Raw genomic sequence first — 72,089 nt, 5'->3', positions numbered from 1 at the left:
TGGAATTTACTCTTGTCTTCATTTCATGGTCCATTTTCAGCTGTTTATTGTTATTCATTCACATTTCACTCTTAAATTTTGCATTATTTTTCAAACTTGGCACTTTCCTACAGCTCCTCTTTTGCAATATGTTACATTTTTGCAGTATAAACATGTATCCATCTTCGCTATCTGTAACATTTAAAATGTAGCACTATAATTGTTTTTAACTAAATTTGTGTCTTGAGGTTGGGTGACATTTTAAAGGAAAAGACACTAGAAAAGATAAATAAAAAATATCCAACTTCTCTTCTGAATTGTTCACTTTTTTGGCGTAGCAATTTTCCGAACAGTTTGATGGAACCATTTTCTTTCGATGAAGGATGTTGGTTTAGAAACAAAAAATTCGCGGGGAAAAGTCCAAACAAAACCATTTTGGAAAAATGTTCAGTAATTTTGAAGTGTCCATCATAATTTTCATTGAAAGTGAATTTCAACTAAATGACTTTTTGCATGTGACTAAAATAACATTCAATAGAAACACCTTGTAGCAACTAAAAAAGAAAAGAAAAAATCCCTCTGGGATAGAAAAAAAAAACACCAACTATTAACTAATTTCCCCTTTCAATGGTTGTTTCCATAGGTACAGGTTTGAGTGTCGGTATCATCATAGGCATTGTGTTCGGGTGTCTGGCTCTGTTAGCGATATTACTGGCCGTGTGTGTAGCTGCATGTAGATACCACAAAAAGACTAATGGTAAGTAGACATTAAAGACACTGGACACCTTTTGAAGTCAACGACTAGTCTCCTCACTTGGTGCATCTCAACATATGCATCAAATAACAAACCTGTGGCAGTTTGAGCTTAATTGGTCGTCCAAGTTGCGAGATAATAATGAAAGAAAAAAACACCCTTGTCACACAAAGTTGTGTGCTTTCAGATAATTGACTTCGAGACCTCAAATTCTAAATCTGAGGTCTCGAAATCAAATTCGCGGAACGTTACTGTCATTCTGGAAAACTACGTTAATATTTAGAGGGAGCCGTTTCTCACAATGGTTCATACTATCAACAGCTCTCCATTCCTTGTAACCAAGTAAGTTTTTATGTTAAAAATCGATTTGAGTAATACCAATAGTGTCTATTTGAGTAATACCAATACTGCCTATAAAAGTTGTTTTGACCATGAAAAGTATACCATATTGTTGGTAGAAGTGAGATTTTGACATGAATTAATTGATCCGAAAATGGACAGTCTATTGTAGATTACTCTTCTTGAAAAATTTTCAATCAGTTTCACTACGTCACTTCAGAGGGAGCCGTTTCTCACAATGTTTTATATTACCAACCTCTCCCCATTACTCGTTACCAAGTAAGGTTTTTTGCTAATAAGTGTTTTGAGTAATAACCAATAGTGGCCCCAGCTTTTAAAGGGTTTAGGTTCTTTTTGTTCAACACAAAACAAAATGTCCACAGATTCATACTAAAAGCACTGGACACTTTGATAATTACTCCAAATAATTGTTGGCATAAAAACTTTACCGCCTTAACTGTAACAATTGTTCCATTTATGTATCATTTTGTATTCTATATTACCTTGACAGTATCACCAGAAACTGACCAGAACAAGAAAGGAAAGGACAAAAAGGTTAATGGCAAAGCAGATGACAAAGCAGCTGGAGTGGCAGATGTGTAAAATTGCACTTTCACACAAGTAAGAACTCACATCATTCCAGACCCAAGAGGGCGCACTCAAAAATTCTCTTTGGGAAGTTGCCTGACTAAAGATATGTACAGAGCTTCAGGAGTATCATTCTTGACCAGATAAACACAAGTTTAATTTTTCCCAAGTAAATACATAGCATTCTTAGGGTGGCCAGAGTCATGCTCGTTACAAAATGGACAGAAGCAAAGAGTGTGGCGCCCCCTCTTGCTTAAATCTAACAAGGAAAAGAGATCGAGTCCAATGTCAATGACACCAACTACCTACGTGTTTTGTGAAAATAAACAAATGACAACACTTACTACTTGTGTTGGTAATTTTAAATATACATGTATTCTTAAGGCCGAATAAGATTTCCCATTATTGTGGATTAAGTCATTTTGTTTTGCATTGCCTTGGACACTGAGGGCGCAATCGGGTTCCCATACTGGTAATAGTTTGATAGTGCCATGTAGAAAAAAAAAAAACATAAATAGTTGTACAAAATATTGTTTTTAGTCTGAAAAAATCCTATATTCATTCAGGTGAATATAAAAAAACAACAATACAAATTTATTATCATACTTTTTCTATTCTTTTCCAGAATTCTTTAACATCAGAATGTTGTCTTCGGCTGATCGATAGTTGTCTTAAAAAGAGCTTGAACTTTACTTGGTCAAATAGTGTCCAGTCAGTCGTTAAACAGTGAACTGAATTGTTTTAAACGGCAGACATGGGTGTACTGGTTCAATGCAAGTTCTTGACGGGCAGAGAAATACACAGGAAGATCATTATGTGACTCAAGACTGACCGTTGAAGTAGATGGTCGAATGAAACTCGAGAGAATTTTTTTTAAAGACAGCTTTTTAAAAAGAGCAAAATAAAACCGTGTTTTTTTTGTGTAAATTTCATCCTGCACTACAAATTAACTCTGCTCAGGCTTGTTGCAAAGCTGTTTGAGTGTAACTTAGTCAGCAGTTTGAGCCCATTACATTTGTACATTCATTAGAAGACAGTTCATTCATGTATAAACTATTGTACAGTTTATGCTTCCCCCTTTTTTTTTCCTTGTCTTTTTATCGTTTATTCTGTTTATAATTTAATGTAGGCTTTTGCTTTTAAAATTTATTTTAAATATATTTTCACAGTCGTTCATGGTGGTCTGTTTCTGTTCCCTATTTTATTTTTTTTAATCTTCAATGTATGCTTTAATTTTCTTTCCTAAGATGATTCTATTTTAATTAGATTGTTTTTATATAGGCTAAATGAGTATTTCTTATTGTTTTTTTGGCGTATCCTTTCCTGCAATTGGCGGCTCGTCCGCTGTTGGTTTGGTCAATAAATATTATATAATACGTTCGGCCTAAAAGGTTTGTAAGGTAACGTGTATACATAGAACAAGTACACTTTAAACACTCTCGTGTCAGAACTGACCCGGTTTCCAGGTCCCGTGGGGTCTGACTTGTTTCTGGGTGAGCTGACTCTGAATCAGTGTCAAAATGACCGATAAATGGGTCAAACTGTCGCTTAGAGGACCATTACAGAGTTGGTAAGAACAAAATTCGTCTAAGATCACATATTTACATACAACTTACATGGTCTAATGATGATGAGAGTAGAAAACATCCATTGATATATGTCTGTCTGAAATGTCATATTTGATAAGAAATATACCAATAATTTCCCGTTTTTTCTCGATGTCATGCAAAGAATGTGTAATCCTTTTTTTTATTATTCTCGTGACCCAGATTGCTGATCGATCTCCAATTTTTACAGGTTTGTCAGTTTATGTGTACATACATGGTGAACTGTTTTGTTAGCAAAAAAAAAAAAACAGTTCTGTAATGTTCATTTTTCTTCTAGTTAAAAATCCGTTTTTAAAACCACAAATTGAATAAGCCCCTCTCGGACTTTGAATCCGGGTTATTTTTTCGACATTAACGTTTTTTTTAGAGTGTAATATTTTCACTTGTGTGGATTTTATTTCATGACTTTGTTCATATTTGAAGTATTCAAAGAAGAACATTATGATATTCATGGATACGGAACTTAACTCGTCCAAAGATCTAAGATTAATCCTAAGTTAGGAGTAAAAATTTGCCCAGTTAGTTTCGTTCCCGTGTGGTTTATAAAGTAAGATTTTCTTAAATGTGTGTTACTTGTTTGTGCATTTAAAGGCACTGGACACTATTAGTAATCACTCAAAATAATCGTTAGCAATACAACTTACTTTGTTACGAGCAATGGAGAGAGAGCTGTTGATAGTATTAAACATTGTGAGTAAACTGCTCCCTATCTAAAAGAATTTTTTTTTTAGAAAAAGGTATTTTCTCCCTCAAATAATAAAATACTTCAGCTAAAGCCTTTTATTATGCATCTGAAAGCACACAAATTTGTGCAGCAAAGGGGGTTTTCTTTCATGTTTCTCTTGCAACTGCGATGACCAATTAAGTCAACATTTGCACAGATTTGTTATTTTATGTTGGGAAACACCCAGTGGGAACACTGGTCTTTGACAATTGCAAAACGTGTCCAGTGCCTTGAAAAATAAAGTTTTCATAAATGTGTGTAACTTGTGTGCACATTTAAACCGAGTGCTCGGTAACACGTGTGCGGACGACAAAATGTGTAGTGTTTATAACGTATACAGTACTGTACAGAATTTTAAATAATGCACCATGACACTAAAGACGCACCCGATTGGTCACTCGATCATGATAAGTGTGACGTAAACCACGTCCACTTCACGTGTTCGAACTTGCTCGACTTAAAAGAAGCCCATTAAAGACCTGCTTTGACGTCATTTGGGTAGGACGCCCTCATGTGGTAAAAAACAGCTTGATTTAATGGCCCATCCTGGTCACTGCGCATACAAATCTAACGGGAGACGTAATTGCAACAGGTCCATAGGAATAATCCTTTTTTTTTCTTTTGAGTACTGTTACATGGATGACAATTTAGCATGTTTGGCAAAGAGGCAAGCCCTCATTATGGAATTCATTTTAAAAAACAAAAATGTTCTTGAAGGATGAAATGAGGGTTATTTGTTAACATTACTTGCAGAGTTTTGGAGTGCAGCAGCAAAAGCCCTTGCACTGCATCACAGATGCGTGTATAAAGTTGACCTAGTGACTTCATGAAAAAAAAAAGGTATCAAGCGGGTTGTGTAAGTGTAATGAATATATATCAAAATGTGTATAGTTAGAGTGATTTTATCAGTCCGTCCAATAAATGTTTCCTTATTCCCGATCGCATATCTTATTTTACAACAGCGAGGGGTTTTGTACTGAACACTGCCAAACCATGTCTTGAGATGAGACTACTTTGTTAACAACGCCGTTACGTACATGTTCCCTTCTATTGGAGAATTATTTCAATAGGGGAAAGAAAGCCCGAATTCAATATCATTTTTACAACGCCGTTATGCACATCTGCCCAATTGAAGGACAATTTCATAAAAGCGTTGCAACGTAGTCTCCTACTCAAGACAGGTATTGACAGTTAACAGTGCAAAACCCCGTGCTGCAGTGTTACAAATACGCTTCCCGATCGGGAAAAAGTTTATGACCTCTGGAGAAGAAGTCACCAATCGTGGTAACGTTTTTGGTGTCGATGGCTTTTGGCGTGTAAATATGTCGATGTAGGACAATTAATTGTAGTATGCAGATTAAGCTTTGAGTGACTAGCCAAATTCATTTTTTTTTTCTGGTGACGTGAAGCTTTACTTATTTAATGTAAAACAAAAGAGGAATTTTACTTGACCCTTTTTTTTATTTTATAGAAACTCAAGTTTGTCAGAGACGCTTCAACTCAAATATCTTGCCAATAATCACTCTTCCTAATTAAAATAATTTTTTTGAAAGTGATTATTTTTTAAATTGTTTCTACGTGTACCCACAAAACTCAATTAAATCGAAATTTTGTTAAGTTCCGTCCTGTAGCCTGCATTGTTTATGCTTGGTAGTATGTAGTGCTGTAAATAAGAAAAACAATGTTTATTTAAAAAAGAAAAGAAATTGCGTTGATTTTTGTTCAATATTTATAACTCTGGTGAATTTAGGTAGCTTACGTATTGCTCACAAAGATGTATACCACGAATACACAATAGGAAACAGTCACAACATATTTTTGTATAGGGTGCATGTAGATTTGTACAATGGGCCATACTTCATTAATCCAGTAAGCAAGGTTTGCGCTGCTTAGCCGGGTCTTAGAGTAAAAAACTATACTATTTAGCAAAGTATACATTTTGTTTGAACAGTTCGATTGTTTAAATTTCTATAACAATTAGATGTATGCATCAAAGCTAACATGTGAAAATGTCATTTCAAATAGTGGTCGCGCTTTTCAGATATAGCCGCTGTTTAACGATAGCTGTTACATTGTAGATTATCTCAAAAAACAAATTTATGCTTATTAAAAACAACCAACGATCAACGACATTAAAACAACATCACAAAATGACAATAATTAGAAGCAGTGACAGCAGCACTAATCACAACAGAAGCAGCAACAATATAATTGTTAATTTTCCATCAGGGATAAAGGTTCTTAATTTTGGTTTTGACCCATATACACCGTGTTAGCACTGTATACTCGGTAACCCACGACCTTTACAATTCTAGAGCAGTGGGTGGCTTGAGGCAGCAATACAAACAATATAAACAACACAATAATAACAAACACAAAACAACAACAATAACAGCAAAAAACACCAAGAACAACAACAGCAGCAACCCCAACAATAAAAACAACTCATGGTTCATTGTCTTGAAACTCTGTACTTAAAACTTCTTCCTTCTTGAACATTCATATTGTTTGATTTGTCTTGTTGAAGTGATATCTAATTATATTTAATTTTACTCAGACTGCATCTGAAATAACAGATTGACAGATGCCTTTATAAATGCCATTAATTTTACTAGATATCTTGCCCTAGTTATTCTGTGTGATTGGCATGCACAATATTAGACGTTGTGTTGGTTTGAAAAAGTGTAATAAAGTGGAAAAAGCTACAATCGTTTCGCTTACTCATTCAAACGGTGTTTTACTTATAGTTTTGTTGTTTTAGTTTACTTTATAAAATAATCTTGCCCACATTTTGTTGTGTACCATGCTTGTGAATAATTTAATGACCTGTCTAACAAAATGTTACGTCGTCAACGCTGAGGATGGATCGGGTAAGTGCAGAGCATCAACATAAATTAGAACAAAATGGTGTGGGGTGTCGTGGCCGAGCGGATAAGAGCGTCGAACCAAAGCTCTGTTTTTTTCTGTTCAGCAGAGTGTGGGTTTGAATCCCGGTCGTGACACTTGTGTCCATGAGAAAGACACTTAACTGCAAATGCTTCTCTCCACCCAGTGGTAAATGGATACCTGTGATGGCAGAGATAGTTCTTGTAATTGATTTAGCTCAGCTGGCACAATAATGAAACGAACCTCAGTGGGAAGAACAACATCTTTTTGGTGGGAAAACAAATTGAATGCAAAGGTAGCCGATACAAACCTTAATAAAGTTTTTCCCCGGCCAATTCAGTTAAGTTTTCCCAGCTAACAATTACTTCGAGTAATTACCAATAGTGTACCGTGCCTTTAAATGTAAGTGTTTATTTGTTTTCCTTGTTAACAGATGTTACACCCCCATCGGGGCCCCCATTAGGAATCGGGGCTATCATTGGAATCGTCATAGGCGCCATAATCGTTGTGTTAATCATCGTTGGTGTTGTGGCATTCTGCTTGTGCAAGCGGTGAGTATGCTGCTGCTGCTGCCGCAATCAAAAGAGTAAGTCTAATGGAGATAGAGACACACCCATGAGAACACCGGACCCTCGGACCGTTTAGGATAAGTATACCCATGTTTTTTTTTTTAAACAGTTTCATTGTGTTAATCGCATTTAATATTGATAGTATGTACAATAGCACTAAACGTGTGACAGCAGCTCTCGAAATTATAAACACTGGGCTCGCGGTCAGTGATTTTAGCTTGAGGCTAGTATAGTAAACTAACGACCGTTGAATAATTACATCACACATTAAACTTAAAATCTGTCAATTCCGTTGAGATGTCTATTGAAGTATTAGGCCTACACCACCATAAGAACAAAGATTGTTCGAAAACAGTAAACAATTCTTGAATAGCATGTTCTTCTCAATTGGATTCCGATGCTGTAAAAAGAATTAACCATCGAGTCCAGTAATGGTTTTGAATGTTAGTTGTTCGGAATTAATTTACCTAATTAAATCACATGACATTCTGTCATCCAATTACGTTTTGAACACATTAACGCCACGTGTGTGTGCCGTTCTCACGATTTGCTCATCTAATAATATTGTTTGTTATGTATTTACTGTTTAAATGTTTATAATGATTAAAGGCATAATGTAAAGCGCCTAATGTAAAAGCCTCCAAGCGTATACAAATGAAGTAATTGTATATTATACAATGATTGAACATTGTTATTACTAGTGAGCATCTTTAAAATTTAAACCAGATTCAAACAAAAGAGTTTTTTTCAGAGACTTAAAACAGTGTAAAGAACTAGCCTTGTGAATACACAAAGAAGTTCATTCCAAAGAAATGGAACAGAATGATCCAACAATAAACATTAATGTAAGAGAATGATCTTTGACTACAAACAAAATGGAGGCACTCTTGTAGCGGTGTTGAGCAATGGCTGTTCAGTACTCTGTGGTAAATGGTTGAAGTGGTGTGTATCACAAGTATCTTGTTTTGTAAAAGATTAGTGTAGTCTTAACAAAATTTAAAGTTACACAGTAATATGCCAATACAATTTGAATGTATACAAAAGGTCGTGTTAGTATATCCACTCACTGGTATCAAGTGTATAAGAAGATGGGGTTAGGTAAAGGCCTCAAGCCATATCTAAAAAGCGGGCCTGCAAGCTGCAGCGCACAACGATGCATCATCTCCAAACCAATTTGAAGATGTAAAGAAGTTTCTACTTTCTAAAGCAGAAACGGCACTTCAGAAAGTCCAAATTGGAAGGGATATTGTTGATAAACCGCTGAGGAAAATGGTCTACTTTCAACAGTTATTGGGATTTGGGACATGGTTCAAGATGGTAATCTTGATTATATTTTAAACTAACTTTACCGAAGTTGAATTTTCATCTTTGAAAAATGTCCAACTCCTTAAGTCATACATTGTTTTAAACAAATGTGTACATCAACATCATCGGTAAAGTCTTCAAAACCCAAACAAACGGTACACGAAATGTGACACGATTTCATGTTTGCTTTTGTTCAAAACTGAAAAGAGATGTTAAATTTGCATCGGGGATAAAGAATATTAATTTTGTTTTTTTACCCATACTCCGATGTGTGTTGTATACTCAGTACTTTCCCGAGTGCTGAGTCCTTTTTTTCACAGGACTCGAGAAAGTACTGAGTATACAGTGCTAACACACAACGGTGTATGGGTAAAAACCAGAATTAATATCTACATATCAATAGTCAAGAAAGGTCTTAAAATATTAACCAAACGCTACACAAAGTGCGACCTCATTTGACCTTGCAAACCGGAGATTGAAGAATAAACCTTGTTGCTCATGAGTCAAGCATTGTATTTTCTTCAGAGTTTATCAATCATTCGGATAGGTTTTCAAAAATAAAACAGCTAGAGGAAGTTTTACCCCGAACGAGCTGCGGATCAGAATCATTTTTTCCCCACTAAAATTGTCGTCCTGGGGGGGGGGGGGGGGTGGTGGTTACAGAATGAGATTTCTGATAATTAATTGAAGTTGTAGATGGATTGTTTATTTTGGCTCTAACTACCATGACCAATTTCATTAAGCTGTTAAAGCAGAAAATACCGCTTAGAAAGTTTCTACCTTGTTATGGGAATTATAGTCTTAAAACACTTACAAGTTATATCAGTGTTATAGGAATACTCCAACCTAAGTGTGTTTGTTTTAAAACAATATTTAATCGTGAAACGGTGTTTTAATGTTGTGTTAATTGATTTGTTTCATGTAGATTTAGGCTTTCGTTAATTTGGCTGCATTTTGAAACTCAGCTTTGGTGTGTGCATACAAGTGCTGACTAGAATTGTAGTGAAATGTAATCATATTTTACTGGGCTTTTTTAATGTACTGGTATTTGTTGAGGTCAAATAAATAAATAATAATACTAGTGTTGACAAGAATTGTAGTGAAATTTAACCATATTTTACTGTATGGAAAGATTTGCGGTAACACCATGTAATGACTCAAATGAGTTGGGGTGGTTCTGAAAAGAACCATTGGTTAACTCGACGTTTCGATCAGTATGCTCTGATCGTCTTCTGGAGAGAGCTACTATTATGCATGTAAAGGCACATGTTAGCCTTTTGTACCATGGGCAATATTTCCGGGTAACACTCAAACTGGATTGTTGAACTGTAAATTGATGTTGAACTGTAAATGTATTATTTTGTTCTAAATATCAAGAAGTAGAAATTAGGCGTACTTTCGCATGAAATTTGTATAAATGAAGTACAGTTATTTGCCTGTAAACACGCTCATGATGTTTAAAAAGCACGCCTTTATTAGAGAATATGTTTAGACTTGTTTTTGTCTTAGTCTTGTTAATCCTTATATCTTTCCCCAACTTATTAAGTAGGAGCTCGTGTGCCTTTTCATCACAATCTTAAAGAGATGTATTATGTTAAGTATCAGCGCGTCGAAACAACCCTCTGCTGAATGCACGCATGATTTTGTATTGAGAAGTTCAATTTTAAAACAAGACTCGACTATCGATCTTTTTTTCCCCTTTTTTTTGGGGGGGGGGGGATTTGAGAGGAGGTGTGACCAATTAGTGCGCCAGACCAAGTGCTTGTGTTTCAAGAGACTGGGTTTTGGTCTTGGTCTTGACACTCTTGTGTCATCAGAGAGGTCTTCAATTTAATTACCAAACGCTAACACAAAGTGTGACCTATTTGACTGTGCAAACCGGAGGTAGTTTGAATGCTTGGTCATTCGGATGGGTGAAGCCGTACGTCTAGTTGATAGGCCTACGCATGTTTGAGAATTAGTACATTTTTAAGTGCCGATTTTTTTAGCGTAGTAATACCTGCAGAATGAGCCCCAAAGCCTTTTGTATTTCCCTTAAAAGGTACTACATTGGTTAAAAATATATATATAATTTAACCCGGCTTTCCTGTCATACAAAGATGAGCAGTTTCAGACGCCTGAAAATTAAATATTTAAAATTATTCATCGTCTCTGAAATATTTGTTTATGTTTTAAAAAGTCCCACACTGTTGTTCTCTTACGACAGATCACACAATAGTGCGTATGAATAGTAAACGAGACTTAATTATACAAATTTGAAGTCTTATGATTATAGAAGTGTATGTAATTTACGGTAATGCGTGGTAATTATCTAATCTAGATTAACAGATGAATGCAACGGTGTACGCTACTAACCAAACTGCACATTGTAAGGGGAGTTATGTTTTGTTTTCAGCTCTTTAAGTTTCAGCTCTTTAAATTTCTTACGCTTCGTTTAAATCAAAACATTATGATAAATTTTTAGCAAACTTTAGAATTTTAAAAATCAAATAATTATATTACGTCATTATAGGTGACTATTTTATCATTATCACTAATTTAATAACCGTTTTTAAAGGGTCTGTGTACTTTTTCCTAACACAAAACAAAATGTCCACAGATTTACATTAAACTTACACAGTTTGAAGATTATGATAGTAGAAAGCTTCCCTTGAATTTTTTTAATGAGGTGCTGTAGTGAAATGAGTCAAACAAATAATTTTCGTCTCAGTTTTAGCCTTTTAAAAACGCATGAGCCAGTTATAATATGGGTTTTGCTTTAATATCATAACTGGTTAATGGGATTTTACATGCTAAAATAATGTTCGTCTTCCTGAGACTTATTTTACTCATTTCTAAAAAACTGCACAACCTCAGTAAGTAATATCTGAAGGGAAGCTTTCCACTATCATTATCTTCAAACCCTGCAAGTTTAATGTAAATCTGTGGACATTTTGAAAGAGTACCCGAACCCTTTAAGAATGAACAAGGCTTAGACCACATTGACGTGTACATATGCTTTGGAAATTGCTGTTAAAAAATTAATGTTTACCCGTGCAAAATTTAAGCCGTGGATTAGATTCCTTTTAGAAAGGTAGATTTTAAAAGTTCATTTAGACTAATGTTTTCTTACTGGTATACAACAGTTTTTACTTTAGATGTTTGATGTGTTTACACGTTAAAAACAACAACTACCGGGGAAGAATTGACCCGGAGCCCGGGTCTTGGGGAGGGGGGGGGGGGCGGTAGTTGAAAGAGAAATCTAAATAAAACAAGATTTAAATTCTTTATTTTTTTCAAGAAAGGGTGTGGTAATGGGAAACAAATCGTTTCGTTTGTTCAATAAAAAAGACAAAATCTTCATTTTTTTTTCGAGAAAGGGTATTGGTAATAGGAAATAACAATTATTTTTGTTTGTTCGGCCTTACGAAGATTCGATTGACTAAAGCTTTGATAAGTAAATCATTACAGTTTTCATGATTGTAAACACTAACACATGGAGTCACTTGCAATTTTGTTTTGTAACAAGCTATGCTAGCTCTTATCATGCATACTCAGCATATTAAAATAAGACAGTTGTTTTACATGGATTGTGATGTAGCTAACAGTAAGCAATGCATGCATCTGTACCAATAAACAGTCGTGTTAAACACCAAAATTGTTTCGGAGTAATGTAATTGAGTCATAGAGCACTAATTAATTAATTTAGGCCCCCATTTTGTTCTCTAAAATAGGACGATCAATCGCCAAAACACAATGAGGGTTTAAAATTAAAACAATAAACACAGATAGATCAATGAACTTATATCCCCTCAAAGATTTTGGAGCATGGCCAGAGAAATGCTCCCTACACAAATATAGAGCACAAACATACCAACAATAAGGTGGTCCGTCAAAGACGTAGCTATTAAAGACACTGGACACTGTTGGTAATTGTCAAAGACCAGTCTTCTCACTTGGTTTATCCCAACATTTGCATAAATTAACAAACCTGTGAAAATTTGAACTAAATTGTTGGTCGTCGAAGTTGCGAGAAAAAAACACCCTCGTCACTCGAAGTTGTGCGCTTTCAGACGCTTGATTTCGGGACCTCAAAAACTAATTCTGAGGTCTCTAAATCAAATTCAAATACTTTAGTGAATAATTACTTCTTTCTCGGAAACTACGTTACTTCAGAGGGAGCTGTTTCTCACGTTTTATACAACCAACAGCTTCTTATCAAGTTAGTTTTTATGCTAACAATTATTTTGAGTAATACCAATAGTGTTCAGTGCCTTTACATCATGGAGAACGAGAAAGATTTGTCAACGTGACAAGGCCAACTTTTTTTTTTTTTTTTTTTTTTTTTTTTTACAAATTTATCATTGAGGGCGCACTTGGGATCCCTATGGAATAAATAAATAAAACGAGGCAACAAAACTATATTTTCGAACACACGAATCTCTGTTGAAATCGACTAAATAAACCAGTAGGTAATTCTGCTTATTTGTTTATCATTTATGTGATTTTTTTATTTTCATGTAAAATAATAGGGATATGTATTTCCCTTTTAAGACGTTAGTCCCGATGTTGTGTCCGATTTAACCCCAAAACCACGATACCAAGTTATAAAACCAGTCAATAATGCATGCAGTACTTTACAAAACGATAGCCGAGATATGCAGATAACACCTATCGGGACAATGTGAACACTGACGTCACAAAATGACAAAAGAGCAACACAAACCGTGGACTTCAAAATTGTAAACAGTCAAACAGAGAAATCAAAAACCTCAAGTCTTGCTTGATCTGATATAATTTCTCGATATGAAGACAGTGGGACATCTAGAAAATTTGTTCAGTAGGTAATTTTGTAACTCTTGAACATAATGTGGACATTTTTACCCAAAATCTCAAACTTCCTATTATGATTAGTGCATTTTGTCTGCCAGAAAGGACCTATAATTTACGAGGGCACTCTTTTAATGGCAAATTTTCAACGCCATCGATTTATCCGCCTACATTTGTACACATATCTACATCGAGAAAAAGGCAGAATTTGACGCTTCTAAACACAAAATTGCACATCGAAGCCTTGCAGCAGCAGGAGATGTAAATAAACGCCATGTTTTTCCTGCTGTATGCATTTTGTGACAATTCTTTGAAAAATTGTTGCGTCGGGCGGAAATGTTTCCCATTTGACAAACAAAGGTTTAAGAAAACATGGTTTTGCTTACCGTTTTAACTTCTTAGAACCATCTTTGCTGTAGACTACCTTTAGATGACCTCTTCCAGATGGGCATCCAAAATGATCCATAGACAACACACACATTTACAATGTACGGTCCGTCGGGAGAGAAGTTAATGTCCGTTTCACATTTAAGCACAAACACGAGAAACAGTTTCAAACAAGTTCACAGTCCCAGTAGACAACTTGTCTAATCGCCAGTTAAATTTCAAGGCTCATTCCACACTCTACACAACAGCCTTGGTAGGAAGCTTTGATACGTGAGGATGGAGACGTGTTGCACTTATTACTAGTCCACTAGTAGTAGAACATGAGAAGAGAGAAAAAGGAGAATGCCATCATGTTGACCATCCATACGCTGACCAAACTGATGATTCTCAGTTGCTAGCAACAGTCCAGAGGACAACTTTACTCCTCGCAAGTTAAAGATTTCCAGGCTCTTTCTAAGAGCTTACGTATTCCACACTCGACACAAGTATAAAGCTTTGGTATTTGAGGCTGGAGACTTGGTCACTCTGATTAGTACAGCACGATAACGCCATCTTGAACCATGTTGCAGCAATGTTATCATACAAGTTACTTTGGCTGTCACACAGTATTTTCTGCACTGCAGTTAAGCGCATAGACACATCTGTCAAAGAACAATGAAGATGGTGTTGACCAATAGACGCTCTCCAAAAAGATGACTCGCAGTGCATAGCAACATTCTCAAGAGTTATGCAATGCCGTGTAGAGTTAATCCGTTATTTCTTTTACGAAGCTTTGTTTGGAGACAACAGCTTGAATGCCAGCACATCCTTTGGCTGTTCACATATATTCCACAAGCTAGGCAGGCCGGCGTATTTAGTTTGACACCGCGGAGAGAGGTTTCGTACTGAAAACTGCAAATTTTATGTTTTTTGAGTAGGCTAATACGTTGCAACACCTTTTAAAAAAAAAATAATCCACCACTGGGGAGGTGTGAATAACGGCGGTATAATAATTATGTTGATTTCGGGTTTTCTTTCCGTTTTAAAATAAAACATGCAAGAGGGAACTTGTACACAACGGCGTTATTAGAGTTGTAGTCACATCTCAAGACAGGAATTGGGAGTGTTACGGTAAAGAAAAACTCGCTGCGGTGTAAAAAACAAAAAAAAGAAGAAAAAAAAGGAAAAGGATCGATGCATTTGAAAGTGTGGCGAGGGTCACTGCCTTAAAGGCAGTGGACACTATTGGTAATTACTCAAAATAATTATTAGCATAAAACCTTTCTTGGTGACAAGTAATGGGGAGAGGTTGATAGTATACAACATTGTGAGAAACAGCTCCCTCTGAAGTGCCATAGTTTTGGAGAAAGAAGTAATTTTCCACGAATTTGATTTCGAGAACTCAAGTTTAGAACTTGAGGTCTCGAAATCAACCATCTAAACGCACACAACTTCGTGTGACAAGGGTGTTTTCTTCTTTCATTATTATCTCGCAACTTTTTTCACAGGTTTGTTATTTTATGCATATGTTGAGATAAACCAACTGTAAAGACTAGTCTTTGACAATTACCAATAGTGTCCACTGCCTTTACACCTATACCAATACGAAGCATTTGAAAGGCGATGGGCGCGCCGATGTACATACCTTTCATCTCCCCTCCCCCTTCCCCAACAACAACAATAATACAAAATTACTGGTTACGGGCCAACGACACCGCTACTGTCGCCGGTTCAGTGACATAACCAGACGTTTTCATTTGAAAGAAGGTAGGGGGAGTTGGGGTGGGGTGGGGGTTAGCTGGGGCAACGCTATAATAGATCTTTATCATGCTGCCTCCATCTTGGTCATGTTCATCGTATCGAATAACAATGAGGAATGCCAATAATCATTTTGCAAATAGGAACCAGACTATTTTGTTCTTACAGCCTCGGTTTGGTAACATTAATATCAATGGGAGAATTTCAATCCTGCTGCACCATGATAAAGGTCTATTGGGGGAGGGGAATGTGCTAAACAATTTTGTTTGCATTTTTGCATCTTAAAGTGATGGAATGGAGCTTGAAGTGCAATTAAAAGCAGCGGACACTATTGGTAATTACTCAAAGTAACTATTAGCATAAAATCTTACTTGGTAACGAGTAATGGGGAGAGGTTAGTAGTTTGGGGAGAGGTTGATAGTATAAATATTGTGAGAAACGGTTCCCTCTGAAGTGACGTAGTTTTCGAGAAAGAAGTAATTTTCCACGAATTTGATTTCGAGACCTCAGATTTAGAATTTGAGGTCTCGAAATCAAGCATCTGAAAGCACACAACTTCGTGTGACCATGGTGCGACAAGGGTGTTTTTTCTTTCATTAATATCTCGCAACTTTGACGACCGATTAAGCTCAAATTTGTACAGGTTTGTTATTTTATGCATATGTTGAGATAAACCAACTGTAAAGACTAGACAATTACCAATAATGTCTTTAATTAGAAACGTATTATATGTTTTACCGAGAAAATCTTTTTTTGTTTTGCCTTAAGCACATAACGGTCATCTGCTGTATGCACAATTGTCGGTCATGCCCTGTGTCCGATCGGATTTAACTGATAAATGATGATCTCAGGGACAATGGTCGCAAATGTGCTGATGTTTATCTAATGCATTTAATGAATGCACTGTCAAAATGTTTAGACAGTGATGTAAGCACACTATCTCTCTGGTGTTTCATTTTTGTTGTGGGAATGCTATGTTCAGCAGTGCCGAAACTAACATCAACTACAAGGTTTCCCAATTCTTCCATTGGAATTACATGAGGGAACATGGACTATGAACGGATTCCTATGCATGATGTAGACGATGACATCTTACTGGACGAGGCCTCACAATATTATGGGGTCGCACCACATGAGGTTTCACCAGTTGAGGTTTCACTAGTTGAGATTTCACCAGTTGAGTTACCACCAGTTGAGTTACCACCAGTTGAGTTACCACCAGTTGAGTTAGCACCAGTTGAGGTCTCACCAGTTGAGGTCTCACCAGTTGAGGTCTCACTACATGAGGTCCCATCTGTTGAGGTCTCACCAGTTAAGGTCCCACTCCATGCGATCTCACCAGTTAATACCTCACCCTCATTACATGAGGTCTCACCACATGAGGTCTTGCAAGATAAGGTATCTGGAAAAGACGGGGGTCGGTCTGGATGGATAGCTGTGTTTTCGCTCTGGATGCAGGCGTTTATCTGGACAGGGTTATTTAAAGGTCTTGGTCTAATGTTACCGATATTACAGCAACAGTTCGACACTAATGGTGCCATTATCGGCTGGATGGTTGGAATGATCGGTGCTATGATAGGATTCGTAGGTTAGTTTACAACTTCCCTCCCCTAAACATTGATCCAATGGTATAGACTGTCGGACTTGCAATCACAAGTTTATGGGCTCCATAGCCAATTGCGCATTTTTACAATGACTAGAACATGTATTGTCGTTTAGTTACTGAAAAACAATTTCTTGTTTGCAATAGACGTTAAGATTGAATGTTTTCTTCCTTTGAGCTGTGCCCAAATCGTGCGTGCATGGATTCCAGGCTATTCGACTCTTATGAACATATTTTGTCAGGTCGAACGTTACAGCCATTTTGAGAAACGGTGGACACAACAGTATAATGCACTAAGGGTTAGGTGAAGTTGTCTGTATACACAAACCAAACAGTGCACTCCTATAGGAAACTATCAGGACGCTTGGTGGCAGTAGACTTATCAGGTAAACACATTGTTCTTGGTAATATGCGCATGCTCAGAATTACGTAAACAATGACGATTTACCTGGTAAATTTGCTGCCAGTTAGCGTTACAAAATCTCCAATCGTGTCCACCTCAACAAGCTATTGGTCTATAGTACTGTTGAAGTCCTGCCGGGGAAACATCAAAGCCTACTACTAATGGACCGATCCGGCCTCTCAATCAAACTGTGCGCGTTCACCCATTTGACCAATCACAGCAATGATTGTGGTCGGACAAACTCGGTCATGCCTGCGCGTATATTTGGCACGCGCGGAAGAATCGTGCAGAATGTCATTGGGAGTGCTTGTACACGTGTCTTGCTCACGTGCGCGGTGGGCGGAGCTTAGTGGAAAGCCGGAAAAGTCCACTGTCTTTGTTGTTACAGGTCCATTTTCAGGAGCAATTGGACGAACGTTTGGGACCGGAGTTGCTTGCATCATCTGTGGAACAGCGGTTGGTTTTTCAGCAATACTTGCATCCATTACAGCTAATGCTCTCCAAATGGCCATTATTTTAACGTTATTTTTAGGTAAGAAATGTAATCAAGGAGACAATTCTGAAAATCATTTGCTTGTTTTGTTTCATAAGTTGGAATTTTCTTTGCATAAATGGATGACTGTCATACGGGGTATAGGGGGTGTTAAATTGACACCATGGGCGTTCTCACATTAGTTACCAAAGAGAGAATCAAATTTAACGGCACAAAAATAACACTAACTTCTGGGAAATTAAATTGGCCTTGTTTTTAATCACACAGATGTTATTTTTGTTTTCTCTTTTATTTAACAACACGCACGGTGTTAACGTTAACACCCCAGTTTTGCAGTATGTTACCACTAATACTCTACTTATTGTAAACTGTGTTTGAAAGATGCAATCCTTCTTTTATAAGACTTTGTTTGACTTTATTTGTTTTAAGGACCTAGTCTTGGTATTCCTGACATCCTTCTCAAAGAAGCCGTGGGTCGTCGTTTTGATAAGAACTATGTGACAGCTCTCTGCATTGGGAAGACAGGTACATCTTTCGGGATGCTGCTCTTGACTCCTCTATCGCAGCTGTTCTTAGATACCTATGGATGGAGGGGAACATTACTCCTTCTTGGTGGCCTCTCATTTCATCTAACCGTGTGTGGCGCCCTCATGATTTCAACAGACAACAAAACACTGCAAACTACCCACCGATCAGCTAACGCGACCTTACAAAACCCGACAGCTAATACAACCCTCCGTGATCGATGTAGTGCTGTGTGGAAAAGTGCAGTTCAGAATCTGGACGTGAAACTGCTCCTGAATTTACGTTACTGGTCAGTTACGTTTATGCTCTGCTGCTCACAGTTAAGCTTCGACATGTGGATCGTGTACTTTGTTTCCATGGTTCAGACCAAAGGGTTTTCAGCAGAAGATGCAGCAACGTTTGTGACGGTTGCTGGTGTTGGGCATTTACTGGCTAGAGCAAGCCAGGGCTTCATACTGGACCGATGGGTGAAATCTTACAGCATCCCAATGGCGATTTTGTTCTCTACGGCCGGTGCAATGTTCTTCGCAACGCCTTGGCTGAACTTGTACTGGGAACTGATGCTGTCAGCAGTGCTTGTTTTGTTTTCCGTTGGTGCTGTTTTGTGTCTTTTTGAAGTTCTTTTTAAGCAGATCCTCGGAGTGGAATTGCTGACCGGAGCACTTGGATGGGCTGGGATAACAATTGCTGTACTGAGGTTTACCTTAGTATTTATACCAGGTAAGTGCAGTAGCAGAATGTGGTGTGGTCACTATTATACAAAAATAATATGGTTTGAATGAGGGCGCCCGGTAAAGAGCAAAATAGCACCTAGCACGTGATGATAAATGGACCAGTAAGAACTCGACTCTCGGTCATGAATATGTATGAGGTATAATAATTGAATATACCCTACCCCTGATCAGTGTGTTATTGCGCATCAAATGACTTCCGTATTCTGGAGTTTTCGTTGAGAACTTGTCTTGCTATGTATTCTACTGACACACTTACAAGTAAATTTCTGAACTCGGGAGACTATTAAGACCTGAAAAAACTGTTCTGATGAATAGTTAAAACTACAACATGTTGGTAGAGGTTATTGGATATGACATTTATACTTCAAAATCTCAAAACCCATGCGCATTTATGAAGGTTGTACACTTCTTACGACTTGTACAAGTTTTGATTCTGTGTTGTGTTGTGTAACAGATAAACGCTGTCATGTTGTTGATTTTGTTGATCCATCAGATTCTATGATCTTTGAACCTTAATAAAAACTAGCGTACAAGTATAACTTGACATCATACATGTTTTATTTAACTTCATTTATTTATATATGAACAGGTTTGATGTACGATCTCTCTGGTAGCTACAACGGTGCATTTATCTTTCTCGGTGTCATGCAATCTCTATGCTTGATTCCACTTGGTTGTCTCAAGTATTTCAAGATCATCCAATAGGTGGAATCTTTTCTTTAAAACATGTTACGTGTATTAAATATTGGACAATAAGTGTAAGATCATCCAATAGCTGGAATGTTTTCTTTAAAACATGTTGTGTATTAAATAATGGACTGTACTGAATATTGGGCTATACGTGTAAGATCATCCAATAGGTAAAACATTTTCTATAAAAAATTGTACGTGTAGTAAATATTAAAGCCATTGGACCCTTTCGGTAAACAGTATTAATAAAAAAAAAAAAAAAAAAAAAAAAAAAAGGTCCAAGGTCCACACTTCGTGTATCACGACTTATATATAAAATAACAAACCTGTGAAAATTTAGGCTCAATCGGTCATCGGAGTCGGGCGAAAATAACGGGAAAACCCACCCTTGTTTCCACACGTTTCGCCCTGTCATGACATGTGTTTAAAATAAATTCGTAATTCTCGATGTCGAGAATTGATATTGTTTTGATGTTTTCTCAAAAAGTAAAGCATCTCATGGAATAATATTTCAAGAGAAGTCTTTCACCATTACCTTCTGTAAACCCTGTAAATTATTTGTAAATCTGTGAACCTTTATTTTTTTTACTGTACCGAAAGTGTCCAATGGCTTTAAACTTTGTGCTGTTTCATTGGAAAACATTGATATAAAGTATGCCTTGCAGACTGAATCAAGTCTAATGTTTGTTTTTCTCTGTAGGCAGTGTAACTATTTGTTTGGATAAAATAATGTGAATAAAGATCAACTGTTATCTGCATAATAAATTTATCAACATTCTTCAGAATACACAGTGTTATAAATGTAATCACTTCCCAATGGCCCATACATCAATGTTCTACAGTAACAATATTATAACAGAGATCATGAATTTTAATTCACATATTTTAATTTATTTGTTCATTATACCTTTTTAATTTAACAAGATGTTTCACTCGACGAAAACCGGGGAAAAATTGTTAAAATCACACTCCGCTGATCATAAACCGTCAGCTGAATAGGTTCCTTGGAACGCTAGGTGGCAGCAGACCCACCAGCTAAATTTACATAGACCTTATCGCAAATACCAATGCGCAAGCGCAGACTATTGAATGAGGTGCATTGTGGGATAGATATGGATCAAATTTGGATACCAGCAAGACCACAATGCACCTAATTCCAAGCTTTACGCGCGCGCCCCGGTATTTGCGAAAAGGTCTATTGTTAATGCTGTTCTGAGCATGGGCACATTACCGATCTGAGTAAGTTTGCTGCCACCTAGCGTCACAGTAGTCATAGAGCCCGTCAACGGCATAAAAAGCACATTCTCTATAGTTTTACTTGCATTGTACTTGAATTACCTTTCTTGGCGCATTCTCTAACTGGTCTTGTTCAATCACAACAGCTTATTATGTAAAACTATTACTCAAAATAGAAATTGAAAACATTTAACAAATAATGGTAAAAGGTGAGTAAGTTAAAAACATAATATTAAAAACATCAAGGCAATCTCGCGTCAAAGTTTAGAACCGATTGCACCGTCTGGAGTTGTTAAAATGTCATAGAACTGTTAGTACAAATTAATATTATGTTTTTAAAAAAGGCACAGAGATACACATTTGGTATTTTAAATAGTTCCATTGCCTTAATCCATTATAAGTGGAGATTTAAACAAAAAAACTAACCTGTGAGCATTTCATTTCAAATAATGGTAGCGTTTTTGAGATATTGCAGAAAATCTGGGGAAATGTCCACTCCGTAATCCGTTTTTGAAATACACAATCTCTGTAACGTTTCATGCTGAAACGTTTCTCAGATTGATTTTCTTAAAATATTTATCCCCAAGACCATGTTTCCATCCAGGGCAATATTTATCAAAATGCTAAACATTGTCAACAGCTGAAGTGCTTTTTTAACAAAGTAAGTTTGTATGGTCAATTTGTTGGAGTTTAGGTAGACCAACAGTTTTATTTTCTCCCAATCTGTACTTGGAATCTCCCTGTTACATTTCAGGAGGATTAAAGATTCTCTGTCTTTCCAGAAATACAAACAGGTTTGGACCAAATCTGGACTGCTGTTTTCTTTTATTTATGACCGCTCCACTTTTTTACACTCGGCTGTGTAAACATGCTTAGCAAACAATTAAAGGTAAAACGTTTAATATTATTATAAATTTTAGCAAATTCTCAATTAAAGTGAAAAAAAGATGAAAAGGTGCGAAACAAGACAATTAAATTAAATTGAAGTGCGTAAAAATTATTTCAGTGCGAATGAAAAAAAAAATACACGAAACGGCCCAAGGCCTCTTTTTAAGAGCTCAACATCCTTACAACTTTTTGTAAACGTCGCCTTCGATTAACTTTTGTTGGTCAAATGAGAACCAATGTTTAAATTAACGATCTTACATAATATCCAAGGCGGGGTTAAAGCTTCAACTATAATGCCTTCGCATTCTCCTCAAAGTGATTTGTGCCCACTTTCCTTAGTCCACGTTGAAGTCGGCTCCATGGTGGTTTGCTTGCCTATAAAGGAAAACAGCGAACCAGAACTCATTTTCATTAAGCATATTCAAAACTCGCTAGAAGCACAGCATTTTTTTTGGCTTAGCAAAAAATAGGTAACAAGCCAAAATACCATACAGTTTTTATTTTCGTGACTGGAACCACTCAATTCTTGTGTAGCGACGACATTTGCTGAGCAAAATTATCTGCTTAAAAGCTTAATGAAACTGAGCCTCGGACACAGATGATGACTCACAACGACGCAGGCTTTGCGAAATGGCAAGCAACGAGATGTAATTTGGGGGAACTGTTCTTGTACGCTTGTTTTACAAAATGGTAGACTAAAGAGGTATTCGTGATGAACTGATTCATGCACAGTTTGGCATAAAACGGCAAATTAAATGCAGACATTTAAGAAATGCTTCGAAAATGGCTATAAACGGGCACATCCTTTTTATTTGTCAACTTGCACCTGTTATCTCCATGTAGTTACTCTTACAAACAGTGGTTTTAATTGGATCAAGCACAGGCCAGTGGTAAAACTGAATGCCCCAGGAAAAGTAACTGACTACCCATCGCAGGTTTATGAGTTAGCAAGGTAAATCAATGTCAACACACTCGTTCAGTGGAAAAGATGTTCATGTGTGTACTTTCCAAGTTGTTTTGGTGGCCAAACTCAAAAACTCTTTTGGAGCATTCGCACAGTACAAACATCTTGATGTTAAGATGCTTGAAGCTTGTTTGAACAAACGATATGAACAAGATAACTCAAAATGTCCATTTACTTATAGGGTTAGTGAGAAGCAATGACTTGATAGCTATTAAGAGAGTTAATAATCCAAAGAGTACTTACTGGTCAGAGTGAAAGACGTTGAGTCTTGAGGGATACTGACGGTCTCCACCTTGGAGGATCGAGATTTGAATGAATTCATCACCTGTTCAATAAATTAACAAATTTAATAATATCATTAAATATTTTTCAGTCAGGTATTTTGCATATAAATCTCGAAACGTTGCACAGGAAACCACAGCACGAGAACTAAAAACCTACCTCTTGGTCGAAAACACACTGTCCAAGAAACACGAAGACTCCCTGGAGAAAACAAAATCAAAATGATATAAATACATTAAAAAGCAACAATCTAAACAAGATGCAAAAATCACATTTCAGGCGACAGTAACTTCTATATGAAAGATAAAATGAGTATTTGACGTCCCACAATTCCTTGGCTATACAATAAAAATACGGCTGTAAAGCTTCACAAACGGTCTCAATTATTGGGTCATTATGTTCATTATGTTTTGAAAAAATACAACTCCATTCTTATGGACAGTTACTTACCCCCTCCCCCAACCAAAATAAAAATAAGATCTGGAATGGGCAAGGAAATAATTTGGCGATTAAAAGTCCTTGGCTATAGGCCTACAATGAATTTTCTAAGTATACTGCTGTGAAGCTTCACAAACGGTCTCAATTGTTTGGTCTCAAAAGTTCATGACTGTTCTGATTCATTACAGCTTCATACTTTTGGACAGTTATTGCACCCCCCCACCGAAAAAAAGGGGGAAAAAGACAAGAATATTATTCGTCGACATTGAAAATATTTAAAACAAAATTGTTTTGACAAAATGCCCTGAACAATATCATTAGGTTGATAACACGAACTCAGAGAAAAAGTGACAGGGACTATACCTGGAAACTGTTAAAGAGTACAAATGCATAAGCAAAGACGACAGTTTCTTTCCCGGTGTAGAAGAGTCCAAGAACCCACGGTAATCCCAGAAGAGGCTCCAGAACGATGGCAAGTCGAAGTCCAGATCTACAATAGAAACATAACTTAGTTTACAAGGTGAGATTTTATGATGAAAAACTATGAAATTAGGATCTAGATCTAACAATGCAATGGTGGTATGTCCACCTGTTGATTCTGACGAGCTTCTGTGAACAGTAGCCTCAGTTATTGAGATGCCAACAATACAGAGCGAATAGTTATGATAACATCACTTCAAATGCTTTATGCTATGTAAAGTTGCTGTATAAGGCTTTTGACCAAAAGTCTCCATTTACATTAATTTATTAGTGATTACCAAACTAATACCTTTCCTGAACTGTTGTCCCCCATTGATGAATAAATGTTTTGTACAAATGATTACTACGCGTTCAATTTAATACCTTCATCAAAGAACCCTAGAGAGTTCACTGGCACAAAAATAGTTTTGTAAGCCAAATTGTTGAAATCACTTACTTTAACTTCTTTGCATCACTTTTTTTTTTGTTAGCCTTCAGCGAGAAGAAAATGGAGACCAGCCTTATCAAGATAAAAGTATTAACCTGAAAGAAACATACAAGTGTGTTTAAATACTGGAACACCTGTAAAGACACTTTCGTCTCTGTTCTATATGACGAGATTAAACAAGTAAATACAATACTTATTCGAGCACCAGATTAAAGCAGTCACGATGCCTTTCAGATAGTCTAGAGAGTGTAATTCACCAAATCCAGGTGGGATATGTTAATAACTTGCTTGGATGGTGTCATCAGGTGTGTCAGTCAATATTATATTACTATATCACAGACCAAGGTTTGTCTGTGTGCGAGGCAATATGGAATTCCCTTTATAGACAGCGGAGTAGTCTATGTTACAACAAATCCAGCGGATAAACGACCCTGCCTTGGCCACCCAAGCTTTCAGCTATGTTTCTGAAGCTATTCACTTAGAATTCAGGGAAAATTTTATTTAAACTTTAAATTCAGTAGTAACAAGGAATAGAAGATAATGTTAGAGACTACACTCACAAGTATGATGGTTATAACTGGAGCAAGGAATGCCCAGACAAATCCGTCATCATATGATAACCAGCATCTGTTACAAAAAAATAAAAACTCATCAGACAAAAGGGGTCAGACAGAATACGTAAAATTACTCCAACTCGCAGCATGCCTGTTTAGAGCCTAGTACTGATGACGTCAAAGTGTGTTACCACTTTGCTGAAGAACAGGGTAGCATTGTTTCTCTGTTCAACTGATGCCTCCATTTTATTTTTCTCAGCCTCATTTAATAGTTTTGTTTATTGGTTATTCCTTAAAAAAACCTGTTTGTACTCTGTTTTCATGAAGTATGGAAATAAGTATAAGTTTTGAATTGAAAAAAAGAGAAAAAAAAACAGTACACACCAATACAACACTCCAGCCAAGCAGTAAAATATGATGCCACCAGTATAGGGGGCATTGAATTGAACTATAAGATCAAAATTTTGTTCTTTCAAACTGATACTTTATCATACTTTAATTAAGCAAAATTACCTGTCATTACCAGCATAGCCTCCGAAATTCACAGCAGCTGAGATAACCACAACACCAAGTGGGAAACCTGTGGTAATAATGATTGAGATATTATACTCGAACATTTTAAGATCCTGCATCCGATTTCACGAAACGCTAGGATTAATCCTATCTCGAGTTAGGACGAGTAACTCGTCCTAAATTAGGATTAATCTTAAGGTCTGCATGCTACAGTCCTAAGATTAATCTTAAGTTAGGAAGAGTTTGGTGAAATCGACGGCTGGTATGTTTCTGTTTGAAGTTCATTTAGAAAAAAAAATCAAACTTAAGCAGCAGCACCAACAGCATGTTTAGTGAGTGATTTCTTTTTTCAACAAAGGTAATACATTTCAGAAAAATCGAAAGATATTCATTGATATTGAATTATTTTAAAACTCATTGCCAGTCCATTTTCTCTTGTCTTATTGGGCCGGTAAACCAGCTCCATAGCTAATTTTACTAAACAGATTCTGGTTGTGGTGATGTTAGACAACGTGTTTGTTGGAAGGAGTCGAGCTTTAGGACAATATTCACCCCAGCCAATGAGAAGCCAAATGGGAAGTCGAATTCTCCATGGGAATGTTGGGTTGACTTTGATGTACAGAAAGGCGCCCTCTAGCGCCATCCAAGTGAAAGCAGCCAGCAAGAAGAAGTGAAGCAAGATGGCGACTAAGGTGCAGCCAACCTGAATTTGGCAAAGTTAGGCAAAGTTACAAATTTGCATTAAGACGATTATTATACACACTGATCAGATAGAAAGCATAATCGTAACAATTGATTGGAAACCTCCCCCCCCCCCCCCGGGAGATTCTGTCCCAACATTTGTCGATTATGTGTTCAAAGGTCTTCTGACAGCGCCCTCTTTCGAATCCTCCAACTCCACCACAAGTTTGTTTTCCATATGGGAACAAAAACTCTGCAGACCTAGGCCGTTCCCTTTGACACAGGCACATGAGCCACATTTAGTTTCTTAAATTTCACAAAACATGTCTAGCCCGTTTTATGAAGTAAAATAAAAATAAAAATAAGTAATTAACCAAATAATTGGCACAACAAGTTCAAGTGAGTTTCCGGTCCTAGGTTGGCAAACTTATTTATGAAAGAGTCTTACCACATTTTGGGTGTCGATAAAAAAGAAGATAAAATCAGAGACCATCAATGCAAAGGCTAAGTTAGCGTGGGTTACTATCCGGATGCTCGTCAGTCTGTTATAAATAACAAAAAAAAAAAACGACAAATATGACGACCATCAGTTAATGAGATCAAACAAACAATCTAATCAAACAAACTAACAAATAATTTGTAAACCATTCTGTATCTCTGTTTGGAAGTGATACATTATCCAAATCATTTTATTTCGAAAGACAGTTTTCTCAGTCTAATTTACAACAGCTGACAAAGTACATTAAAATCTCCTGAAAATATCCTCACTAAATTTTACCCACTTCTCTCATGAGAGAGCCCTCTTGTGGTAGTTTATGAGGTCAATATTAGCCTGAACATCCGACGTCACAGATCGAGTTTTTTCCAATCCAGATTGGAAAACTATGGAAAGCCATTAGTGCAAATCAAGAAAAGATCGCTATTTTTTGTAACAATTGAACAAAATTTGTTTATTTTGTTTAAAACAAAACAACTAATTGTGAGAGGTATTTATTTAATTGAAAGTTGCAGAAAATGTTGAATTAACTTTGTTAAAGCATCTGTTTTTACAATTAAGTGTTTTACTAACATTCGGCCGACCGTGCCAACCAAGGCGGTATGTTTATCAACAAAAGAAAGATCTATTACGCGAGGTCTGCTGTTGGGCCCACGCCGTGATCACCTTTGACCTCTAATTATTTCACATGGCCTTCATGAGATTCACAGTTAAATCTAACGTTATAAGTGTGTACATAAAACAATACCTTATCGACTGTATTCTTTCTGACTATACTTACCGAAGCAATGTGTATGCCATCAAAGTCACAGCAAGACACACAATGGAGAGTGCTAGTCCGATTTTAGTTAGGACATCCAACATGTACGTGTCAAACGTTTCCTCAACCTGCACAAACACAATTTGAAGTGAGATGGAATGTGAGACTTTGTAACGCTAGGTGGCAGCATTTTTAAATGCTCACTTATTGTATTACACAACTCTGAGCATGCATCCGAGAGAGGGCGTGAAGATCAAACAAACAAATGTTGATGCTGACCCAACAATTTTACAAATTCTCAACCTCGTAACATTTGTTTTTGTTTTCTTATTTAATATTATTACTTTTTCTCATGATTGACAAAGTATAGTCATTATAGTATTATCCAATGACGTCAGTGATCGACCCTGTGGTAAATTGTAAATTGTAAGCATAATTAAACCAACTTGACATGATGTACCGCGAGTTCGTTACACCAATCATCCACTTTTGAACACTGACATCTCGGGCAAACAATTTTTCAAGTCACAGGCTGCATGTTCACATTTGTTGTATTCATTAAAAATTCATCATAAGTTTTCTGTCTTCACTTACCTCACCAAGACGCAGCAAGACAGCGAAATGTGTGAGGTGATCACAACTGCATGTTATGTTAACGCTGCCATTGCCTTTGCTCCAATAAGAGTTATCGTACCCGTTGGAATTCAAAATAACACACCCATCAGTTGCCCAATCACTGCATGAAAGAAGTAGACAAAACAAGTTACATGACCATAACATATACATTTGTACAGATTTAATTCATTCATTTGTTCGTGCAGGCAGGCTTTTAAAACATCAAAAACACACAGCAACAAAAACTAGAAATATATGATTGAAATACATTAGGAAAACAATTAGAGACGTATCAAAAAATAGAAAGCAAACAGATGACTCCGGATTGCCCAAAAGCGAACCAAACCCTTTAGGTTTACAAATAAGACTTTTAAGTCGGCCGTCATAAAGGGGGACATTTTAGAAATAAAAATGAACCATGAAAAACTGTAGGCCTACATCATGATTTTCACCAAGAAGTTTATTTTATCACTGAATGCAAGAATATTTGTTTGTGTATGGCCATGCATAAAGTGTAACCAACTTACTTGTCCATTCCTGAACTAAACGAACATACCGGCTCGTACCCAGGCATCTGCAAAAAGCAATTTGATGATTAAATTAAAAAGTTATAGATGATGTGACCTGTGCAACACACGTTAACAAAAGAGCCACAGAGCATGGACTTCCTGTGGGCATGATTTGTACACAGCCCAATGGAAGAAAACATAGTGTCTTATATTTTATTGAGATTGCACTGTCTAACACTCTTACCCCTATCACCTGTTGATATTATGAAAGGGGGGCACATCTCAAAACCTAACAAGCTTTTACTTTCATAAACCTAGGACTTATTTTTAAACTGCAACTTTCCGATAGGACCAGTGTAGTACATTGCCTGCCAGAATACCCAAAGAATGCACAAGGTCAAACTTATTGTAAACAAATTTCACATGGTCTACACTTCCATCTGAATAATGGCGATTACCCCATGTTTATCCCATAACAACGTGTGTAGATAAACTAAGTATTATACATAAATGGTGGTCAAATGAAGGCTGCTCATAGGCCCATCCTGTGTGCGTATTGTGTTGTCATTGTTTCAACATCGTTCTATCTCTGACATGTAGCTGTAGACACGTCAAAGTATAATAAGGTCATTTGTTCAGCCTTGTGCTATAAAAATTTTTCAGGGGAAGAGAGCTGAAGTTGAACATGAATGATTGAGTACGCCCGTTTTCTAACAGTGGCTTGGTTTTCTAATAAAACATACTTTCACCAACAATACCAATTCACATTGCCAACTGCTACAGCTTTATGGCTCCCTTTGGAGTTTTGACAGTTTTGAAGAGCGTTTATATTTTCATCACTATGCACAACCCCCAATGCCATCATTTGTTTGTCAGATAAAATAACAATGTGCAATTACACCTTGTTTGCTCAGATCAATTGTTGTCGGGTAAAAAAATACTCCAAAAGATAACACGAGATAACACATAACTCGAGAAAGTACCAAGTATTTACCACACATCAGTGTAAGGGGAAAACCAATTACATTCTTTATCTCCGATGCAAGACTAACAATTTATAAGATCAACTTACCCCCTGAACGGGAAATGTTAAGCTAACATGTGCATTACTGAAGTCGGTGATTTTAGACCCCTGTTCGTTAAACACAGTCACTTCGATAATTCTGCTCCCGAAAGTCAGAGGTTTTTCTACACCGTTTGACCCTGAGAAATTACTGCTCGACTTGTAGACGCTTATGACAACGATCGCTTAAAAAACAAAAGAGAGTAATTAAAAAGTTGAAGGAAATCATATCGAGCAAGAAATATAAGTTGTGCACATTACAGCAAAGCTCCACTAAAAGTACCGTAAGGGGTTCAAATTAAACATCATTTTTATCCGGCAACTCGCACCCGTTATCTTCATGCAATTCTTTTTCCAGACGGTTGCCTTGGTTAAATCATGCACAAACCATTAGGGCTGCGCTGCTAACTGGAAAAGGAAGAGTAACTGCTCATCCATTGAGTTTAATGACCAAACCACATCCACTAGGTGAAAGTGTGTTTAATTTGTTTGGTTTCCAAATTCTGAAATTCTCTCATAGTGCTTTCTCGTAATGATGTTCCCTTGTCCCTCTCGTGCTTCCATAATTTCACAGCAGGTCATAGACCACATCTCAACGATTCAGTGATTTTTTTGTATTATTAGAAGCGAGATTTATAACTTACAGTTACCATCCGACGATTCAATACTTGGTATTTTGACGGAATAGACCTGATTGTCGAGTTCCGTATCAATATTGGCGTATTCACCTGCCTCAGTGTTCATGACAAAGACTGTTACAACTGTGGAACAAATATATCAATCGTCCTACTATTAGTTTGATAGGTGCAGTAGAGAGTAAACATACATTTGCTACAGTATAATGAGTTATTACTCTGAATACAAATTTCCAGGGATTCCCGTTGGGGTCTCAGCGGGATTCTTCGGGGGATTCCGCTGGGATCCAAGTGGGATTTCGATGGGGTTTTGCCAGATTGTTTTTGCAGTATCTTAATTACATTTTCCTCACAAACATTTTCCTCACAAACCTTTCCATTGCCATCACAAACCTTTTTCCTCCTCTTTGTAGGTTTTCGAAGCCCCACAGATATCTCTGTCACGATCTGTTGTTTCCAAGTTCTTGAAAACATGAAGGTCATTTGAGTCAGTGACGTTATCACTTGAGTGGAATATTCCTCCGTTTGAAAAACCTGCTGCGTATGTTAACACAGATAAGAAAATCATGAGGCATAAAGAATGTTGTCCAAACTGGCGATTGTTAAACATGCCGACATTGACACAAACAATGCTGTGCTTTGAGCACCGTTTTTAGATAAGACTAAACCAAGCGTTGACTCTCACGTAGGGACTTAAAGAGGCCCATGACGATAACATGTTGACAACTCAGGTCTGTGGTATTTTATAGGGATTTGCACCGTCATAAAATTGTGCACCGTCATTAAATTTTGTTTGAAAACAGCTTATCATTGAAAGTTTAGTTTTGCTTTTCTAAAATTCTTAACTTGGTTTGTAGACAAAGACACCAGAGGTTAGAGGTCAGTCAAAAACAAAATGGGAAAAAAGGAAAGCCCCTAGAGTTATTGATAATAGTTATGACTAAAACACACATCGTTCTGCAGGATGGAACTTGTATACCTGTTACTGTAACAAAATAAGCTACTGAAAATATTGGCATATGACATGTTTGACTCACGGAACACAAGCTTTGTATTACAACACTCTTGTTGTAGTTACATTATGCATTTGGCATTGAACAAATTTTTTTTAAAAGAAATGCTGTACTGTTAGCCAAAATTAACTGAATCTGACATTATTGTTTATACAACCTTGAACGGTAAAATTAGCCCAATAACTCATGGAACTATTATCCGCAGAGGTCGATCTGCACACTATAGTGGAGTCACCATAACCTCGTTCCCGGTAGTCTGATATCTCCAACATAGATGAACGTACACAAGGCGACACTTGCGTCTCTTGTATGTGCACTCCGGTCTCGGGTAAGCTGAGCAAGGCTTTCTGCAATCGGCAAGCTGGCTGATAAACTTCCCACCTGAACCCCAAAACGTTTGAATCAGTGCTTGCATTACACGCAAGGCGAAGGTATGATTGATCAAATCCTTTAATGACTTCGGTCAGACTGAGGCCTTCCGAAGTGCTTTTTAGACTTGCGTCAACCGCTCCTGTTAGGGGAAAAAACACACACATTGTATTTGATCTGACTAAACAGACATTTCTATACATTAATTACTTCATCGATCAATTTTGAGCACTGAGTAAAAATGTTTAAAAAAGAAGAAAAAAGATACATATATAAAAAGAGAGAGAGAGTAGCATATGATGAGTAGTTTGCACCTTCCTGTTGTGCAATTTGCACACGATTGTGAAGCTTTTTCAACTGAAGTAAAATTTGCCCTCATTTTGGATCAGAGCAGTAACAAGCCAGTAGTAGTAGGAGAGCAGTTTGTGACCCATGTGGAACAAATTGCACCTGATTGTGGAACTTTTTTTTTTTTACCGATTATGGAGTACGGAAACGGGAGTAGTTTGTACCTTCAGGTGAAGCAATTTGCATCAAACTGTGGAGCTCTTTCAACTGACTGATAAGCAATTAGTTCCTTAATTTCTGAACAAGCGAGTAATAGTAGGAGAGCAGTTTGCACCCTATGTGGAGCAAATTGCACCCGATTGTGGAGCAGTTTGTACCCAATGGTGGAACAAAGCATCACGAAAATAAGAGAAGAGCGTAGTAGAACGTGAGTAGTTTGCAAAACTACAATACCTCAGCAAGTAAAATTTTCAGGGAAGCTTTCTAACACCACTATCTTCAAACTATGTAAGTTTAATGTAATTCTGTGGACATTGTGTTTTTTGTCCTACAAGAAGTACACAGACCCTTTGAATAAGAAAGAGCATTCTATTGTTCAACATACCTGTAATTGTTAAATTTATGGAGCAATTCGTGCCTGTCCAGGGGTCAAAAGTGGAACAGGTGATAACTGACCAATCAAATCCTTCATTGGAATAATTCGTCATCGTAAACGTAGAGTTCTGCATATACTCTGACAACCGTCCCTTCTGTGCGTTTATTCTAATACTTGCTTCTAAGTCGACAACATCCAAGTGACCACACTTTGACCGAGTGACATGCCACGAGTGGGATATGTTTGCGTTGCCTTGCACTGTGCATACGAACTGACCATCTGACGTATTTGCAGTAGCATCCAACTGTACGAGTTCCAATGAAGTGCAGTTCATTTCTTCAATGTTTTGGACTTCCACTTTCTCCACTGAAAAAAATAAACAGTTCATTGCTAAAACACGTTTTCTTCTTAATTATGAAAGCTATCATTGCGGTCCCAAACAGGGTTGGATGAGATCACACAACTTGACAGGTTGCGGTCTAAAACATGACTAAATGAGATCACAAGACTTGGCATGTAAATAAGCACAAAAATAAGCACTCATTTTCCTGTACGATAACGTAGAGAAACGAAACAGCAGAAGAATTTAACACGAACATCGTAGACATCGACAATCAACACAAGTAGTTTAAGCCCTAAACTTCATATCTTTATACCCATCAGCAACAACAATGAAACTTAGAAACCTACATAAAAATAATGGTAGCACACATTGAAATCTCAAAACAAACAATGATACCTGAAGGGAGAGTGAAATTGGCTGAATGATTGTTAGTGTTAGCAGGGATCGAGGTTGTACACATGACAACTGAGCCTGCATATCTGTGTTCGAGGTGATTCAAAATGGTTAACGTTGACGAAAAAACGCACGATGACACCCTGTTCCTTTCAATAATCACATCACTGTAAGTATCGTTGATCACCAATGACGTCAGGTTTGAAGTGCAGACTCGCCATTCAATTGATGAGCCAATGGCAGTACACAAAAGCTGCTTATTTGACCGATTGACCCCTTGGTTGATCTCTACGAGGCTGTCGATCTTTACTACCTGTATTGCGATGTCTTCATTAGTCTCGTTCTCTGGAGATTGAAGGGAGCAAACAACATTATTTAGGAGGAAGAAGCTATAAGTAATTAGTAAACTTGTGGATAAAACAATGCGTTAATCTCCTTGTGGTAGTGTTGGCTCTTAAAAGAGCCGTTGTGGTCTCTGTTATTATTCGAGTAGGATTTGAAACTTTGCATGTTGGAGTATAATCAACCGGTTCTGAAACAACCGATTCTTTTCAGAACCAATAATAATCAAAGAGATTTACACACTGCATACCTCAATTTTATTTAGAGTACGGTATAAACATAGTACGTTGTTACTATTATAGTTGGAGACAGTGCGAGTGTCATTATGGAAACTTACCTGAGATAGTAAAGTTTGCCGAATAATTTGCAGATTGTCGAGTATTAAACGTCGAACACTCTATAATAGCACCATTGTACCCTACTTGTAGATAGCTAAATATAGTTAGTGTCGACGTCTGAAGACAAGACGAGAGTTCTTTATTCTCAATGGTAACACCCTCTTTTCTGTTAATCTTGAAATTCTCCCAAATACCGCATCTTGACTGGTAGACTCGCCACAGAATGGTCGGGTTTCTTCTAATTGAACTTGTACACTGTAGATGCAGATTTGAACCATTCACTCCCACAGGCAGTTGTGCCAGTCTATGAATATCAATATGCGTATTTGATAATGGATCTGCCGTAGATTGATATTCTGTAAGGCAATAACAGAAGTTAGGCAATCAGGTTGAAATAACTTAAATAGTTATTTGACTTATTAACAAACTTACACACAAACTGGTATTTGTAAGCACTTATAATACCAAGTACTTTCACAGGTCTTTTGAAAACATTCCACAAGCATGTTACTCGAGAGGGATTCGAACCTCAGTGTTTAACATACATCGGTATGAAAACATTATTTCTTAAGTTGGTGGTCTAGTAAAAAAAAAACAATGCATATCAACACAATTAATACATTATTTAGTTATGTTTATTTACCATTACATTGAACTTTTGATGTCAAGACAATACATAGAGAAAACTTGGTTTTGATAAGGTTTGATTTTTTGTGCGTTGATTCCATACCATTTTCAGAAAATATCCCAAGTAAATAGAAAGTAAAAAATAAATTCAAAAGCTAATAATTATTATATAATAAGTATACAAAATTAATATATTTTTAAAGCAAATAACAAACTAGAAATGATACTATGTGAAAGAGGGGGGCGAAAGCATGAGGCGAAACAGCGAAACAAGGACAAGAGGGAACAAAACGAACACTGACGAATCTTACCCTGTATCGTAATTTTTTTGTAAGATGATTTCGAGATTCTAGTGGCACTTGCTCTGCACTTTATAACTGCGCCATGATAACCACGTTCAGCATAGTCCGAGATAGTCAATGTAGATGTCTTCAGGCATGGTGATGTAGCACGATCCTCTACCAACACACCAAGTTCTGTCATTTGATGTAGAGTGTTCCAAACATCACACAGAGGGAAATAGACGTGCCAAGCTATGGACGGGCCGGAGGATGCACTTGCTGTGCAGGAGAGCCGAAGGTCAAGTTGGCTGATGTTTTCTGTTAAGTGTTCTAGACTATGAAGTTCGACAGTCCAGTCTTCAATTTGTTCATCGCTCTGAATTTCTACAAGAATCAAATGCGTTCATTAATCTAAATCACTTGAGCAAATCTATGCGTGTGCTTAGTCTTTATTTTAACAAATGTTTACCAAGTTCTTCACAGTGTTTATAAGCCACTATGATCACAGAAACCTAAGAGGATGATGAATGAACTTATCGCACGCCGAAATGATGTTAAAAGTAGGAGTTTGTGTATCCGGGTATCAGACAAATTAATGTGTCAACTTCCACTACTATTGTCTGTACACAAACTGTGCCATTTTCGAACACCTTTCGCGCATTGTGTGTCCAATTAGCTTCGAAAATTATATACAGGCGCAAAACTTATAGTTCGTAAAATAGTGCGGAATGTGTAGTACGCAATACATTAAATACATTAACATATTTATAAATACATTTTTTTTTAGGAAAGACAGCTAGGCCCTATAGGTTCAGGGGATGAATTTGTATTTTAAAATGGGAATGGTCCATTAAATGATGCCTACCTGGCGTACTGAAGTTTACTTCCACATGGTCGTTGCCTGGTGTGGAAGCTGAACACACCACCTCAGCGCCACTGTAACCTCGCTCACGGTAGTTCGTTATCGTAAGGACAGACACCTCAACACAATGTGACACATTACGCTGCTCTATAGAGACTCCATCCTTCATTTCGCTCCGCAACAAACGCTCCCAAATACCACATTTGGAGTGATAGACTCGCCAAGCAATGGTCGGACCGCTGACGGCATTTGCTGTACATCGGAGCTGTATATCCGAAGAATTAGTGGCCGTTGGCACATGTGTTAGATCGACATTCAACGTCCAGTCTTCAGTACTGATTCCAAAGTTATCTGTAATATAAACGGTATCAAGCGGGAGAAATTAAGAAATCTTATTTTGGCATTAATATTGATGGGTTAATAAACTATAACAATCCTATTTTCTTAAATTATAATCACCTGGGATCACTAAGTGAGCCGAATCCGATGCGGCATCGAATGGTGTTTGGGTTGAACAAAAGATGGCCGAACCCCCATAACCTCGTTCCCGGAAGTTGAAAATAGTCAGGGTAGACATTTTGTCACAGAATGGTTTCTCCTCCTCTTCAATACGTGTACCAGCATCTGTATGGTTACTTAAATTCTCCCAAGCTTTGCATCTTGGTCGATAGACCTGCCAAGTGATGAACGACGCAACAACCGCACTGACCTTACACTGGATCTTGACATCTGATTGGTCAATTAATGGCGAGAGTGATTCCAATAGCTTAATTTTTAGCCTGCTTTCTTGAAGTAGAACATGAGAGTCGTCTTCTGAACTTAGTTTGAAAGTGCCTAAAACAAACAAGTTTTAACAAAAATGTTCAATTGTTTTTCACAAACACAATTTGCGTGATGATGTGTTCAGTTGGTCGAAAGTAGTTGTTGTATACAAAAGCCGTTCCGACACGACAGGTAAAATTCATTGTCGTGGTAACGTACGAATGCTCAGAACTATGTTAACAAAAGACCTTATCGCAAATACCAATGCGCAAGCGCAGACTGTTGAATGAGGTGCATTGTGGGATATATATGGATCAAATTTGGATACCAGCTAGACCACAATGCACCTAATTCCAAGCTTTACGCGCGCGCCCCGGTATTTGCGAAAAGGTCTATGGAAATTTTCCTAGTAAGTCTGCTGCCACCTAGCGTTCCAAATTCTCAAATTCACTCACCTGTGGTTGTATTAGGGTAACGTTCCCATGTATACTCCACCAACGACACCTCAGCGAGCTGCAAAACTGCCTCGGTAGAGCCCGGATAAGAAGGATCGATGTCTATGCTCACCCATCTTGCCATCACAGGCGGATCACACTGGAAGACGTTTATGGCACCAGCATAGCTCTGAGCCGACGTGGCTGGTTTACCGCATTGCTGATTGTTAAAGTAGTTCGAGGAAAGTCCGGCTCGGGCTGTTGCTCCGATAAAGCGGGGGCCTTCAAGATGGCAACAACATTAATAAAAACATTTTTGTTTGAAAGTCCACCAAATGTTGGTTCACTTGTAATCTTATTATGTTTCTTTGTTGTTGTTATAACAGTATAATATTGAAATAGTGCGAGGCATTCACAATGACAATGCAAAAGAGGACAAAATAGAAACTGGGTGTTTTGGGGGAAACAGAGAACAGAAGAAATTTTAAAACTTATCAAGTTTTGTAACTCCATAACTTATTTAAGCCCTGATGAATATGTACTGGGGACGAAGATTTCTCCATGACATCGGACAAAATGTTGGTGTTTTTTCTCAGCATTAATACTTAGTCGAAGGTTATCAGTTTCAAAATATTTTGTTAGTCATCAAATCGATCGCGTGAAAAGAATGACACACATGCACTTACCGCAACATTGTGTCCTGAGTTGAACTGTAATTTTGCCCAACACGTGTTCACCGCCCAAGTCAAGTTTCCACCATGGATGAGGGTCTTGAAACCCTAATACACGGAAAAAAATCACAAAACAAAATAAACCTATGCAGTGTGTATCTAGCTGTAGGTCAGTCCCGTATCACTAACCACTCCATTTCTGACATGGTTTTACAGGGCATTGAGACACTAGGCAGCCACCAAGAGACTGTTCGTTTGAGCAGGGAGAAACTCTGTTGGATCAGGCGCCTTCAGACCATTCAACCCAAGGTCTGAACGTCCAAGCCAAGAAAGAAATGACTAATAAACCTTTTAATTTGCTGTCTCCCTTTTCTTTCAGATATTCCCCTTTTTAGCCCGCCTCATTCACTAATTATTTACTTTTCCCCCTCTTCCCAACCTTTATATCGTTCTTTGTGTTTCCATTTTCTTGGTCAAACAAGACTCTTCCCTTCAACCTCCATAATTTGTGTCTCCCTATTCATTGTTAAAGCCCACCCCTTGCTTGTTCTGCTTGTTTTCTTACTCCATTCATGTATTTGCACTTCACTGCTTATGTTACACTTCTGTTCATGTTTGTTGTCATAGGCTTCGAGAAAGACTCTGCTAGGGTCGAAACGTCAGGCCATGAACTATTTTTTTTGCAAAGGTTTTTATGCTAACAAATATTTTGAGTAATTACCAATATCGTTAAGTGCCTTTCAACCAATGTATGACGGATCTCAGACATGAGTCAATGTAAAGTAGACGCTTCGAAAACTATGCCTCATGTGAAATCCTTACCCGTATGACTGAAAGATGCTTGACTGCCATCTATAGCTTTCTGTGGCGGAAATAGATTGCTGTAAGTGGTACTCTGTGACGTAGACATTCCAGTCAGAGAAAGAGCTTAGATGTAAAAAATGAAAATGAAAGGAATTTCAACCAAAACCTCTGATTTTGTTAAAGGTCGTTTGCTAAGTTTTTTATGTGCCAATCATCATTCAAGTTACATATAGTTAAAATTATGATACGTCGCTTATTTTCAACATTGCAATTACGACACCATGACTAAATAAGTCCCAGCTAGAAAGTGTATGCAATCTTACCATGAACACTTTTGAGACTGCTACGGTCCCATTTGCATTGCTTAAATGCGTAAAGGAAACCAACTAATACACTGTTGCAAATGACGTCATTTGAGTAGGACGCCCTCACTTAAAGGTCAAAAGAAAGTTGGTCATTGGCCAATCTCGTTCGCCGCATCGTCATTTTACCTCTCAGATGGTGGCTTGATTAGGTCAATGCATAAGGTACGTTCGTTAATGTAATCAATGCTTACTTTGACTGGTTAAGAAGCTAGCTGTTTTGTTATGAGATGCATCCTGATTGGAAGCCAAACACATGACCACCGAGCCGCTGATTAATCGCTCCAAATAGTTGAGTATTGTCAAGGTAGACGTCCGGACACAAGACGATACATTGCTCTGTTCTATGACTATTCTATCGTCTGTCCCGTTTTGGAGGGTTTCCCAGACGTCGCACTGTGAGTGATAGATTCGCCATGCAATTTCTAGACCTGAACTTGCACTAGCTGTGCACACGAGCCGGAGATGTGATTGGTCAATTCCTCTGGTCACTTCGTTGAGGCTGCGAACTTTTGGAGACCAATCTGGGTTAAGAGAAAATACATGCTGGTGAATTGTCTGGCGTAGAAATCTCATTGCATCAGCCCGGCTATGGTGAAAGCATACCGGAATAGATTAGTTTCGTCCAATGATGTAAAACATTTGTAATGAAGACAAAATCAACAAAATGAAGTAGACTATTTTGAGGATTTTAATCGAGTTAGAAAAGGGCAACAAATCGTAAAAGCTATTCCATTGGCTTCAGTGATTTCTTGTAGAAAAAAGTAGACACTACGTTTGCGCACAAAGTTTTTGCGACTTGATAAACTCCCGGAAATTTAATTCAAAATAACATTGAGATACAAGTCAAAACTATTACGCTGAAATCGGATACCAGTAATTTATCTGACATGCAGAAATTATCTCAAAATATTGAGATATAAGTCCTCATTATGACTTGTTTGCAATGTCACTTTGATGCTCTTTTGCTTTCAGACGGACACGTGATAGGTCTAGACCTTAAACAGGACACAAACAATCATGGCGCAACCAGACGTGCAATCGGGGAACTCCACTACTGCCCCTCCTTTGTTTGTAGGAGCTGAATTTGGCTGGTGTGCTCAGCACCTTTGCGCATATATTTGAAAGTTACATTTATTTTGATATATTTCTGCTCTTAACAAAAGATGAGCACTACGAACTCGCCCAACTTCCCCGCCCTGTAGTTCATGACTTACCGAGAGATCCGCACGAAAACAGTTTCCTCACGTCTTCATCACCGATGTTTCCATCCGTTAAAAGCAAGTTACTGAAAGCAATCTTGGTTTTATCACCAAAAACAAAACCCCTGAACTCGTCCCCAAGATGCAAGTTTGGGGTAGAAGTATAAAACTGTTCCGAGTCATAGTCACCATGAAACCCATTATCAATCAATACTCCATTGACATACGTATCGATTACATCATTTTCGATATCAACAACACATGCAACGTGGAACCAAGGGCAGTCCCTACAGATTCTCCCCGAAACTAAGCCACTGATGTTGAAACCCTTCGATATGCTGTATTTGGTAACGATACTGTTATTGCCATTGTTCTTTGTTGCACTGCAAACCATAAACTCCGAGTCCTTTGTGATCCAGAGTCTAAAGTTAGACTTGTGATTGATGTCATCATCTGTGCTTACGACACTATACGGAAAAAAATTATGAGTATGTAATGATTCAATGTTAAGCCACATAGACCAAGTATATCCAGTCGACATACAGAATGTATAGTCTGATACACAAGTATCATTGAAACTGCCCAGATCAAAGTATGAGTATTCGGGTGTCAAGATAGAACATGATTCCTCCACGACTAGAGGTGCAGGTACTAAACTAGCGTTCAACCCAGTAGCTGAAACAAACAATAAATTATCAGCAAACCCCGCTTCGTTGCAGGATTCAATGGGGTCAACTGTGTCAATGCCACTAAGGCTCCACTTGTATAACTCAGGTTGATCTGAGGAAACAAATAAGAAAACATATGTACAGTTAAAATTGTGACAGCTCAGAATGCTGGGTGTATACTGGATATAACTTCCCTTAAAAGATTAAACAAAGTGCGGAATCAGTGTGAAAGTCATTCAACCAAAATACTTTACGTTTTTGCGCATTATTGGTAAGGTAGCGACTGCCCCCACACTTGCAAAAAGAGTGCATTGGAAACGGGTACCAGTTATGAGTATGCCTACCTTCGACGGTCCAGTTAGCTGATTCGAAGGTTTTGTTTGATGAACAGTAGGCTAAGCATGTAAAAACAGAACCAGAAAACCCAAGTTTCCGGTAGTTCGTGATGGTCAATGTAGACGTCAGGACACACGACGACATGTTATTATTCTCGATTTGCACGCCCTTGTCATTGTCCTCTGTGACGTCATCAAACACCTGGTGTTTTGGTTTATAGACGCGCCAAGCAATGGACGGTCCCGTTGAAGCACTAGCTGTACACACGAACTGAAGAGTGAACGGGCTGACACCCTTCGACACTCGCACCAGACTACGGAGCTTCAGGTCCCATTCTGTAGAGAATTACACAAATACCAAGTCGTGATAATTGTTTTGTTCTTGAGCATGTTTCGAACAGTGCCATGAACTTTTTATGTAATGCATGAGTTGTGCACTTATTTACTTTCGCCAAAACTATCAATTTATTCAAGATCTCCGGTGTTTGTGCATTGTGATGAGTAACACAGTCCTAACAAAGTTGTCTTTAACCCCCTCAAACGTTTGACTTTCAGCTGAAAAAAAGGAGTCCTGTTAAACTTGCACATAAATCATACACTTTTAGATACAATCATTTTGGCGAAAGCTATTCATATGGAGTGACGCCTAACATAACTGACGTTCCTGCTGGAACTGACTTTATGTACCCTGGTCTCCTCTATTAAGTTATCATCCTCGTACAATACATAATCAACCTCGTTATACCACCTGATGCATACACTTTGTGTTATGAACTCCTAAAAATTGTTTTTTACGCTATACAAGTGAAGGCGGGAAAAAAACTGTTATTATTAGCAGTCACTTACCCGTCGATCCACATGAGTAGAGATGTCCAATGTCCTCACCACCCATGAAACCGTCCGTTACTACCAAGTTACTAAAAGCCATTAATATGCTTTCAAAAAAACGGTAGTAGTACATACCCCCTAGAATCAAGTCACCGATTTGAAAATTTTTCTCAAAACCATTAAAATCCAAATTATTCACGAAATTGTCAGTAGACCCACTGGTCCAGTCGCCATTGATGTACATTTCAATTCTACCGAAATCTTCTGTATGTGTTAGGTTAACAGAACATGCCACATGGAACCATGGACAATCCGCACAAGATCCTTGTTGAACAAAGCTGGTCACACTCACACCCTTTGAAATCCGGTACGGAGACTTGTCGATGTAGGTTTCCGTGTTTACTTCGCACACTAAGAACTTCAAGTCTCTCGTGATCCACAGTCTAAAAGTAAACTTCCTGTTCTCATAACCAACCCTTGTGCTTAAAATATTATATGGGAATTCATCAAATTGATAGATGTTTCCAGTTTTAAGCCACACAGCCCAGGTATACCCAGTAGACATGCATAATCTATAGTCTGATACACATGAATCTTTATAATTGCCCAAATTGATAGCAGATGAATATTCCGGTATCAAAATAGCACACGAATCCTCGACGACTTCAGGTGCAGGTGTCATTGTACTGAAACCGTCGTAGATTGTCCCGTCCGTAAACACTGCTTTGTTGCAGGAATCCCCATTCATAAGGTCGACTGTACCATGGTCTCCAAGGCTCCATTCATACAGCTCAGGTTGATCTGTATTTTCAACAACAAAAAAATTACGAGGTAAATATTGTTTTGTTGTTGAGGTGTACTTGCATGCTTGAACTTTACACTGATTTTAAAGAATCTTTCTTTTTAACCGATTAGCCGATTAATAATACAGACTTTCAATGATTAAAATGCAATGTACTCGTGTTCTGTTCTGGCTGGGTAAATTAAAAGGTAGTCTTGTAAAAGAAGGACTAACGTTTAACCTTCACTTTTTCTTTTTAAATATTATCGTAAATTACTTGAAAAATTAGTGCAATTAGTGCCTTTTGTGACGTGACCGTTATCAAAATATTTTTTTTTAAAACCTCTCTGAGGTCGGTAAAGTGCTCTATTAGCAAATTGAAGTTTTTGCTGATACAGTCTTGTTTCTGACCTGGTACTTTGAACGGCATAGATGTGCTATGTTTTACAATTCTACCAGGCCTGGATAGTATTACTTTTAGTTTAGGCGAGAATATTTCCAGGTGTATACTTGTTCTGAAAAATGCAACCCATGTTGTAAAACATTGTGACGTAGCGGTACAGATAGTACATCTACATAATATTAACCGTCTTGGCAGTCCTGTAAATTTTCAGTTTGTTCTTAGAGTAGAAGTTTCAAATCATGGATTGTCACTAAAACACATTTCCATTAGGGCACGACATATCCCAAAGCAAACATTTTACCCGGAATGGTGATATTAACTGTCAATCTTGACACACTTGAAGGAGTCGAGGTTGAACAAACAAAGACGGAGCCCGTGTAACCTAGTTTGCGGTAGTTCTCAACAGTCAATGTAGACGTCAGGACACACGACGACGCATGATAGTTCTTGATAAGCACCCCGTTCTCTGCGTCACCAGTGACGTCATCCAACACCCCAAGTCTTGATTTGTAGATACTCCACGTGATGGAAGGTCCTGTTAAGGCACTTGCTGTACACACGAGTTGGAGAGTTGCCGGGTCGACTTCCTTTGATGCCCGCACCAGACTACGGAGTTTCAGGTCCCAATCTAACGTACATGGAATAAAACAATCTCTATGGTATTCGTCAGTTGATTCTCAATTGAATGTTAATATTGTATATAAATGAATGGAAGTTCATTAAAGGGATTGAGGGAAATCTATCCGCCGGAGATTCTATCACCTCATGGAAAATTAACATTGGCTGAGGAGGAGGAACAGAAGAGGGCACTATCAGAGTAACTGTGTACACGTTTTGTCGTGTGGGGAAAGAATCTCCGCGAGGGGAGGACGGCGTGGTTTCCTTTTTAATTATGTCTTTGTATGTCTTTCAAACGTACAACTAGGACCCAACAGAATGATAACTGAAAACATTATTTTGTATAACCCTAAAATTTGTCAAATTACAGGTCAACAGAAACAGCGTCACTGGATGGGATAGCACCAACAATATTGCTTTGATAATTACGTTTTTTCACTTCTTCAAATTTAAAGGCAGTGGACACTATTGGTAATTGTCAAAGACTAGCCTTCACAGTTAGTGTATCTCCACATATGCATAAAATAACAAACCTGTGAAAATTTGAGCTCAATTGGTCGTCGAACTTGCGAGATAATAATGACAGAAAAAAACACCCTTGTCACACGAAGTTGTGTGCGTTTAGATGGTTGATTTCGAGACCTCAAGTTCTAAACTTGAGGTCTTGAAATCAAATTCGTGGAAAATTACTTCTTTCTCGAAAACTATGGCACTTCAGAGAGAGCCGTTTCTCACAATGTTTTATACCATCAACCTCTCCACATTACTCGTTACCAAGGAAGGTTTTGTGCTAATAATTATTTTGAGTAATTACCAATATTGTCCACTGCCTTTAATGAAATTAACTTACCAAGATATCCACATGCGTAAAGACCTTGAATCGCCTGATTTTCTAGCGGACCATCAGTTACCACTAAGTTACTCAGAGCGACCTTAGAGTCGAGGGGAGGTGTGCCAATCGAATGTCCAAGAGACAAGTTTTGACCCAAACTGTTCAACTGTGCCCTAAAGTCAAAGTGGTCAATATACCACCCATCGTTCTCTATTGCGTTAATATATATTCTGGCGACAGCAGTGTTAACAGTACTGGTTGAGTTGAAAACGCATGAAACATGAAACCATGAGTTCGTTACGTTGACTTCACTGACTTTGATCCCTCTAACAATTGTGACATCGTTGATAAGCGCTGAACAGAACAGATACTTATAGTCGTGTGTGATCCAGAGATTGAAGTTTGATCTCTTCCCACCATCTTCACCAGGACCAACAATTGGATTCAGACGATACCCATTAAACTTTGAATAGTCCATCTTCAACCAAACTGCCCAAGTGAATCCTGCCGAGACACAGAAACTAAAGTCTGCAACACACGTGCTGCTGAAGTCACCAAGATTGATATAACTGTATCGCCCAATGGACATTGCACACGAATCTTCAACAACTTGTGGGGCGAGTACCATCCTTGGGCTATCTCGGATGCCATTACTGGTGACATTAACCCTGCTACCACTAAACGATGCCTGGCTGCACACTTCTTCACTTCTTACATCCACGGCACCGCTGTCACCAAGAGTCCACCGGTAATGGTCCGGTTGATCTGAATAACAGTAAATAAGAACAATTACATTGTAGAAAAAACACCAGACTATGACACATTTTTAGCTCGATTGGAAGAGCCGTTGATAGATAATATTTTCAAACGAGTCATGATAAATTTGGGAAGTGGTGTCAAAGCAGGCCTGTGTGGCTGTACACGGAATTGAACTCTCACCCAGTTCCTGCACGAACATGCTCTCTCTCTCTCTCTCTCTCGCTCTCTCTTGGTATTATACCTATGGAGAGCGTGGGTGCGTGTTGTAACTGGGTGAGACTTCATGATAATAATAATGACGACATTTCCTCTTTTAAAGCTAGGAATTTCGGTGTTGCTGTTTTTCGAAACTGAGTTTTACTTTAGAAAATATGACTGTTTGCATGTTAAATCTTGGCAAGACTTCTCGGTCACTAAAACCTGCAACATTTATTTACCTTGTAAAGTAAAGTTAGATGAATGGTAAGGTGGACGTCCTCCCTTGGAGGCAACGCACATAACAACAGAGCCCGCGTAGCCCAACTTCCGATAGTTCGTGACTGTCAATGTAGAAGTCAGGACACACGACGAGAGGTTCTGATTCTCGATTCGAATGCCATTCACTTCGTCATCGTTGACGTCCCTCCACAACTCTTGAACTGATTTGTAGACACGCCATGTGATGGAAGGGCCTGTGACGTCACTAGCTGTACACACGAGCTGAAGAGTCAACGGACTGATCCCCTCAGAAACTCGCACCAGTCTACGGAGGTTTAGACCCAAATCTAATGAACAAAAATATGATAAGATTAACGTCAGTCCATTTTTTTTAAAGTTGGTTTGACTTAGCACTGCAGCTGGCCTGATTCTGTGCTGAAGATCACAATTTTCCGTATAAAAACAAAGTGGAAGCGCCGAGATACGTAAAGTCGCAGGCGCACAAGCCAAAGCCCTATGATTAGTCATGAAAAACGCTTGACGTAAGCGCAAGTTTGCTTACGATAAGCAGAGTCATGAAACTTGGCCCCGGTCTTGGACACCCTTATGTAATGTTTGCAAAAGCACAGTGTGTTTCAATATGTGTCTTTTGAGTAGCTTTGGTCTTGAAATAAACGGTGATACACAAGCCTTGGACACCCTAATGAGAAACGACACAGCTTTAATAATGCATATGAACACCTTTAGAAACCTTGAAAGAGTAATTTTTTTTTTTTCTGATGCTACCGCCTTTTTACAAATTCTTCAAGGGGTTCGTTGTTGTTGGGGCATAAAAACAGTTCCCTATGAGCTTAAGATCTCTTTTTTTGTAAAGATATTTTCAAATAATAAATGGTTCACACACACAACGTGGTGAATGTAGTACTTAGTGAAATAAACATAAGTTCGACAACAAATAAAGGCAAACGTGAATTAAAGTTAACCCAAACTTCTGCTTACTGCGCAAAATTAAGAATTTTCTGCTCACAAAATTCATGCAAACGCTTGTCTTTGATGCACGTTGATAACCGCCGGATGCTGCAATGGGAGAAATTTTCAGGACTCCAGACTTCTTTGAATGTCATACGTTCTCATTCCGATACGCACGAGACTTGCTACCTATTGTAAACAACACAGATTAACTTACTTCTTGATCCACACGAGTGAAGTTGTTCAACATAGCTGTCTTCCATTACACCATCTATCACCAGTAAGTTACTGTAGTCTACGCGACGTGATGTATAAAATGGCAAGTAGTATGAAAAGCCAAAGAAAAGATACGTATCAACAAAATTATCTTGAGCAGTGTCGTTAAAATACAAGTTCTCAAATTCCTGGTGCTCTTTGTTCTCTATTCCATTGATGTATGCCTTTGAAGTGCCAAGGTGCCCATCGTCAGTAGTGGTGAAGTTAAACACACATGCAAGGTGAAACCATTTGTCCTTGAAGCTTGTATCACTGATGTTAATACTTCTAACCATTTTAACGACGCTGTTGTGTGCCGAGCAATGCAGCAACTGGTCACCTGTGACCGAAAGGTTGAAGGTCGTTATCTGGCTGCGATAAACTCCTGCTGCAATGATATCATGTTTTTGTGACACACTGCCAAGTCGAACCCACACAGACCAGGTGAATCCAGACGAAATGCAGTACCTTTGGTCAGTAACGCATGTATCAGTAATCCGAGTGTAAAACGCAGTGTCCTTTCGTTTCCTTAGAGCGCACAATTCTTCCACAACGCGCGGGGCTGGAACAAACGATGACTCAGCTTTATAATCGCCAAATATACTTAATACTTGAGCAGTTTCAAAGTCAAACACTTCCTTGCTGCAAAACTCTTCACTGCTTACGGCAACATTGCCATTTTCTCCTAGAGCCCACTGGAAGTATTCCAGTTGACCTTCACGACAGGAAAAATAAATATATAACGATGTTCAGGCCATTCTAGGATATCAATGAATTTGAGCCATAATGACAAAATACTTTCGAGAATCTAATGCGTTAGTTATTATGTGCCATCATCGAACTAGCTCTTTCTTTTAACGAAAGTTTAAACAGGTGCTTGAAAGAAATTCTTTGTTAGCTTGTTTGTGTTTTGTACGTTTATCGTCTAAATTTAACGAATCTTTCTGAAACTTGAAAAGGGTACACAAAAATAGTTTTTCATAATCCAGCTGAATTTGTTTGAAAAATCTACGAAATAGATGAAAACATTTAAATCGAGTTTCATCAAAGTTTCCTTTTGCAGTTTCCATTCAAGAAGGAAATTCCAAATTTACCAAGTGAGGTACAAATCCTGAGATAGTGAAAATATTAAAGAAATGGTAGTAGGCCTAACCCACACTATGAGCATTGTCCAAAGTATTATGACTATTATTTTAATCGGCAAGGTATAAAGGGTTCATCGACTAAACATTTAGTTTAACTAAATCAACTTATCAGAAGCTTAAGCTTTTTCATTTTTAGCAAGTAGGCGTGATCGTTTGATCCGAGAAAAAAAACGGGGGCAAGAATTTGAAAAAGGATAGGAGAAAGAATTGGTTAGTGTAGCAACGAACCACATAAGACTCATTAGAAGGTCTATATGTCAAATACCTGGTACAGAGACATTGGCAGACTGGTCCAATCCACTCCCAGGGGTCGATGTTGAACAGACGACTACGGAATCCGTGTAGCCTCGTTTCCGGTAGTTCTCAACGGTCAATGTAGACGCCAGGACACACGACGAGACTATCTGGTTCTCGATGCGCACGCCGTTGTCTACATCATGGTCGATGTTCTCCCATGACACAAGTTTTGAATTGTAGATCCTCCATGTGATTGACGGGCCTGTCATGTCACTAGCTGTACACACAAGCTGAAGGGTGAACGGGTTGACCCCCTTTAACACCCAAATCAGACTTCGTAGTTTCGGATCCCAATCTGAAAATTTTATTCAGAGAAAGGTAGAAATCAGAGAATTACAATACAATTTGTTGTCAAAGTTATACAAGACTGCGCTCCTCCACTGATCGGACACGGCTTGTTGTCCAAAGATCGTACAAAAAGCTGGTGACATGACGGATGGAGGATCGTATTTTTCACTGGTTTATAAAAAAAGAAAAAAGAATGGCCGACCGTGTAAGTCGACGAGGTAAAAAAGAATTCAAGCAATTTTGAGGCAAGTTTGTGTGGATCATTGTATTATACTTTTACAACATCTTCCTACCCATATGCATTTTATAACAAACGGTTACCAAACGCTTTTCAAAGACCAACTCGACCGATCCAAGGCAACGTGTTCCTTCAAGTTAGTGCTCACTGAAAAACATCAGCGAGAGAGTTTAAAGACCCAATACAAACAAGTAACGATATGAAGTGTAGCCCGGCCTTTAGCTTATGTAAGCGTTATTACCTTTTTTCAAATCATAAATTAGTCACGCATTTCTTCCTTCATTTGTTTTGGTCCATTGATCCTTGAGAAAAACTTAAATTAAACACAAATTATACGAACGTCGCGAAAAAGGGTCGAACGCTATTTTCGCCTGTTTAAATTACAAAATTGTCATTTCAGGGTCGAATTAGTTTTCTTTGATGCTAAGCAACGAAACACAATCGCGAATGTTGATACAGAAGTAGGCCTACAGTTTTGTTTTCCTTGTGAACTGAATTTCGTAACAAATGTAGGTTAAGTACGTGCTGAATTTATTTTAGCAATATTAATACTACGTCAGGCCATTTACAGTTTTTTGCATTTGTACCCTCGGTCCATTTGGTTGGTAAGTTGTTTGCAACAGATAATTCTATTTTCTTAACATTTATACTAATAATATTTATAATATATATTGCGCCCCGTTTATACAATTTAATTTATCAATTAATTAAGTACTAGATAGTCAATAAGTCATTATCAAAAACAGATTATAAGAATACACCGAAAGGCGTTATGCATCTGAGATTTAAGTTTAGGAGGAAAAGCTGATAATATCTTGTTACATGAACACATATCTTCGAAGTGACATTTGTCTCTCAGCTGAGGTCTCGAATTCAATTAAAGTATTTTAGTGAGAAATTGCATCTCTATAAAAAACTTATTATTTCAGAGCAGCCGTTTCTCACAGTGATTCATGTTTTCAACGGCTCTCCAATGCCCGTTACCCGCTACTTTGAGTCGTTACCAAAAGTGTCCAGTGCCTTTAGTCAACAGTTGATCACAGTTCTATTTATAGGCGAGGAATGATGGCGACAAAATTGCTAAAGCGCACGGAAGGTCAATGAAACGACCGGTGTGACAAAGTCTTAAATGACACGTTCACAATGGCGTGTTCAAACTATCGTAAAAGGGGCAGCTTTGTGTTTGGATGAGCGACATTGTTTAGCAAAGTCCCCCCACCCCCTCAATTTTTTGTTTGTTAAATATTTATTTTGTAATCATTGTAACTTGGGTGACAAACCAGCAAGCCGAGCATTGTGTGCCCTCACGTTGTATAAAAATATACCAATTTAATATGATTTTCAAAAATGTTGGGCTTTCTTAAAACTGTATTATTATACACAAACTAAAATAACAAACGAACACAATGCTTTACTTTAAAACTATGACAACATATTAGTGAATAATAAAATTATTTCAAGCCTTACCTTTCTACAAAATGACGATTGAGAGTTATTATTAAAGGCATTTGACACGTTGGGTAAAAGACCCTTCCCATGAAATATGTAAATTGCACATAGCGCGTGCGCACTAACGTTTTGGTTGGCAAAATGAGGGAACATCGCGCTGTTTTGTACACGGCTAATGGGTGCGTGACGCAGACGCGATTGCGCGTCTGCTTAGTGCAAAACTCTATGGTGTTTGCCAACCAACAGGGTCTGTACGCATGCGTGAATGTAATTAGCATATTTCATGGGAAGGGTCCATTGTCGGAGACCAGTATTCCAGCTTGGAGTATTAAAGCATTATGCATAAAATACACCAGTGATAATTTGGACCCAATAATTGGTCATCAACAAGAGAATAATAGAAAAAAAAACACGTTCGCTGCAAAATGCTTCCAGGCTTTAAGAGCCTGAAGTCTTTTAATGTTTGAGTGATTTTTTTATATAACGTGAGGGCACACAACGCTCAGCTTGCTGGTTTGTCACCCAAGTTACATATGATTACAAAAGAAATATTTACAAAAAAAACCACAAAGCTGCCCCTTTTACGATAGTTTGAACACGCCATTGTGTTTGGTAAAATGAACGTGTCATTTAAAACTTTGTCACACCGGTCGTGGCATTGACCTTCCGTGCGCTTTTAGCAATTTTATCACCCCAGTTACATATGATTATAAATGAAAGATTAACAAATAAAAATAAAAAAAAACATTTTCAGGAACTCAACTTGTTTTGTCAATACCAGTAAAAAAAAAAAAAAAAAGAGACCAACCTCACAACAGAACAGCCTTGAATTTAAGTCATTCCCTGAATTGTATTAGAAAGCATTGATTTTTTTTATAAGAACCTCAGACTTTAGTGTGCGTGGTTGGTAACTTACAATGTGCATGTTCTAATCTTCGTTTGTATACAATTGAAAAAATTAAAGGCACTCGACATCTCGTTATTTACAAAGACCAGTATGCTAACTTTGTATGTTGGAAATAACGACTGTGTGAAAATGGGATCTGGTTTGGTCGTCGAAATTGCAAGAGAACAATGAATGAAAAACACCCTTGCTCAACGAATGTGTGTGCTTGCAGATGCCTTTCAGCTTCAGCTGATGTTTGTTGTGTGGGAAGTTACATATTTCCCCAAAACTACGTTACTTCAGATGGAGACGTTTTTGCACAGTGTTTGGTACCATCAAAAACTCTCTATTGCTTCATTCCAAGTGAGGTTTTATAATAAACAATATGTTGGGTAACTACCTACAGTGTCCAGCTTCATTAAAGGGAGAGTATGCAACTGGTAATCACTCGCTTTGTAAAACATAGACACTTGCTTTGTTAAAAACACAACAACGTTCGACAATATCAATAGTTATGAGAATAAGTTCTCTTTGAAGTAATGTGGTTAAGGATTCTGACATCAGCTCCTATCTCCCAAAATTTGAATCGGAAGAGTGATACTGACAGTCTCTCAGATTGTATATTACAATAATATAACAGATTTTCGCTGATATTTCGAAAACGCCAGCACCCTTTATTAAAGGCAGTGGACACTATTGGTAATTACTCAAAATAATAATTAGCATGAAACCTTACTTAGTAACGAGTATAATGGGGAGAGGTTGATAGTAAAAAAACATTGTGAGAAACGGCTACCTCTGACGTGACGTAGTTTTCGAGAGAAAAGTCATTTTTCACGAACTTGATTTCGTGACCTCAAGTTTAGAATTTTGAGGTCTCGAAACCTAGCATCTGAAAGCACACAACTTCGAGTGACAAGGTTTTTTTTTCTATCATTTATTTCGCAACTCCGACGACCAATCGAGCTCGAATTTTTACAGGGTTGTTATTTTATGCATATGTTGAGATACACCAAGTGGGAAAACTGGTCTTTGACAATTTTTACTAATAGTGTCCACTTCCCTTTAAACATAACACACCAACACTTAATTTTCTTCTCATTACTGATTTTTAGATTGGAGTACTGGCGGCCACGTCTCGTTCATTATTCACACCATTTCACGGCCTACATCATTACGCGTGCTGTTGTGTTCTTCTAACCTTCACTTTGGTATTAACTAACATTGAATATTCATTTTGGTTTTACCAAGATATAGTAATAATAATATTAATATCGAATATAGCGCACGTATCTACCAAACAACAAGGTATATACAAACTTTCAGAAAGATATTTGTGGCAGTTATGAATTCTGAGACCAAATTAAGTAGCGCCTCACTGTTTACAAGGTGCTACGGCGCATACAGCAGCCAAAGACAGGAACACCGGTGTGGCGGTTTCAACTTTCCGCTGTGTTCAGTTTTCCAATGACCAAATACGGTAGCATTACGTCATGCGTGTTTGTTTGTTTGTTTGTTTGTTTGTTTGTTTGTTTGTGTGTTTGTTTGTTTGTTTGTGTGTTTGTTTGTTTGTTTGTTTGTTTGTTTGTTTGTTTGTTTGTTTGTTTGTTTGGTTGGTTGTTTGGTTGGTTGTTTGGTTGGTTATTTGGTTGTTTGGTTGTTTGTTTGTTTGTTTGTATGTTCAGAAAACCCCACAGGGGATGTAACCACAGGAACGCTTGTTCTTGTCACCCTGAAATCAGCAGTTAGCTAAGGGTGATTCGAACCCCAAACACTTGTGAGTTACTGATTGAGAATCCTGCACCTAGTCTAACCACTGGACCTCGGTGTGCATGGTAGGTTATGTTCATACTATATAATAAAACAAAATAATAAAGACATTTTGTCAAGCGCCTAACGCACAAGTCTCTAAGCGTATAAAAGTCGATAAAATGTACAATGAGTGAAAGTTACAATTACAAACAAGCAGGGTGCGGTGTTTAACAAAAAGGTATATCGTTGTGGAGCCCATGAACTTTATACGAGCACTTACCCATTGATCCACATGCATAGAGATTCTGAATTGTATCTGGTCCAAGGATACCATCAGCCACCATCAAGTTACTGTGAGACACTCCAAAATCAGTTGTATCCAGTCCGTCAGTCACCATCGAGTTGCCGTAAACCGCTTCCAAATCAACAAGTGGCAATCCAATGCGACCAGATGAAAAAGGTGGAATGTACTTCCCGAGTCTCAGATAATTGTCAATGTTTATATCCTCACGATTATACAGGACTTGCTCATCCAGAAATTCATCCCAATCCAGGTTATCATCAGCTTGTTTGACTCTCACGCCGTTAAAGTACATCATTGCGACCGCACCATGATTAGAGAAGTTAAATGAGCAGACAAGATGAAACCACTGCCCCTGCTGTAAGTCATGCTCATGTGTAAGATAAGTCATGTTTCCTCCAATAGCCGGTCTTTCTTTGTTGTTATTTGCAGTACAGAGCAGCATGTCACCGCTGAGCCAAAGGTTGAATCCAGACTTGAAACTGTCATAGTTTCCCGCGCTAATCAGATTGACCAAACCCATTACGCTTTGGTTGTGCGGTTGTATCTTCATCCATACTGCCCATGTGAAACTACCAGTCGTACAAAACAACGGGTCCGTTATGCAGCTTCCGTCGTATTCACCGAGAACGAGTGGGGTTTTCAAGTCGCTAGAGACGGCACATGAGTCAACAACGACTCCCGGTGCTGGTACAAACCGGGCATCGTCCGGGCTCAGATCTGGGACGTCTTTGTCGGACAAAAACATTCCTTCTCGGGGTTTAAATGCCGTACAATGCTTTGGATTATTGACGTCAATTGTACCATTATCACCAAGGGACCATTGGAAAGTCTGAACATCTGAAGAAAAAAAAACGATACATACAAATGTTTTCTTTAGTTTGATCAATCGATTTGTTTAATGCAATGATTACAAAAATAAAGATTTCAAAAAGGCGGGGTTGTGCAATCGTTCCATAATGGCAAAACAACAATCAAATAAAAATATGCTATGTGCCAGTGGCCCACAGATCGACAAATTTGTCTTCTTCCTTTTTAAGGAAATTGTATGTTTTAAAATTTTCTTCTCATTTACTTGTTGATTTAAAATGTAAGCTCTCCCGAACAAGGCCAGAATCCATTCTCGGTGAAGCGCGCGAGAATAAAATATTTAAGATGAAAATAGCTCAGTGGAGCAGGAAAACATGCACCAGGCAAGGGTTTCCAAAAAAATGCAGTACGTGGAAAAAAAGCTTTTGAAATGGCTGTTCGTTCCACATCACAGCAAAGCGAGAGTAAGGCTACGTGTTTAATTGACGAGAATAACTCGTCTTTCAATGAGTGTTTCGTAAGGTACAGTTCGCTCGTTTAAAATGCGTAGCTTTAGAAATGTCGTAATATAGACGATGCGACCTGTGACATCACATGTTTACAAAAGAGACACAGAGCCTGGACTTCCTGCAGGCATGCTTTGTATACAGCTCAGAAAACATATCTTATATTTTATGGAGATTGCACTGTCTAATTCTTATCAACTTTTGATATTATGAAAAGGGGAACATCTCAAAACTTGACCAGCTTTACAACTTTTGGTTTTATGTGGAAATTATGACACAAAATGTCAACCATAGGACCAGTGTAGTATCTTGACTTCCAGAATACAGAATACATAAGAATTTACAAGGTCACACTTATTATAAACAAGGTTCACATGGTCTATACGTAGCCATGTATTGCGTGAACTCAGAAAAGTCCATGAAAATGTCATTGTAACTACAGAATGGAACGTGTTCATGTAAAGCCCAAACCTAGTGTTACCTCTTCAGGTTTCTTACCGTATTATTTTTGGGTAATATTTCTTAAGGTAGGGTCCTATCTAAGTGATGCCCCCCCCCCCTGAAATATAAAAAAAATCATATAATAGGCTTTCTCGGTAAATTTCGGCAAACGACCAGCCAGCTTAACCACCAAGCTATTCTATTTCGCCCGAAATCAAATACTACTGAAATTTCGTTTTATGATTAGTCACATTGTAATGTTGCGTCATTCGATTTTTAAACAAGAATAATCGTGCAATTTAACCATTCATCAAAGCAGCGTTCAAATTCGTAGACGCTTCTTGAGGCGTGTTTGTCACGAAAAAGAATGACGATACGCTAAATGGAACAGAGTGCTAAAGGAATTTGACTTGACTCAAAACGAAATTGAATGGCGAAATTTCTGAATTTAAAACGCAGTAACAACTGGAGAGGCAAAGCAGCTTTAAAGCCATTATACACTTTCGGTACAAAAAACAATAAAAAATCACAGATTTACAAATAATTTACAGGGTTTACAGAAGGTAATGGTGAAAGACTTCTCTTGAAATATTGTTCCATGAAATGCTTTACTTTTTGAGAAAACATAAAAACAATATTAATTCTCGTTAGCGAGAATTACGGATTTATTTTAAACTTATGTCATGACACGGCGAAACGCGCGGAAACAAGAGTGGGTTTTCCCGTTATTTTCTCCCGACTCCGATGACCGATTGAGCCTTAATTTTCACAGGTTTGTTATTTTATATGTAAGTTGTGATACACGAAGTGTGGGACTTGGACAATACTGTTTACCGAAAATGCATAATGGATTTAAGTCGAACGCATGAAAATGAAACTGGCTGCTCGTTTGCCGAAATTGACCGAGAAAAAGTTATGTAAAGCCCATGGATGGCAATGAAGGTAAGAATCGCACGAAATCAATACCAGTATTACGAATGCTATACAAACAAATTAAGGTTCGAATCCCGTTCGAGTTTTATTCAAGTTGCTAACTGGGTTTCAGTGATATTTCTCAAAGTTAGGGTCATACGTTGGTGCATGGCTGGTCAATGCATAGTGTTTAAGAGCACCTGGTCCTAGCCCTGGTGTTTGATCAGTATAGTTAGAGTTCGAGTCCCTGTCGAGACACGTGTGTTCTTAAGCAAGACACTTAACCACGATTGCTTTGTAAATTTGGGGAGGTTGTGCTTTCGGCTGTACCAGCAAGGGTGCTGATGTATGATACCCAAGCTTACATCCGTATGGACTTTAAAGGGGGTAACCCTGTTTCTGCCCATGGAGTAAGTGGCAACGGCCTCTGAAAAATATTTGATTGGAACCCACACCTTAGTGGCCTTCACACTGCAAAAACTGGGGTGTTAAATTGATTCTTCCTGGAATTTGTATGTGACAACCAGCATGGTGTTATGTATCCCCATTACAGTATCTTTGGTGAAACACCGTGCCACACTAAGACAGTCAATTAACACCCATTTGTTCTTGTGTGTCTGCCGACTTGCATACAAAAATCTTCCCTACAAAAAAAAACCATACAAACAATAACAATAGGTTTTACCGGCCAATTTCAACAAAATCCATTAATTTTTTAACACCGGGGTAATTCCCTTTTGTTTGAAATTGAATGCTCCATTGAATCAGTATTCAACCATCAAAAGGGGTCATTTAATTTTATCGGTCCAGTAGCCACACTATTGAAATTTAATTAAAATGTCAGCAACGCTTCTCAGATACGAATTTCGGGGGATAACAAAATATGTTTTTGTCCATAACCGCGGTGCTTTGCGTAGTACTTCGGAGTGAGAGGTTTCTCAAAATCTAATATTATAGGCCTACTATCCAAAGTTGCCGTACAAAAAGTTGTATTGCAATTATTTCAGGAGTAATTACCAAAGGTATGCAGACCCTTTAGCGTGGATTGATTCAACGTTCTTGAAAAAATATATTTTGTCTTTTTCACATTTGTTTGTTTGCTTATGTGTGTTGTTTACAATATTCCCGTCAAGGGAACTCGGCAAACTCTCACAATGGGATACAAACACCAAGCTGGCAAAAGCCAATCTTTTTCATATAAATTATTGGCCTCATGTTTATGATTATGAATTGCACAAATGGAGAAATTGAGATTCAGAAATCGACAATATTTATTGGTCGTTGCGAAATAGACCTAGCTTGGTACAATATTCCCGTCAAGGGAACTCGGCAAACTCTCTCAATGGGATACAAACACCAAGCTGGCAAAAGCCAATCTTTTTCATATAAATTATTGACCTCATGTTTATGATTATGAATTGCACAAATGGAGAAATTGAGATTCAGAAATCGACAATATTTATTGGTCGTTGCGAAATAGACCTAGCTTGGTAAAATTCGAACCAAACATTTTGATTGCAATCTCTTTAAGTCTAACTTCTTGATCATAAGTCACTGAAACTTTCACCATCAAGTCACTTTTATCGTGTTTTGTAATTTTCGCATGCAAACCAGCATTACCTTGACAAAACCAAACGATAACCCTAAACCTTAAGTTTAGTATGTATCGTTTCATGCACTTTCTTGTGAGAATATATTCCCTCCAAACATAATAGCACAATAGAGCTTGGCACGCAGAACAAAAATATTGATAACAATAACAGAAAGACAACAAAATTGCGCCCTTGCTCAGTTTGTAGAGAAAGTTGAAGAAAATGTCCGTATTCTGCCACAACTTCTCCCCTTATTTTTAGTTACGATATACATATAGCCCGATCAAATTTTACAAAAAAGGAAAACCTCTTTTGAGTAAATAAGATATTTCTTCATTTCACAACAAATAAAAAAGGATAACAGGATTTTCCCCTGCCACCAATCGTAGGTTCAAACTCCTTTTGAGCATTCTTTTCATTGTTATTAACTCAACAATAATTTTTATATTTTTATTTTACACTCATAAGTTGTTTACTTTTTGTTCTTGTTGAGCCGTGTATACATCTAGACCAACTGCTAAAGCAGCAAGGCAAACATGAGCATTTTTGTTTGCAATTTGGCTCGTCAAGAAGAGGAAAAAACATCTGTATCTTAACACCATTTCCCACACTTGTTTTTAGCAAAATGAATATCTCAGTTGAATAATTAGATACTAAGTTATTTCATAACGGATGAAAATTATATTTGAGGATCTTCCCCATGCTAAGCCGGTACTCGTACGTTCGAGTCCGCTGGGAATATATTTTTTTTAACCTCAACATTAATATTTTAACATGTTTTCCCCCTCATTTTTAGCAAAAGGAATATCTCATTACTTGGAATTAATAAGGTACTTACTATTTTAGTACGAATGCAACAATATTGTGCAAGATTTTCCCAAAGTTAATCCGGGAACCATGGGTTCAAATCCCGTTCAAGTTGTTTTTATTTGCTAACTCAAAATTTGAAGTATAACATTTTAAAATGATCAGATATTTACCTCCTTTTCCTTGTGGTCCGTGTTGAGATGTAGATACATCTAAACTGACTGCCAAAAGCAGCCAGGCAAAAAATAGCATCTTTGTTTTCCAGTTTGTCTCGTCGAAGGAGCAACAAAAACATCACCTACACCTCCTCTTCTTCTACGACCATCCTCTGCAGGAAAAGTATCTCAGTAACTACTTGTTGATGACTGTTCTGCTTGCAATAATTGGTCGGTGATGCCGTGCGGTTTTGAACAAAACCGTTGAAGCGTTTAATGACATTGTGTCGCAGAAGGAAATTGCTTCATAATATGGGGGGGGGGGGTGTCGGTGGGTGAGACCATGAAATCAGGGGTGCAAGGGTATAATTAGAGGGGAGGGTGAGATATTTTTCCATATTTTGTTTGTACGAACATAAAGAGAAGGGATGATTAGAATTACCCCCCTTTGCGTGAAAAATTGGTTAATAGAGGTGAATGAGATTATGCAGTTTTCGAAGAGTTGTTGAATGAGTCGTTGTTCTGTATGGAGGTTTCCTCTTGCTCTTTATTTTGCTTTGTAGTCTTCTTTGCTTTTGTTCCGACTGGTTAAAGGAAAAGTTTTTTTTTTTTTTTTTTTTTTTTTTTTTGGGGGGGGGGAGGGGGTGGGAACCGTTTAATCATATCAAACAAACAATAAAACTAACGAGGGACTCATTTATGATTTTTTTCCTGATCACGTTTTTGTTATAAACCTATCGCAAAAATCCGGAGCGATTATGTCCACGTAGGAGGAAATTGCATGGAACGCACAATCTGGGAGTAGTTAAAGGGAAGGTACGCGTTTGGGGAAAAAATGGTTAGAAGTTGGCTGATCCACACAAATTTGCCTCCGAATTGCGTGGTTTTCCTTTTGGTTTGCGAATTAACACGGTCGGCCATTTATGGGGGTCAAAAATTTGACTCCCATAAACTGTGTTAATCAACGAGGTATAAGGAAAAACACGCAATTTCGAGGCATACTTGTGTGGATCATCGTATTCTACTTCTAAAACATCTTTCCAACCATATGCATTTTAAAACAAAAGGTTAAAAAAACGCTTTTCAAAGACCAGCTCGACCGGTCCAAGACAACATGTTCCTTGAAGGGGTTTTTCTTCATGCGTTACGATTTCGAAAACACGACGACCTTTTGAAATTAAATTTTCACATAATAGTTTCATTGTATACATCGATTTTGATATGAGATTAAAACAATCGATGGTTTAAAAAAAAAATCAACTCTCCCTGTAAGATTGCTGTGGCTGCTTTATCCTACTTGTCTCTGTTTTTTTTCTGATTGTGTTTTACACCGAAGGGGCTGTCTGTATAAATAACAACAATAACTTGTAAAACATTTCAGTTTTATTAACACATTCTTTAAACATTTTTTGTTCCTTTTACATTTTCAACAAATTGCAGGACCCTAAACGCAATAGTTCACACACTATTAAGCATGACCGACCAACTGCTAGTTGTTAAGCTTCCATGAAGTGGCAAAATGTTTACCACCTTAATTAAAACAAAGTCAAACTAACATTAACGTGACTTTTGTTGTATACTACACATCGATGCGATACGTTTCAACGTCTTAGTTAACCTAAGTGGTAAATGAATTACTAGGCCTTTATAGAACGAAAGAACCATAAAGTCCAATATTAACGAAATTTCCAAACAACTATATCTACTACACATCTAGGCAACCAATGGAGTAACTGAACAAGACATAAAACGAAAGTGATATACATGTATACTACGCAACCAGGCAGTGCCGTAAGGTAACCCATGGAGTAGCTGTAGCTTAAAGACACACACACTACTGGTAATTGTCAAAGACCAGTCTTCTCACTTTATGTATCTCAACACATGCATAAATTAACAAACCTGATTTCGAGACATCAAATTCTAAATCTGAGGTCTCAAATTCGAATTCGAGAGAAATTACTTCTTTCTCGAAAACTACGTCACTTCATCAGAGGGAGCCGTTTCTTACAATGTTTTATACCTCGTCCCATTACGCATCGAGAATATGTTGTTTCAACGTTCAAGGTTACCCGTGGTGTAGGTTATAATTCGAAACTACCACTAAGTCCGAACAATGTAAACGTAATTTCTTAAAAATATACATTATTTACTACACGCTGAGGCTCTGGCATTACCGTTGTAACCTATTGGGGGTCAATTAACTAAAACGAAATTAAAACAAAGTCAAATTAATATGAATGTGATTTTGTTAAATCTCTACTATATATCTAGGCTCATAACGAAGCCAACACAAGTAGTAGGGCACTTTCATAGCAATTATATCGAGGTGATGCCTTATCAACTTTTAAGGTACCAGTCTTTTCATTGACTGCTTTGCCAGGTATATCATTATTTTAGTTTAGCGCTGTTGTTGTTTTTAGATTGGTTTGTTCCTAGTCGTATGGTCCCCTTGTCTATTTCTGTCCACAGGTTGAGTACTAAGCATAGGCCTATCAAATCGGCCTCATACTGTTAATGGGAGACTTTCCAACGCTAGGTGGCAGCAGACTTACCTGGTAAATTTCCATTGCGTAGTTCTGACCAAGCGCATAATGGACCCTTCCCATGAAATATGCTAATCACATTAACGCATGCGTACAGACCCTGTTGGTTGGCAAACGCCATAGAGTTGTGCACTAAGCAGACGCGCAATCGCGTCTGCGTCACCCACCCATTATAGCCGTGTACAAAACAGCGCGATGTTCCCTCATTTTGCCTACCAAAACGTTAGTGCGCACGCGCTGTGTGCAATTTACATATTTCATGGGAAGGGTCTATTATGAGAACAATGGCTTTACGCGGTAAGTCTGCTGCCACCTATCGTCCCCGAAAGTCTCATTTTGACTGTATAAGCCATAAACTACTCTGCTCGCTATTACATCGTATATGAATGTTGTGTTTTTACCGTATGGAAATAATGTGAAATTAAGTGAACACATGAATTAGTTTAAGTATAACGAAACTATTAAAGTCTAATCAATATTGACGCAATTTCGTAACACTTATATCTTCTAAAAGTTGAGGCGATACCGTATCAATGTTTTAGGTAACCCAAGGAGTTGTTAAATGTTGACTTTTAATTTACATAATTTAAGTTTCGTATCGAAGCTCCACTCCAAAGCAAAATAATCGAGCCCCGAGTCGAAAAAAAATACGTCCAACCTAGTGATCCGTAGCAGCCTGCTTGCCTTCGGTAGAACAGAAGAAGAAGAAGAAGAAGAAGAAAGAAGTAAACCAAAAACTAGACATTAATGTTAGTTGGTTTGTAAGGGGTGTGAAAGTTAAAAGTGGTTTAGAGACTTGATAGTTGTTTATAATAATACAAAGCGAACTTACTTGCCAATGTGAAAGACGTCGAATCTTGAGGGACACTGATGGACTCGACCCTAGAGGATCTACACTTTAAAGATGTCCTCACCTGAAAATGGAAAAAAAAAGTCTTCAACGTCATAATCAAAGCAGGCCTGAAGCTGAACATGGAAGATAAGATCAGATTAGATTAGATTTTTTGATTCGTCATGCCCAACATGAAAATCACTTTCTCGATTTGCACATTAAAATACAGTTATTAAAAATAACACAAAACATACATGAACCGTAGACATTCAGACAGCAACAATAGAACACAAATATCACATTATCACATTGCACAAATAAATAGTTTTAAAATACATCGGACTTCAAATATACATAAAAACAGAAACTAAACCAATGATGACTTGGAAAGGAAGCGGGGGGGGGGGGGAAAGGAGAAAAGGAAGGGTGGGGGACGGGTGGGAAGACAGTACATGGGAACGAGGGAGAGGCCATAGGAGACATGGATTGGGAAGTACGAAGCAAGTTATCTCATACAATTGTTGTTAAAATAAGAAATTGCACTGGGTAAGGAGAGACGATGACGATTAGTCTTGGATTTGAATGAACCCTTACCGAGGCACACGAGTGCCCTCACCGGTATCAAATCTGACAATGCGAGATTTAGATTTTGCTTCATATACAGCCAGCCACAGGCCTGCTTTGATCATGACGACACCGCCCCTCTACGAGTAGCCCGTGTTAAGTATTTTTCAATATTTTGAAGGAGTGAAGTGGCTTCCCAATCGGAAAGGACAGATGCTGGGATAATGTTTTAAGCACGATAAGGCTTTGGGTACCTCTTTTTTTTGGGGCGACACAGCAAATACAACCTCACAGATTTACATTGAACTTTACGCAGCTAAAGATAGCGACGATATAAAGCTTCCCTTAAAATATTACGTGCTGAGGTGCTGCAGTTTTTGAGAAAATAGCAAAGCATTTTCAAGAAAATATTTTTCTCTCGGTATTTTAGCATGTCTAACAGATTTACGCGACTCTCCTCACTTTTTTTTCCAAAGACTTGAATACTAGAAGCTGAAACTTGTACGTGTAAAATAGTTTACACACATCTTTATTCTCAGTGAGTAAGGATTCGTGTGAAACAAGTGTTAAGCCGTGTTCGCACTCGATTAATAGTTTGGGTAACTTAACAATGACGTTAGGTAACAATCCGACGGGTTAACTTTCCCACCGTCCGCACTTGGATTAATCTGACTCGGGTAATTTTACCGAGACCGTGGGTAAACTTAACCGAGCTGGCCCCCTGCGTAACACTGAGTCACGTAAATCTTATCCTTCCATGACAAAACATGTCAGCTTCTTCGGGTCACGGACGGATGGGAAATTTACCCGAGTCGGATCGCGTCCGCAGTGGACTTTCTGGCTCGGTTAAACTGACCTGGTCAATCTTCCTGAACACCTTTGGCTCGGTTAAACTACCCATTCGGGTCGGGTAAGTTACCTGGGAGGAAAACTTCCTGGGCTGTTCGCATTGGACTTAGAATGGGTTAAAAAAAAAGTTACAAGTTACCCGTTGGCTCGGTTAGTTTACCCAAATTAAGTCCAGTGCGAATAGGGCTTTAGAGTATTATCATATTAGGAGAACCTTTTTTAACAAGGTGTTTTGCATTTCTTAAACCTACCTCTTGGTCGAAAACACACTGTCCAAGGAACACAAAGACTCCCTGTAGAATAAAACAAAGCACATAGGTTCAACTATAACCATTCAAAAGACATAGTCAGTGTTGAGAACAATTTCAAAGACGTTAAGTCTTGATGTTTTCAACGTGCAGTTTTTGACAAAGAATTTAGTAATGAGTCGACACGCAATCATTCAATTCAATTCAATATATGACGTTCATTCCATACTTTTAATGTAAAATAGATCCATGTGAGAATTACCAGTACATAGAATTTCGGGTGCAAAGTCTACTTGTTCGCTTGATGTGGAAATTAGTTTAGACATATTTGAAGGAACTTTACCTGTAAACTGTTCAAGATGACAAATGCATAAGCAAAGACAACAGTTTCTTTCCCGGTGTAGAAGAGTCCAAGAACCCACGGTAATCCTAGAAGAGGCTCCAGAACGATGGCAAGTCGAAGTCCAGCTCTACATTACGAAAATAATTTTACAGATTAAATTTGAAAAAAAAGTATTATCACTACAGTTGACACCAGTTTGAAACAATATAAGTGTGAACAATATTACTCAAAGATAGGCTCAAACTAGAACATTGTAAGTAACTGGGTACATATATAGAAATATAGAAAAGTTTGCGGTAACACCATGTAATAACAATCTCTCAATGAATATGAATATGGGTACATATAATTAGCCGTTGCAAACAACTTACCAACCAAAAGGACCTTTGTTATATAATTATTGCATGCAACAAAATGCTTGGTGGTCTGACGTTTTGACCTTTATAGCAGTGTCTTTCTTGAAGGCTAAAAGAAAACAGAGAAAGACTCTGCTGGACTCGAAACGTCAGGCCACCAACCTTTCGTTTCGCGCAAGTAAAATTGATCAGATTTTCGCTACTTATAATAACCGTTATTTAGTTCTACTCACGTTGTGTTCTGGCAATGTGAAATGACTTACTTTAACTTCTTTGCTTCACTTTTGTCCTTGTTTGCTTTCAAAGAGAAGAATATGACAATGAGCCGTATCAAGATACACGTATTAACCTGAAAGTAATCAAAACAAAATAATGTAACATGTAAAGTAACACATTTGGAGCAAAACCAAAGAAATCATTCATTGTTCCATATAACACAATTTATTTAGGGGTTTTCCTGGTAATTTCTATTTTGGTTACTAATTTTTGTTTAAGGGGGAGGGGATTTTGTTTGTTTGCTTGTTCTTGTTGTGTATTTTTCTTGTTTTGTTCTTAACGCTAATTAGATTGTTTTCCCCCTCCCCTTTTTGGGCGGGGGGCGGGGTCAGTAAAATAATATAAGACTGTACTCACTACAATGATGGAAATGACTGGAGCAAGGAATGCCAAAACAAACCCGTCATCAAGCGATAACCAGCATCTGCATCACATAAACAAAATATACATCAGATTAATATGGCTATAGTTAGTACTTCAAGACTGCCCTGGATATGGTGAGATAGTACTTTAAAGATTAAACTGGATAACTAGGTCTTGAAGACTACCCTGGACATGTTTAGATAGTACTTTAAAGACTAAACTATAGATAACATGGTAAGATAGTACTTTAAGACTACCCTGGATATGGTTAAATAGTACTTTAAAGACTAAACTGGATAACATGGTTAGATAGTACTTTAAGCCTGTCTTGGATAACATGGTTGGGTTGTATTTTAAGACTACCCTGGAAAATATGGCTGGTATTTTAGGACTACCCTGGATAACATGGTTAGATAGTACCATCTGCCTTATAGTGAACTCGGGTAGATAAGCCATGGAGCAGAGCTGCAGCCACACATTCTCTTTAACAGCCATAAGTACCCTATCTTTTAAAAATAACAATACTGCGAGCTTTTACCTGCCATTTCCAACATAGCCTCTGAAATTCACGGCAGCTGAGACAACCACTACACCGAATGGAAAACCTGTTGTAATAAGGCAAAACACAAGTGAAATAACGAGGTACTCTTTCACTCTCTCTAGTCGACCGAGGTCGGAATCATGTTGAGACTTGTCTATACCCCTTATTAAGTTCGAGAGATCCGTAGAAAGCCAGCTTTCCCTGGCCACTTCATCTGTAGAACCGAGTGCCTTTCTACTTTTCTCGTTTTCTTGTTTTGGTGACCAGATAATGACCTGGGAGACAAGTTGTACAACAAACGGGACCAGCTGTTTTACGCACCATCCGAAGGACGAAACATGATGGTTGAGTGTTTTGCTTGAGTGTCTTGCAGATAATGACCTGGGAGACAGGGTCTTTGATGTTTCTATTAATTACCCCTAGTCAACCCAAACAGGTTACCAAACAGATTATAAATGATGAAAAACTGAAGAAAGAGAAGCTGAAAAAGGACGGAAATCTATTTCTTTACCCCAGCCGATGAGAAGCCAAATAGGAAGTCGAATACTCCACCGGAATGTTGGGGTGACTTTGATGTACAAAAAAGCGCCCTCTAGCGCCATCCAAGTGAACGCAGCCAGCAAGAAGAAGTGAAGCAAGATGGCGACTAAGGTGCAGCCAACCTGAAAGTTAACAGATAGACCAATATTCTGATGATTGTCACAATAAAACGAAGAGATAGAAACAATAATATCAATCAAAGTGGATCTTAAAAGTGCATTATATCCGTCACTCTGTTTTCCTGATTTAGGCGCTTTGAAATACAGCATTTCCCTGCAGCGAATGTGGGACTACTAAATGATGAGACCTATTTCTTTTAAATAGCATCAAGTAATGGTTAACAAGTTGCTGTGACGTCATTTGCTGCCAATCAAACCAGGGACACAGGTTGAGCCCCTTCTCTTTTCGGTAAGTGCACTTGTTTGGTTGAGTGTCTTGCTTAAGGACACAGTTTCACGACTAGGACTCGAACCCACATGCGTCCAAACAAGGAAAATACCAACACAAGGAAGAGACGAGTGAAGACGGTTATTCATGAATTATTCAGTATTCAAAATGATCTGCTTTCGTAAAAGAAAATACCCTTGCTCGAAGCTATTTATTTAGAACCTCACCTCATTTTTTGTGTCGATGAAGAAGAAGATTAGATCAGAACTCATCAACGCTAAGGCTAAGTTAGCGTGGGTTACTATCCGGATGCTTTTCATCAGCCTATTGAAAGAAAACATTGGAAACAAACTTAACCATACCCATCAAAAAGATAAATATGCAGTTAGAATAACCCTACAGTGAAGCAGCTGCTCATTCTGCTTGTCCCTGTGCGAATGATAGCGCACGAAAAAGGACTCTTTGTATGAAATCCGAGCGCAAGCAAAACCGGTGGCGCACTGATTTTGAAGCAATGCGGTACCGAACTACAAAACCTGGCAAAGACTGTATCCCATGTGACGGCTACAGCTACGGTTAATAAGAGTGTTGCTTTAAGGGTGTTGCTAATGATGTCATACACTCCAATGCATGATCTAGCCGCAGCTGTAGCTGTAGCCAAAGCCGTCAATTCATACACTAGGCCATAGTTACAAACCTCGGTGGCTTGTTAGATTTGTTTTTCAAAGGCACAGGACACTATGTTGGTAATTACTTAAAGACACTGAACACTATTGGTAATTGTCAAAGACCAGTCTTTTCACTTGGTGTATCTCAACATATACATAAAATAACCAACCTGTGAAAATTTGAGCTCAATCGGTCATCGAAGTTGCGAGACAATAATGAAATAAAAAACACCCTTGTCACACGAAGTTGTGTGCTTTCATATGCTTGATTTCGAGACCTCAAATTCTAAATGTGAGGTCTCGAAATCAAATTCGTTGAAAATTACTTCTTTCTCGAAAACTACTCCACTTCAGAGGGAGCCGTTTCTCACAATGTTTTATAGTACCAACCTCTCCCCGTTACTCGTTACCAATTGATATGTTTTATGCTAATAATTATTTTGAGTAATTACAAATAGTGTCCGCTGCCTTTAACATAATTGTTAGCATAAACAGTTACTTGGTATCGAGTAATGGAGAGCTGTCTGGAGAAACGGCTCCCGCTGAAGTAACGTAATTTTTGAGGAAATTTCTTTAACACAAATATTAAAATACTTCAGGCCCGAGGCATTTTATTAGGCAACTGAAAACACAAATTTGTGCAACAAGGGTGTTTTTCATTCATTATTATTCTCTTGCAGTACTGGATAACCAATTGAGTCCAACATTTCACAGATTCGTTATATTCTGCATTATGTTTGGATACACCAAGTGAGAATACTGGTCTTTGACAATTACCAAAGGTGTAGACGTAGTTGTTGCGATTGTGTGATTGCGCCGACTGCAAAGCAATCGTTCTTACCATGCAACACTACATTCCGAACAAGAATTTGCACAGTTTAGCTCATCAGCTCATCCCAGAGGTCTTAGACGAGACGGGTCCCCTGACATTCTCCTCACTAAATTAAAGCTCAATCGTGAAAGCGCCCTCTTGTGTTCGAACATAATCGTCAATACTTACCGAAGCATTGTGTACGCTATCAAAGTCACAGCAAGACACACAATGGAGAATCCCAGTCCGAATTTAGTCAGGATATCCAACACGTAGGTGTCAAATGTTTCTTGACCCTGTTCACACATTATGTGAATAAGATACGATGACACGTAAAACCTTACCAAGGTGTTTCTTCTTTATCTCTATGTCACCGTTTCATTTACTGTTTTCAAAAACCGAATTATTTGTGCATAGTTAACCAAACACATTCTAATATTCAGTTTTCATTGTTTAGCAGTGGTTACAACCATTGCTATGGGTGTTGTAAAAGGCAAATTGTAAAGGGGATGTGAATGTTTATAGAGAGAGCTATAAGAATAACGCTGGCTACGTTACTGGTGAAAAATACTTCACCGTTGATAACAAAAATATATATATATATATAACAATATGTTCAACTTTTTCAAACAGACACAATGTTTTGCTTATCATTAGTTTAAGTTGAATCATTAAAATAAACAAAGAGAAAATAAAACAGAAAAATTAAGACGTGAATTTAAAAAAAATGTATATATAATTTTGTGTCACTTTACCTCATCAACGAGTTGCAACAGGACAGCAAAATGCGTGAGATGATTACAAGTGCAAGTGATGTTAAAAATGGCATCACCATCGTCATTCCAATAGGAGTCTTCATAACCATTGAAGTCCGACACAACACACCCCTCAGTTGCCCAATCACTGCATGAAAGATAAAGTAAAAAAAAAACGTTCACTGACTAAAGAACAATCACTTAAAGGCAGTGGACACTATTGGTAATTACTCAAAATAATTATTATCATAAAACCTTTATTGGTAACGAGTAATAGGGAGAGGTTGATAGTATAAAACGTTGTGAGAAACAGCTCCCTCTCAAGTTTAGAATTTGAGGTCTCGAAATCAAGCATCTGAAAGCACACAACTTCGTGTGACCATGGTGCGAAAAGGCCCAAGGGTGTTTTTTTCTTTCATTAATATCTCGCAACTTCGACGACCAATTGAGCAGAAATTTTCACAGGTTTGTTATTTTATGCATATGTTGAGATACACCTAGTGAGAAGACTAGTTTTGACAATTACCAATAGTGTCCACTGCCTTTAAAGGAACGTTACAGAATTGGTAAGAAACAAAATCGTGAACATCACAGATTTACATCAAACTTACACGGCCTAATGATGATAGTAGAAAACATTCCCTTGAAATATTTCTGTCTGAAATGTCATATTTTATGAGAAATAACTAATACCTAGTTTCGTGTTTAGATTTTATTGCTCAGTGAGCGTTTTATTCATTTTTTTTGCATCGATGTCATGTAAAATGTGTAATCGGTTTATCACTATTTTCTCGTGACCCAGCCGTTGGCTGATCGCTCTCAAACTTCTCCAGGTGTATTAGTTTATGTATGTGGTGGATTACATTAAGTGCTTACACTGCCAACAAATGTTTTGTATCAATTTGTAAGAGCAGAACGACAAAAGCAAGATTTGTGTTGGTGCGAGTATAACCATACTTTTGAAGGGTGAAATCATTGAGTATGGACAAAAACTCACCTGTCTTTACCACTGTTGAAGGAACAAACTGGCTCGTAGTCGTTCATCTGTTAATAAACACAAACATTAATTTAAGACAATAGCATTTATTGTCCTTCCTCTTTAATTCCCTTTATGTTTTGTCCTGAGTCTACATATAAAAATGTATTCAAAATAACCCAGTTTTCCTGCCAATCAGTGTGAATGATGATTGAATTATCTCCCAAACACACCCATTCCCTAATTGTGTGTACCTCTGTTACTACATCTTTTGCTCTTTCAATTGTCCCTCTACACAATATTTTCACATAGACTTCGTAGACAAAAACTCCCTGTGGAGCACCCCGGTCTTTAGAAATTCCCTATAGAGTCCTTTTAATTTCCCTTTTTGGTTTGTCATTGGTCTCCATAAAAGGTATTTCAAATGAGCCCACTTTCCTACCAATCAGTGCGAGTACAAAATTGAACTGAAAAGAGGCATATTTGATTGAAAGTGCACACGTGAAAGGCTATCATCGGCTAAAGGTTGTGCAAACAGCCACGTGCATTTTTCCATCGTTTGTCATCAAACAATTGCGGGCGATGACGCTAACTATGTGCAATCCATCTAATATCTCTCAAAGACACACACAAATAAACGCGATTTGTAGGCCTACTAATATAGATTTTCATGTAAACAATATTCCAGTCAAACTTACCCCGCGGACGGGAAATGTTAAGTTGATATTTGAATCTATGAAGTCGAGGATTTCAATTCCACGTTCGCTAAATACAGACACTTCAATTATTCTGCTGCCGAAAGTCAGCGCTCCGTCAAAATCTCCACCACTGTGATTTGATCCCGAGCCATTATTGTGTGACTTATACACGCTCATAACGGCAATCACTGCAAAAAAAGAATACAAATGGGGTAAAGTGGAGAGAGAGAGAGAGAGAGAGAGAGAGAGAGAGAGAGAGAGAGAGAGAGAGAGAGAGAGAGAGAGAGAGAGAGAGAGAGAGAGAGAGAGAGAGAGAGAGAGCGAGAGAGAGAGAGAGAGAGAGAGAGAGAGAGAGAGAGAGAGAGAGAGAGAGAGAGAGAGAGAGAGAGAGAGAGAGAGAGAGAGAGAGAGAGAGAGAGAGAGAGAGAGAGAGAGAGAGAGAGAGAGAGGGGGAGAGAGAGAGAGAGAGAGAGAGAGAGAGAGAGAGAGAGAGAGAGAGAGAGAGAGAGAGAGAGGGGGAGAGAGAGAGAGAGAGAGAGAGAGAGAGAGAGGAGAGAGAGAGAGAGAGAGAGAGAGGAGAGAGAGAGAGAGAGAGAGAGAGGAGAGAGAGGAGGAGAGGAGAGAGAGAGAGAGAGAGAGAGAGAGAGAGAGAGAGAGAGAGAGAGAAGGAGAGAGAGGAGAGAGAGAGAGAGAGAGAGAGAGAGAGAGAGAGAGAGGGAGAGAGAGAGAGAGAGAGAGAGGAGGAGGAGAGAGAGAGAGAGAGAGAGAGAGAGAGAGAGAGGGGGGGGGGGGGGGGAGGAGAGAGGAGAGGGGGGGAGAGAGAGAGAGGGGGAGGGGGGGGGGGGGGGGGGAGAGAGAGAGGGTGGGTCAGCAGGAAAAGTTGTGCGTCAATAATGTAAGGTGTTGGATTGGTAGAGTTTACACAATGGGATACTTTGGAACGCTAGGTAACAGCAGATTTACCAGGTAAATTTCCATTGTTTACGCAGTTGCGAGCATGAACACATTACCAAGAACACTAATTACGAGAAAGATCGACTATTGGTGGATATTCAGTAAAACAGCACTTAAAAAAAAACAATTGTCACGCAACCACATTTAACATGTTATTGAGTCTATTGTTCATCAAATGCTACAGTGCACTTTCTTATTTTAACAACAATACAGTTTTATTATAATACACTTACAGTTACCGTCTGGCGTTTCGATACTTGGGATCTTGACCGAATAAACCTGATTGTCAAATTCAGTATCAATATTGTTGTATTCACCCACTACGGCGTTCAGGACAAAGACTGTTACAACTGTCAGAAGAAAAAAAAACCGTAATAATTATTATCAGAAACTTGTTCGTGTAGTTCATAAAAACTCACCCGCGGCATGTGACTACTCCCTTGTAGAGCCGATAGTAAATTTAATATACGTTAAGCTTAAACATTGTTTCTAACCTGAAGGTGTAATTCTACGGAGCCCCAAAAAGGAAAAGTAAAACATATTGAACTGGTAAAACAATCAATTTTGCAATTATTTCGC

General features: G+C 38.1%; 4 protein-coding genes across 6 annotated transcripts in view; 2 read left to right on the top strand and 2 right to left on the bottom strand.

The window, feature by feature from the left end:
• The window catches only part of LOC117301406 (integumentary mucin A.1-like), a 15,160-nt gene extending 12,356 nt beyond the window's left edge, over positions 1-2,804 (top strand). For all 3 annotated transcript variants that reach the window (XR_004520307.1, XR_004520306.1, XM_033785371.1), the window contains 3 exons: positions 623-736; positions 1,584-1,693; positions 2,286-2,804. Coding sequence is in view for 1 of the 3 variants with exons in the window: in XM_033785371.1 (XP_033641262.1) it covers positions 623-736; positions 1,584-1,675 (206 nt within the window). In the remaining 2 variants the exon portion in view is untranslated. The remainder of the gene's footprint in view (positions 1-622; positions 737-1,583; positions 1,694-2,285) is intronic.
• Positions 2,805-16,731: 13,927 nt separating this feature from the next.
• Positions 16,732-20,382, top strand: LOC117301802 (monocarboxylate transporter 12-like). The gene is made up of 4 exons (XM_033785807.1): positions 16,732-17,268; positions 18,036-18,222; positions 18,613-19,428; positions 20,032-20,382. The coding sequence occupies exons 1-4, from the start codon at positions 16,732-16,734 to the stop codon at positions 20,145-20,147; spliced, it is 1,656 nt and encodes a 551-aa protein (XP_033641698.1). The 3' UTR covers positions 20,148-20,382.
• A 1,863-nt stretch (positions 20,383-22,245) lies between these two features.
• On the bottom strand, positions 22,246-54,328 carry LOC117301800. The gene is made up of 35 exons (XM_033785806.1): positions 53,560-54,328; positions 48,635-48,961; positions 47,187-47,939; positions 46,021-46,347; positions 44,843-45,589; positions 43,676-44,002; positions 42,209-42,991; positions 41,372-41,698; positions 40,375-41,139; positions 39,352-39,681; positions 38,814-38,918; positions 38,007-38,099; positions 37,342-37,602; positions 36,584-36,958; positions 36,128-36,475; positions 35,293-35,646; positions 34,354-34,710; positions 33,678-34,019; positions 32,948-33,304; positions 31,844-32,197; positions 31,067-31,210; positions 30,683-30,799; positions 30,048-30,223; positions 28,994-29,040; positions 28,446-28,587; positions 27,873-27,979; positions 27,044-27,137; positions 26,467-26,617; positions 25,915-25,981; positions 25,408-25,474; positions 24,857-24,942; positions 24,304-24,430; positions 23,662-23,703; positions 23,464-23,545; positions 22,246-22,631 (listed from the first exon to the last, which is right to left on the bottom strand). Exons 1-35 carry the CDS (start codon positions 54,326-54,328, stop codon positions 22,567-22,569), a joined length of 9,915 nt encoding a protein of 3,304 aa, XP_033641697.1. The 3' UTR covers positions 22,246-22,566.
• A 7,326-nt stretch (positions 54,329-61,654) lies between these two features.
• LOC117301855 (adhesion G protein-coupled receptor L3-like) overlaps positions 61,655-72,089 on the bottom strand; it is an 11,055-nt gene continuing 620 nt past the window's right edge. Inside the window, exons 2-15 of the mRNA XM_033785847.1 lie at positions 71,744-71,860; positions 70,557-70,744; positions 69,880-69,926; positions 68,883-69,030; positions 68,317-68,423; positions 66,876-66,972; positions 66,233-66,383; positions 65,719-65,785; positions 65,175-65,241; positions 64,805-64,890; positions 64,186-64,312; positions 63,846-63,887; positions 62,182-62,263; positions 61,655-62,033 (exon numbers count right to left, since the gene is read on the bottom strand). Coding sequence (XP_033641738.1) covers positions 62,008-62,033; positions 62,182-62,263; positions 63,846-63,887; positions 64,186-64,312; positions 64,805-64,890; positions 65,175-65,241; positions 65,719-65,785; positions 66,233-66,383; positions 66,876-66,972; positions 68,317-68,423; positions 68,883-69,030; positions 69,880-69,926; positions 70,557-70,733 — 1,224 coding nt within the window. The 5' untranslated portion in view covers positions 70,734-70,744; positions 71,744-71,860 and the 3' untranslated portion in view covers positions 61,655-62,007. The remainder of the gene's footprint in view (positions 62,034-62,181; positions 62,264-63,845; positions 63,888-64,185; positions 64,313-64,804; positions 64,891-65,174; positions 65,242-65,718; positions 65,786-66,232; positions 66,384-66,875; positions 66,973-68,316; positions 68,424-68,882; positions 69,031-69,879; positions 69,927-70,556; positions 70,745-71,743; positions 71,861-72,089) is intronic.

Source organism: Asterias rubens, chromosome 17 (genome assembly GCF_902459465.1).
Source record: "Asterias rubens chromosome 17, eAstRub1.3, whole genome shotgun sequence".
NCBI classification, from domain to species: Eukaryota; Metazoa; Echinodermata; class Asteroidea; order Forcipulatida; family Asteriidae; genus Asterias; species Asterias rubens.
The sequence above is the reverse complement of the archived record's forward strand: the minus strand, read 5'-3'. Positions and strand labels throughout refer to the sequence as shown.

Excerpts from the sequence above, each read along its gene's own strand:
- LOC117301802 (XM_033785807.1), top strand. The coding sequence starts at position 16,732 with ATGGACTATGAACGGATTCCTATGCATGATGTAGACGATGACATCTTA. Across the intron at positions 17,269-18,035 it reads TCGGTGCTATGATAGGATTC|CTTAGTGGAAAGCCGGAAAA; the intron begins GTAGGTTAGTTT and ends CGGTGGGCGGAG. Across the intron at positions 18,223-18,612 it reads TATTTTAACGTTATTTTTAG|GACCTAGTCTTGGTATTCCT; the intron begins GTAAGAAATGTA and ends ATTTGTTTTAAG.
- LOC117301800 (XM_033785806.1), bottom strand. The coding sequence starts at position 54,328 with ATGTTTTTGTCCGACAAAGACGTCCCAGATCTGAGCCCGGACGATGCC. Across the intron at positions 37,603-38,006 it reads ACTCAGGACACAATGTTGCG|GCCCCCGCTTTATCGGAGCA; the intron begins GTAAGTGCATGT and ends GCCATCTTGAAG. Across the intron at positions 25,982-26,466 it reads TTGGCTTCTCATTGGCTGGG|GTTTCCCACTTGGTGTTGTG; the intron begins GTGAATATTGTC and ends TTATTACCACAG.